The sequence below is a fragment of the Ictalurus furcatus genome, chromosome 27, assembly GCF_023375685.1.
Source record: "Ictalurus furcatus strain D&B chromosome 27, Billie_1.0, whole genome shotgun sequence".
Taxonomy (NCBI): domain Eukaryota; kingdom Metazoa; phylum Chordata; class Actinopteri; order Siluriformes; family Ictaluridae; genus Ictalurus; species Ictalurus furcatus.
In genome coordinates, this window is record NC_071281.1 from 2,501 (window position 1) to 67,413 (window position 64,913).

Here is a 64,913-nt window from a genome sequence, read left to right on the forward strand (position 1 = left end):
TTAGGGGTTAGGGTTAGGGGGTTAGAGTTATGGGGTTAGGGTTAGGGTTACGGGGTTAGTGGTTAGGGTTAGGGGTTAGGGTTAGGGGTTAGGGTCAGGGTTAGGGTCATGGGTTATGGGTTAGGGTTAGGGGTTAGGGTTATGGTCAGGGTAGGGTTAAAGGGTTGAGATGGGAAATTGGGGATAAGGGATTGAGTTGTGTGTGAAATGGTTTTCTAAGTGCTTTGTTTTTCTCTTTTCTACAGGTTCGATACTGGATGGTCGACTGGGGATCTAAGGTAAGTGCTTAAAAAAATAAGTGCCAATCCCACTCTGTGTGGTTGAGTGCAATCTGCAAGTGCTTCAATCCTTTCTGCAAAAACAAAGGTAAGTGCTTAAAACGCATTTCAGTTCATTCAATCCTCTAATACTCAGAATAAAAATCAAACCATCAAAATCAAAAGGGTTTCCCTTGATACCCTATTCCACCCTCCAATCTTCAAACCTGTATTCTTTTTATTGTTGGATAATGTTATTTTATAATTCCCTTCAGTACCTGAATTTATTATTTATACTCTTAACCCATTCCCCAGGTTTACCTATACACGGAACTTAATCTCATGTTATGGTTTAAACCGATGTCCTACCATAAATTTCTACCCCTCTCATTGAGTCCCCCGGGAGTCCATGTTTTTAATCTGTGTATCCATTTGAATTCACTTCTCTTTCTTTGTTTATCTGTCCATGCCATATTAGATTCCAACCCTGAAATTGTTAATTGATTTACACCGTGTTCTTTAAAATGATTAATAAGGTTTGTATTTTTGATGTTCTTCTTGATGTTGTGTAAGTGTTGTTTTAACCTTACTACTAGTGTGTTTTTAGTTTCCCCAATATAGCGTTTCCGGCAATATGCACATGTTATACAGTACACTATATTGTTTGTGTTCAAGTTTAGATTTTGTGTTATGGGTGTACCTGAAGCATATTTTATTTTCCTATAATACACTTGCCATGGAGACCGCTGCTGGAGAGTTTTTGAGCTAAATCTGGAGCGGACCAAGATGTCCTTAAGGTTTTTGTTCTTTCTATACGCTGAAATGACTTTGAATTTTTGTAAGACCGGTAGTTGGTGTTGAGTGCATTCAAAATTGTTTTTAATTTTTTTATTTAGGGCTAGTGTTTGTTGATTATAAGTAGTTATCAATGGGATGACCTGTTGGGGGCTCGGCAGCAGGGTGTCTGGAGGTGGAGTCTTTATTTCCCTCAGTGTTGTGGCTTTGATATGTCTTAAAAATCTGCGACTGTAGCCTCTATGTCTAAGGGCTTTGAACAGAACTCGAGTGGTGTCGTGGAAGTCGTTCTCATCCGTACAAATGCGGTAGAAATGTATCAGTTGGGACTTGACTAACCCTTTGAACGTGTGCTTCAGTTGAAAACTCGATTTGTGTAAAAGACTATGTGTATCTGTATTTTTGAAGTATACTTTGGTCTTGAGTGCCCTGGACTGGTCAACAGGTTCACCCAAGAAAACCATGGTGTCTAAAAACTGGATGGATTCTCTATTGGCGTTGTGTTTTATTGTGATGTTCGGATGATGTGTGTTTGCAAGTAGGATGAATCGATCGAATTCCTCCATTCCGTGCTGCCAAACCCCAAAGATGTCATCCAGGTAGCTGTAATAAACTAGGGGCTTAAATTTGCACCCCTCTAGAAGGGATGTTTCCCATTCCGCCATGTATATGTTTGCGTATGTAGGTGCAAATTTTTTGCCCACTGCTGTACCTTGGACCTGTAAGTAGAATTGTGAATCAAATTCAAAGTCATTCCGCGTTAGGCCTATTTCTAAGAGTTGTAAAATGTTTTTGTCTGGTCTGTGTGGATCCGGGTGATTTCTGAAAGCTTTTTGAACAGCTTTTAGTCCTAAATCTGTCGATATGTTTGTGTATAAGCTGTTTATGTCAATTGTAAAAAGAAATGAATCATTTGAGATGCTGATGTTTTGTATTTTGGCAATGAAGTCATGTGTCTTTTATGTAGTTTTGATGTGTTTGTGACAGCGGGTTTAAGAAGCTATCGATCTATTGGGCCGTGCGATAGGACTCACTTCCGCAGTCCGACACTATCGGGCGGCCCCTGGGGATCTCGCCTGGGATGGTCCATGTTTCTGATGCAGCATGTATTTTCAGTAATAGATAGAATAGTCTAGGCCTGGGAACATCTGGACCCATTAAATAGTGTTTCCGTTTCAGATTGATGTATTTTTCTTGATGCAACCCATTCAAAACGTTTTGTATCATTAATTTAGTCTCGGTTTGTAGTGAGTGTTCCAAAGGGATGTAATGGTCGGTGTTATTCAATTGTCTTTTAGCCTCGAACATGTATTGAGTTTTATCCAAAATGACAATACCCGACCCCTTATCTGCCGGTTTTAAGATGATGTCAGTGTTTGTTTTAAGTGAACGGATTGCCCTTTTCTGTGTGGGTGATAAATTGTCCGATGTTTTAAAGGATCTGTTTGAGCCTATGGCTCTGTGATTGTGTTTAATTAGTCGCTGAATATGTATGTTACATGCTGCAATTGGGGGTTCCCATTTGGATGTTTCTACAAATGGGGTGGTATTGGTTTGTGTCTGGAAGTCAAAGTAATTCAAGATTTTTAACTTTCTATTGTGCAGATGGACATCCCTCTTAAGATCCCCAAGGTCCGGCCCCCCTGGCGTCAGGATGAAGGTCAGCCCCTTCTCCAGCAGCAGCCTCTCTCCCTGTGATAAATGAAAAGTTTTTGACTTTTCAAGTATTGAAGATACTGGAGTGCGATTGGTTGTTGCACGTCTCCATCTTCAATAGTTTAACTGATCGCACCAACCATCAAACATGCGTTGTGCCGTCTCTGCGGTCCAATGGATATGATCTTTCTCGACCCTGAAAAACAATCTATTTAATTCCCACAATGGACTACCGTGTGACACAATGTATTTATTCAACACCTCCAGATTCTGCTGCTTCTGTGGAGGTAAGGATTCTGAGAATTGAATAACTGGTGTGTGAATTGTGGCATTTGGGAATATCGATTGGGCCGTTCTCCAAAGGCACTGCAGTTGTTTTATGGCCGTTTTATATGGATGTTGACCCCTGTTATTTAAACCCCCGGACAGAATTACCTTATGAACCCTTGAACCCTATGCCTGACCCCAACCCTAACCCAAAACCTAACCTTTGAATCCGATCGTTGACCCTAACCCCAAGCCTAACCATAACCCTTGAACTCTACCGCTGACCCTAACCTTAACCCTTGAACCCTATGCCTGTCCCCAACCCCAACCCTAAACCTAACCTCTGAACCGGATCGTTGGCCCCAACCCTAACCATAAGCTTGGAACCCGATCGCGGACCCTAACCCCAACCCTAACCCTTGAACCCCATGCCTGACCTAACCCTAACCCTAACCCTAGGAACCCCATCGCTGACCCTAACCCTAACCTTTGAACCCTATGCCTGACCCCAACCCAAACCCTAAACCCAACCTTTTGAACCCCATCGCTGACCCTGACCCCAACCCTAACCCTAACCTTTGAACTCCATGCCTGACCCCAACCCTGAGCCTAACCATCTGCCCATTTTTAAACTTCATTCCTTAGCCTAAGCCTCACCCTAACCCTGAATAGTCCGATTTTTTATCAGAAAAGGATAGACACATAGGCCGCTAAAAACCAAATAATCCATTTTTTGATAAATACACAGTTCATTCCTCATACACAAAGACAGAATAAAACCCTGAGAGTATTACAGACGACAAAAGAGAAGGAAGATTGAGATGCGCCAGTGCACATTTAACCTGAATCAGGGGGCTTTAATTAAGAAATAAACAATTCAAAAACCTAACACTAACCCCAACCCTAACCTTAACCGCTAACCCTAACCGCTAACCCTAACCCCCTAACCCTAACCACTAATCCTAACCCTAACCACTAACCCAAACCCCAACCCTAACCCTAACCCCACCCTAACCTAACCCCACCCTAACCCCTAACCCTAACCGCTAATCCTAACCCTAACCGCTAACCCAAACCCCAACCCTAACCCCTAACCCTAACCCTAACCCACCCTAACCCTAACTCTAACTCTAACCCCCTAACCCTAACCCCTCCTAACCCTAACCCCAACCCTAGCCCCTAACCCTAACCACCCTAACCCTAACCCTAACCACTAACCCTAACCTTTGATCCCCAAAACCTAACCCCTATCCCTAGCCCCAACCCTAACCCAAAACCTAACCCCTATCCCTAACCCTAGCCCCAACGCTAACCCTTGAACCCCTAACCCTAACCCCAACCTTTGAACCTTATGCTTGACCCCAACCCTAATCCTAACCATCACCCCATCCTTAAACTCCACTCTTGAGCCTAGGCCTTACCTTAACCATAAACAGTCCAATTTTTAATCAGAAAAGGATGTATACACAGTCCATTTAAAACCAAATAGTACATGTTTAGACCAGAAGATGTCAGATACACAATCCATTCACATATAAAGATAGAACAAAACCCTGAAAGTATGATAGATACATGGTCCACTGAAAATCAAATAGTCCATTTGGAATCAGAAAATAATAGATAGACAGTCGAATTCAAAAATTCTTAAAATGAATTCTTATAGGATAAAACCCTGAAAGTATAATAGATTATAAAAGAGAAGGAAGATTTAGAGGTGCCAGTGCATAATTAACCTGAAATTGGGATTTTATTTAAGAAACAAACATTCAAAAAACCTAACCCCCTAACCCCTAACCCCCTAACCCTAACCCCCTAACCCCCTAACCCTCCTCTGCTACCAAGACATATCAACGATAGAAAAGCAGTAGATTGGTCTATCAACATTCGCAATCTAACTCGTCTATATCTGTTTCCCCGTTAGCAAGACTTGGACACCAACACAGGCAAATCAAAGTCCAGGCCCAAGTCCATGCCCCAGAGGTGAGTCCAGACACACCGCCCAAAAGGGATAGAGTTACAGAAAAACAGACCTACCTGATCTCTCTCAGGTCTGGCCAGCAACCACGCCTGTGGGGGAGGATGATGATACAGATGGTGCCACTGTTAAAACAAAAAGGATAAGGATGACAAAGGGTGCTGAACAGAGTGAATCTCTGGCTGAAACCCGTTCTGAATCCGCCACTCCTGAACATATCACAGTGGCAAAATCTGGTAGAGTATCCTCGGACTCCACAGACGATGGGCTCGTTGATATCGTTGATCTAGACAATAAACCAAACATACATATCAATACGGATAGAAAAGCGGTAGATTGGTCTATCAACATTTGCAAACCTGTAGTTTTCATGGGGGACTCCAATGTCAGTCGGATCCCTAAAATCAAAAATCCAAACACACAAGTCGACAGCTTTCCAGGGGCCAACTTCCTACACATGGCCAAAATTCTGCAGAAACAAAAACCACGTCCCCTGTTATTTAAACCCCTGGACAGAATTACCTTATGTACAAGTGGATAACATCCGTACAAAACGGCCATACTGCAGTGCCTTTGGAGAATGGCCCAATCGATATTCCCAAATGCCACAATTCACACACCCGTTATTCAATTTTCAGAATCCCTACCTCCACAGGAGCAGCAGAATCTGGAGGTGTTGAATAAATACATTATGTCACACGGTAGTCCATTGTGGGAACTAAATAGATCGTTTTTCAGGGTCGAGAAAGATCACATCCACTGGACCGCAGAGACGGCACAACGTATGTTTGATGGTTGGTGCGATCAATTAAACTATTGAGGATGGAGACGTGCAACGACCAATCGCACTCCAGTATTTTCAATCTGTCCAAAACTTTTCATTTATCACAGGGAGAGAGGCTGCTGCTGGAGAAGGGGCTTACCTTCATCCCGACGCCAGTCTCAGTGTTTAAGTCTAGGCTTAAAACGTATTTGTTTACTCAAGCCTACCCTGACTAGACTTTGTTATGCTAAGCACAGTCCTAACAGTCTCTTCTCTCCCTCTCTCCTTCTGCCGAGCCACACACAATTTTATGGAGATACTAGGGATCCTGATCCTTTCTGCTCTCCGGACCTGCCTGATCCATTTCGGATGTCCTGCCTCTGGATGGAGCTCTCATCTACTCCAATTCAAGATTGCTGGGACTACGGCTGCTTCTAAGGCCAAACGGACTTCATATAAATCCATAATGAACTTTTTCACACTATCTGTTGTTACCCAGATGAGGATGGGTTACCTTCTGAGTCTGGTTCCTCTCAAGGTTTCTTCCTCTTAAAACATCTTAGGGAGTTTTTCCTTGCCACCATCACCATTCAGTGGCTTGCTCAGTTGGGATAAATTTGCACCTTTAATATCTGTATATCGTGTTGATATTTCTGTAAAGCTGCTTTGAGACAATGTCTATTGTAAAAAGCGCTATACAAATAAAATTGAATTGAATTGAATTTGTATTAATTTGATCTGCTCTGAAATTATGGTCTCAAAATAATAAAAAATAATTAGAGTTCATATGAAGCAGATTATTTAGATACTCTCAGGTGTGGGGCTTTAATTCTCTTCAAGCTTTCAACCCTGTTTTGAATCATAAATTGTTTTAATTTATTAGCAAAACTGCACAGTTTAGAATTAATGTTGTATTTGACAGTGCTGAAAGAGTTGCTGTGAACTTAAGTTCACAGGCATTAAGATTAAAAATGTGCACTTGTCTAAATGTCCTACATAAACATATACAGTGGGGTCGAAAAGTCTGGCCATTTTTTTCTGTACAGTATTGTCCTATTAGCTCAGGTATTCCAGGTATGTCAAGTTTGTTATACTGTTTATTATTGTAACAGGTGGGGACTTGGTTTAGCAGAAGTCTGCAGAGGGACTGTTGTGGAATGGGCAATTAACATGGCACACCTGTTGCTTTTTGTTTTCTTATATGAACAAGCTGTTCTCTCTCTCAGGGATCTGGGCTGGGTGTGTGTGTGTGTGTGTGTGTGTGTGTGTGTGTGTGTGCGCGTGCGTGTATGCGTGTAAAATGTGTTGTTTAGAGGTGAAGAGACAGGACACAATCCCATGAGATCAGCGTGTTTATCAGGGCATATACAAAAATCATAGTCACGGATCAAAGTGTAGCCAGTTAAAAAGATTCAACTACTGAACGGGAAAAGAAGAACCCAAATTTCTATAAAACACTGGTTTAACCTCCTGGGAAACCGCTCTACCCTGGAAATAATCTAAATTTAATCTGTAGCAATAAATAATTTCAGGACATGTGGTCATGATTCTTACAGTGAGAAATAGTTAATTTCTACACCTCTCTTTGGATCAAATATTTATTCATTTAACTTGTTAGAAATCTTCATCCTTAATTCTCTCTATAACAGGAAAAAAGTAGTGTAATGATATAAAATATCCTATGACACTTTTTGTAATAAAACAATATCTGTAATAAAACATACGTAGGCTACACTAATTAAAGAACATTATTAGCATTTCATTTAAAATGTCATGGCATCAAAACTTATAGCAGCAGTCATCAGTGCATAATTTATTTCTTGTGTAAAATGGCTAAATGTTTTAAAAGGTTACTTAAAGTGGACAAGTTTAATTATGTTCCTCACTAAAAAGCTGGAAAGGTAATGTTTCTGTATAAACATACATCTATCTCTCTATCTATCTGTAAAGCTATTAAACAAACAAATTAATAAATAGATATACAGCCATTATTAGCTATTTCATCATCAATATTTTATTATTTTAATGTAGAATTAATTCCATTTGGGAAATTCACCCTGGGAGGTGTGTTTTTTTTCCAGGAAAATAAATGGTTCTTTACGCCGGATGTGTGCATTTTGGACATGTGCAGGATTTAAAGCTGTTTTTAAAGCATTTCACAAAGACTGATCCTGAACTGGAGGTTTCTGTCAGGTTCACTGCATCCTGTATGTATCCGTGGTTACAGAATTAGAATTCGAACCTTTGGAATCATGAGCTGTTTTTATTCTGAAATCTGGAATCGGAACATTCCAAGCTTAAAAGCTGATCCGCATCAACACAATCCACATTCAGATGAAAGCTGTACATTCAGTAGCTCTGACCTGCACAGAAACACTGGACAGAACATGAGTAAACAGAAAGAAAAGAAGGGAATGGAGAGGAAGGTGGACGCGATGTCCTGCATCATCATCAATGAGCTGCGGTTAGATAAGCAGCTCTGTGACATAGTCATCATGGTGGACGGCGCCGAGTTCCACATGCACAAGATCATCCTGTGTGGCTGCAGCCCGTACTTCATGGCTCTCTTCACCAACAGCTGTTGCCCTCCTGATAAGCTCGGGTACAGCATCCCTAATGGTTCCGCTCAGATAATGGAGCTGATCGTGGAGTATACGTATATAAGACGTGTTAACATCACGGAGAAAAACGTGTGTAAGCTGCTGATCGCTGCTGATTATCTGTTGGTGAGCAGCCTGGTAAACGAGTGTTGTGCGTTCCTGAAGGCTCAGCTGTGTCCAGAGAACTGCGTTAACATGTGGCATTTTGCTCACTCCCACTTCTGCGAGAAGTTGAAGCAGCAGGCCTTCCTGTTTATCTTGCACAACTTTAAGTAGATGGTGCGCCTCTCTGAGGAGTTCCTGGACCTGACGGTCGAGCAGCTGAGCGAGATCATCGGGAAGGATGAACTGAACGTGAAACAGGAGAGCGTGGTGTTCGAGGCCATCTTACAGTGGATCAAACGTGCGCCATGGAAACGGAAAGCGCACATAGGGGTGTTACTGCCCAAGGTGCGTCTGGGGCTACTGACACACCTTATGAACAATGTGAGCAACAACGTTTTAGTGATGGACGACGTGACATGTAAGCCGATCATCACCAGCGTTCTGATGGGCATCGATGACCTCAACCCGAGCCTTTCTCTCAGCTCTGATCTCACAAGACTCCGCCTGCCCAGCGCCGTTCTGGTGGCCATTGGTGGCTCATTGGTGGCCAAAGGAATCAAACCATTGCCATAGAAGTGTACAATACACGAGCGGCACGCTGGGTCAACATCACGTGCAATGACGAGAGTCGATGAGCCTGTCACGAGATTGTGTATCTGAACGGCTTCATGTACTGCGTCGGAGGATTAGACAGTGTGGATTTGCTCAGCAGTGTGAGAAGGTTTGACCCCATCACCAGAACCTGGGCTCAGGTGGGCCCCATGCACTCTTGCCGGAGAAACGTGAGCGTGTGTGTGCTGGACGGTCGTATCTATGCAATGGGAGGATTTAATGGCATCGAATGTCTGAATACAGTTGAGCGATATGAACCTGAGAATGATCGGTGGAGCATGATCGGACCGATGCACAAACGAAGGAGCAAAGCAAGCGCTACAGTACTGAACAGCAAAGTGTACGTATGCGGAGGGAATAACAGGAGCGGATGTTTGTTCACGGGGGAGTATTACAGTTCTCAGACGGGAGTGTGGACCCTCATCCCCCCCATGATGAGCAGAAGGAGTGGACTGGGCGTGGTCGCGTACAGAGGACAGGTTTACGCTGTCGGGGGATTTGATGGTAATAATCGGCTAAACGATGTAGAGGTGTATAATCCTCAGACCAACGTGTGGACACGAGGTCCAGCCATGAACAACCATGCTCTGTTGTTTCAGTGTTCAGTCACTGTTTGCATTCACGCTCTGGGACGCCAGCTGACCTGGACACGCCTGCCAAAGGGCTACGTTGACCCCGTGTTTTCTCATGTGGTGAGACTCCTTGCAAGATCTCCATGATGGCGCCCGTGCACTGCAATACAGGACGATCTCCTTATCACTGCTGAGTCAGAAGCTGCTGGGCTGCAACCTTGAGACTGCTAGAACATCTGGCTCACAATGGATTCAAGGTGTCACGTACAAAATTGCACCTATATAAAACAGAAGTCAAATGTTTGGGTTTTCTCTTAACAAAAGGACAGAGAAGGCTGTCGGACGGCCGGATGTCAGTTGTGATGACTTCTCAGCTGAGTCCATTACTGTAGACAATGGATCCCTGCTCAGGGCCATCGTAGAACATTCGATCCACTTTTGACTCCTGGGACACATACACCTGAGACTGTTTATGAAAAAATGCTATATATTCCTCTCTAGAACCTTACCATCTGCACACTCATGAACATTCTGGAGTGTGGCCTCAGGTGTTCTGGCACAGGAACATGCTGGACTACCTGGCTGTCTGTGGGCAGTGGCAGATATGGTAACAGATGCAGAACGATTGGTCCTGTCACCTTTGGTGTTGCACATGGCCCTTCAGGTATTATCCAACATTGAAACACAACACATGACGGCTCAGTGCAGAGGTGGTTATGAAACTATTCTCTGTGCTACCGCAAATTTGACCATTAAATTTGTCTGCTAAATTCACAGGATGACACCATTCCTTTACCTGAAAATCATGATTGTTTAGAAGAAATTGTTTCTTCATGTAGCATTCGATCTGATATGTCTGATACTCCTTTGTTTAACGGTAGGTATGTTTTTGTAGACGGATCGTGTTTTAAATCCGAGGACAGTAAGCCAACCTCACACTCCACTCGACAATCTAATCTCTTCCTGTGCTAAACCAACAGCTTTCGCGATCGTCAAAACAAAGGCGCATCTAAATGGCAACACAGAGTGGAGATACGGGGGAACGTGCTAGCTGATAGGCACACAAAACTGAAGTCAAAACAACAGAAGTCACCCTGTCCTTTTCTAATGTCTCATTTCTTACTGAAATTCGAATGACGCCATCTAAAACCACAGGCATTTCACCCTTTGAGGTGTTATTCGGACCTTTCCCCATGGCTAGGAAAATGTCTACTAACCGTTCTCAGTCCACAGGAAGTGGTGTCAATATTCATCTAGACGACTGTGTCTAAATTTAAATTGCTTGACGTGTTGTGGACGTGCTAAATTAAAATGACCTCTACCCCTCACAGAAACCCACATTCCACCAGGAGAACAGGTGTTATGACCTCAGAAGGACCGATCCGGAGACATGCAAGTTGGTTAAAAGCTGTTAACAAATGAGCTCTGTCCATTCTATTTTTCCTCCACCTATTCTCTAGGACAGGTTGCCCATTCAGGAACGTACCTGTACCCCTGACGAGGTCTGAGCATCGGTGAACGTGTCTACAAAGGAAGGAAGTCCTGTCCTGTTGGCTGACCTGATTCACATTTTACACACATACATATAGGTTTTTTTGTATTAGCTCTCATCACAAAACCATTACCATGTTTTTCTGTGGACAGGTGATGTTAACCTATGACTTTAGAGGATTCCTTTTGATTTATTCTATGCTATGCTAGAATAAACGAGAGGATTGAAAGGAAATTCTCTTATATCATGTACTCTCATATTATGAACCGTATTAAGACACCTTGAATACGGGGTACTGGGTTATAGTTTCTGTTTGTGTGTCACTGTGCTATCAAATACCTATGATGAATGTATTCATTTAATTACCTCTTTGAATAAGCTGATCAACTGCTATCCTTGATTAGAGCTATATCCTTGAAATACACATGTATTTTCATGTCAACATGACACAAGACTTATTTTGTATTATGACTATGTGCAGTGTGTTTTGTTTAAATCTGTCTGACACCTGGACCAGTAGAAACCGTCCACGCAGTGCCGTTATCAATGTGTACAATGAATGTGTATAAATACTCCTGTTTTGAATGAATAAATCAGATGTCTCTGTGAGCATGCATGTGTGTTCACTTAGGCTCCCCAGATATCTGAAACGCTCTGAGGAAAACCATACTTTCTAGCTCATAGCAGCACAGAAACGCAGAACTAACATTTAATAATTGTAGAACAGACTGAAAGGGCTGACGGAGATCTGAAGACATAAATATGAGATTCCTGAGATAGATGGAAATCCAACATCTGTCATAAACAGTTAAATGTAAGCTCTCTGCTCATGGTCACTGTTAATTGAATTAAAATAATAGCAATGAGAAATACTGTTGGTTAATTGATAAATAAACAGCATAAAATATTTATTTTTTAAATATCTTAAACAATAAAGAGTCCTAATTAAAAGTAGACTAACACAAAAATGATCCATATTAGGAAAAAGGCTAATAGCTTTCTAAGGAAATAGCGAACTAAGATTAATGTCAAATTGATATTAAATGCAACCCATAGTAATTACACATTATTTCATTTCTCATTTTATTTACATTTTTATGAAGTTATTATAATATCTATTTTTTATATTAAATGATTTACATTTTAGTAGTTTTATTTTTGTTTATCAGTTTTAGATCGGTTTCCACAGTACAGTGTTGGGGGATTAAATCAGATTAGTATTAAATTAGAACATGGAAACTGGAGTTGACTTTTCTAGTGATATCTGGCAAGCCTGAGTTTAAATGAAGTGAAAGCGCTGTCTATTAGAGAGTGAAGGAGAGAGACAGTTTACTGTATGTTTACAGACTGAACAGTTCTACTCTTGATTATGATTGGTGATGAAGTATTTAATAAAGAAGTTTGAATTAAACCCACCTTGTAGCGTTAACATTATTATTAATTTACTCCGCGCAAAGCCGCTGTGTCTACACGAGCAGGTGCAGGTTCTGGTCATTTTGCGGGTTCAATAAAAGATGGCGGTTTGTGAGATCGGGAAGTTGAGGCAGAGTTACTCTTCATCATAATGGCTTCTCTGCAGTATTTACACACTTGTTCAGTTGACTGAGGAGATGAAAAGCACTGTTGCTCGGTGTAGATGCATTTTGGACTTCCTGTAGTTTTTATTCCGATTGTATTATATTAACTCCAAACAGGTCACTCACACCGGTGTGAATAAATATTTATTCACAGTCGCACAAAGTACTTTTCAGTCGTAAATGCGAGTGAATTTGTCGCACTGTAGAGCCCAGAGTTTATCTGCAAAGTTTTTTCCTGTTTGGCGTGATGATGTTTAATGTCCTCGACAACCTCTGTAGTGTCATTTAGCATCATGTTAATGTCATGATTTCTCCTCGCGCAATCGCTGGAGCTCGCAGCAAAGCTGGCAGATCGAGCGCTAAAATGCTAACTCGTTTCCGGGTTTTAGCATTACAAAATGACGTCATCCCTGCGCCGTTCTATGGTGACTGGCTGTAAGTTTAGGAAGCGCTTGTTTTGATATGAACCGGAGTTTTCTATGAGCGGACGACAAACTTAAAACGTCAATATCGCAGTCGATCATGTTCATTTAATCGTGGGCAGTCAAAATCAATCGAAATCGATATTCGATTAATTGTGTAGCCCTAAATACCACTTTTAAAAAGAGGAGACAACAAGACAATAACCCCAAACGCACAACCAAAATAACAAGAAGGTTTATCCAATCTACTGCCTTGAATCCCATTGAAAATGTAATGAATTGAAGACGAATTGCTGAGAGGAACTGGACAAAATTGAACCACAATCCTGCAGAAAGATGATTAGTTCTTACTGTATATGTCTCGAAATGGTAAATGCTAACGATGGCTTTGCAACAAAGTACTAATGTTGGTAATTTGTAGTGTCTGAAAAACTATATCAATTTCATTCAATCAGAGTACTCTGAAGAACGAGAACGTCTTCCTGAAATACAGGGTACAAACACTGCAAGGGTCTCTGGAGAGGTTGGAAGGACAACTCCATGAGACCCAAAGGCTTTATGAAGAGATACATAAGTGAGAAAAGAATTAATAACAATTTAGAGGTGCATAAAAAGAGATTTTTACAATCGTATGGCCAAAAGTAAAACAAAACACCTGCAAACTAAAAACAATTGTCAATGTGAACATTAAGCACTCGTTAAGTTTGAACCTCTTCTACATCATGGTTGTCTTCTAGGAGCGGGAGCAAGAGTGGAAGGATCACAGAAATCTTTTGTCCCAGTACGAACACATTAAGGTAAGCTTCTTTCTCATGAAGCCATGATTGCTGTGTGCGTGTGTGTGTAAGAAATGTTTCGTAGCCAGAGGAGTAAATGCGTAATGTTGGGAAATTTAAAATCCATTCATTGGGCAATCGCGCATTATTTATCACTCGAGCTCATAACTGATCTCAACAAGCTTTCTATCTAATATGACTGAGTAAGGTATCTAACTGTATTTCTAAACAACGTCTATTCCAAATCAGGGGACTCTTGTTTATCGTCTGGAAAAGAATGGCCACCTAATAATATTTGATCATATTTACTTTAGTGTTTGGGTTTCTTACGTTCCAGAAATATCTGAAAAGATCTCTGGACTCTCTCATAATCTACTACAGAGCTAGTATACGGTGCTGAAACACACGTTTCATTATAACACTTATATATGCTTTTCTTGTATGATTTTTGTTTAATAACGATGGAGAAAATACATTTAGGAAACGGGGAACAACATGCATAATGAAGTAATAAAATGATTCTCTTTAGAGACCCGGTTATGTGATGTTCTGCACGCAGCGTGTGGACTGCCTGGTCTGTGGAGTGGGAACGCTATAGAAAATAATTTCTTTTGGGATATTCGGGCCAGTTGTTATAGAAACACGGTAGAAATATGGCTTAATACAGCAGTATTTTGGTCCGGCTACTGGAACAATCCACTGACCAAAACAATTGTGCTCCTTACTGTACAATTCATATCTGTATTTGTATCTAACTTTGTGTCTGTTCATTCTTAATAATTAATTTATGTTCCATCTGTTGGTCGTTGAACTACAAGGGCTCTCTGGCTGAAGCTCAGAAGAATGCTCAGAATACTCAGGACTGCAGTACTCTGGAGAATGAGATGCTCTCCCTGATGAATCAACTGAAAAGTATGCAAGGCTCATTAGAGGAGTCTCTACAGAACAGTAATATCAGAAGACGTTAAGGTAACTGAGAAAAGCTTTCCATTAAGACGCACTTTTGAATAATAATAAGGCTCTGCTTTTGCTGCCTGTTGAATTACTCTAGAGGCTGAACTCCTGATCCTCAGTAAATAATGCTAACATATTTCTGTTTTTTCTCTTTTTAACATGGAATCAATGAAGTCAAAGAAGCTGAAAAAATAAGATCACCAATAAAGATGCTGCACATCATTTAACAAAGAAAATAAAAAATAATCAATGAAACAAAGAAAGAAATAAAGAATGATCTATGAAACATTTTGAAATGTTCCATTTATATTAGGGATGTCACGATACCATAAACATATCTTACATATCTATACCAGCTGAAGTATCACGATACCACACAATATTTTTTAATTCATCATTCAAATCTACAAAATGAACTAAATTTACAGAAATACATCGATATCAATGAAAAGAGACAAACTGAATTTTTCTCTGAAGACTTGGCTGTTGGAAAAGCTCAAGAACAATCATACAGTTGGCAAGTAACTAATTCAATGTGTCTCATATTTAATCTTCTGTTCCCTTGAGCAGTGAAATTATGCAAATGGAAATTGTCCTCAGAGTACGAAGAATGAACACAACATTAGGAATAAATAACTGAATATTATTTACCCATGGCAGTTAGCATAACGTTAGCTCACTTACAAACAAACAAACAAACAGGAAATGGTTAAAGATTTAGGTGAAGAATTTCGGTTAAGTGAAATGTGTCACTAACCTTTGTGTGCAAAACCTGTGTTAAAGCAGTGAGAAGTGTCATTTTACTGAAAATACTATTCACTGCTGCACACCATTACAACATTACTTACGGTACTTGACAATTGTAATTGTCAAGTATTGTATTGTAGTTGACAATACAACCATTTAAAAGTTACAGTGGCATATTTTGAAGCTTTAATATCGTGATACTACCGTAGTACCAGTACTGTTCAACCATAGCTTATATATTATTCTGTTTTTCTGTTCTGTTGTTCATCTGCTGTTCGTTCTGAGTCCCATAGCTGTGCCGCGTCTTCTACTCTGACTAAAACAGTGCGCCACTAGCGGAAAATTTAGGAATAGCATTTTATTAAAAATTTCTAGTTCGTGTCTTTTATGCATTTTTCCCTTTCAAAATTCACACTGCGGGTCAGATTGAACCCCCTAGCGGGTAACGATTTCACAGACACAAGATCTCACAGAAACTCCCGTTTTATCAAACGTGACTTCAGAAGACAATATCACTCACACTTCATTTTGTTTATTAGCCTTATATCCGCTGCCTCATTCACACAGCAGAAAGGTATTTAACTCTCTCTCGCTCTAATCAGAGAGCGCAGCGTCCTAAGCTCAACATACTATTAAAAAATTATTCGGTTTTCTCTGCTGCGGAATCATGCTCCAGTTCCGTAACATATTTGTGGCTGACATGTTTCCGCTATAAGAGCACGCAACATCCGGTTGTTGACGTTTGCTCGCTCTCATTGGCTATTGCGGGTATCCCACCTCCTGCAGTCAGATCAAGAGTCAAATGTGTTTGATATTTAGGATTTGGGCTCGGGGAGGCTCCGACTCGATCCAACGCAGTGAAATAATCGAAATGACACCACACAATTGAGGATTTTTTGGACAAAAATCGGTAGTGATAAGCCTCGAATCAGGACACGCCCCCCGATCGTCGGGGAGGGTGCAAATCGGGATTAAAATCTTCAAGTGTCTAAACAACATCATTTATCACTGGTCGTATATCTTTTTTTGTCACGTCTTCTGTAAGCTTTCAGGAAGCCGCTTATATCGCATGTAAACTGCGCCAGGGATTACAAACATGGAATCGTGTGTTTTCATCATCTTGTCGTTGTTTGTCTTTTATTCGGCTGGTGAATGGAAGCTTCGATTTGTCACAGTGGTGAGTATAATACTGCTTAATCTGTGTTACATAGCTATCTAGCTGCTTTATAATCACCCAGTGTTGTTCTATAACGCTTGACGAAATAATGCTTAACATAGTTTAACGTAGTTTAATGTAGATTAATGTAGTTTAATGTAGATTAATGTAGTTTAACATAGCTTAATGTAGATTAATGTAGTTTAACATAGTTTAATGTAGATTAATGTAGTTTAATGTAGATTAATGTAGTTTAATGTAGTTCCCAAACCAGCGATAATACAGCACCAAATCTCTCACTGTTTCATTTCTGGAAATACGAAATTTATCAAAGAACACAAAATCATACTCAAACAGATATGGTGGGTTATTTTTCGGGGTTTTTTTATTTTTATTTTTTTGGTGCGTTTTCTTAACGCAACATTTTTTGCCCTGGTTTAGTCAAAGTAAATATATTTCTATGGATAGGAAAATACAACATGTAAAACCTAGCTTTCAGTTACGTTTCCTGTCCCATGGTAAAACACAGTGTTTATGACAAAGTGAGAACACTAAAAACACTAAGGCACCACTAACTAAAAATTACGTATTTAACTGGCTAGTTTATTTACTACTTGCCATTTAATTACAATAAAAACCTACCAGTTCGTTTACTTATCTGTGGGGTGAAAAGTGCTGATTAGATTGTTTTGTGTGATCACGTGCTCAAGCTACAATATCGACCTCGAGATCGCACAAGGAGAATCTGTCAATTCCTGAAATGTACGCGAGGCAGAGCAGCGCATGTGGAAAGCTAAAAAGTTCATATCATAGATTAAAAATGCGTTTTTTTAATTAAATGAAGACACGTACTGTCTGATTAGTTTAGCATTTTAACTCTTGCATTACGTAAGGAATAATAGACGATGGACCGTTGAATTATTAGAAAATAATGCACACCCCGAGGTGGGATAATGCGTCCTGGACGCAAAGCAGAGCTATCAGTGTGGATTGTTGTAGATAACGATAGTTCCAGCAGTCGGTTTTCGGTGCTGATTAATCGGCAAAACCAATCAGTCGGACGACCTCTAGTTTAAACAATGAATAGTTCTGACTGTCTACTCTTGGTTTGAGCCCTGGGATTCACATGTGAAGGCTGTGTTTATTGTTAAAAAAGGTAAACTGTCATGAAGACCAGCAAGCTGTCTATGAGAGAAAAGCAAGCCATTTTGAAGCTGAGAAAAGAGGAAAAATATATCAGAGCCATTGCACAAGCATTGGGCATAGCCAGTATAACCATTTGGAATGTCTGGATATAGATATATTATAATGAAACCACTGGTGTAGTAACAACCAGACAACCGAAAAACAAGTCAGTGACATAACCAACAACCTCCACAGGTCAGGGGTGAAGGTTTCACAATAAGTGGAAATTTGATGTCACAACAGCCACCACAGCCCAAGAGGAACAGGAAGGACTAAGACTTAACAATTCACAAGAATTAAAAAATACACGATAAACTCACAATATACCACAAATAAGAGGCAATAAAAATATACATATAATGAATCCTTCAAATTTGTTAGACTATGATTCATGTACAGATTAACTGTATGTACAGTTTGGCAGGCTTAAAGCTGTACATTAGACATGTTAAATGAGCAGTCGTGGTAGTGTGTGTAAAACAATGTACAGTAGTCATAAGTGAAGTGGTAGTGCGTGTGTAATGTGCAGTGACCCTATGTAAAATTTGTTGTGAAATATGCAGTGTAGTAACTGGGAATGCAAAATCAGTACACATGTCCATCATTTCCATAGTCCACATAGCTCCCCAACCTCATTGGTACCTCATTGTATAGTCGGATAGCAGTGTGCAAGAATGACTTCATGTACTACTTGACTTTTCTTGATAAAGTGAAGCTGCTATAGTATACTGGAGAAGAAGCTCCGCTGTTTGGCCAGTGTGGCATGAAAGTGGTATTTGCTATTGTCCATGATCATGATCCTCTGAATTTTGTCCACCATCTGCCTTTCCACCATCACCTCCAAGGTGTCCAGTTTGCAGCTTAGGACAGAGCCAATTTTCCTGATTAGCTTATTCAGCTTCTTTGCATTACCAGCTCTGATGCTTCTCCCCTACTTGCAACTACAGACTGTTAGAAAGTCTCCAGCAATTTGGTATATACTTTGAAGGATTACAGTTTTCCACTGGAAATAGTCTGCTTATACCATTCTTGTAAACCGCCTCCGTGTTGGTCATCCAGTCCAGTCTGTTGTTGTGGTTGACACGAAGGTATTTATAATCACTGACCATCATGACTTCCTCTCCCTTGATGAAGATGGGCTGGATTACCAGGTTCTTCCTGTTTAAATTCGGTGCAATTTAAACAGTGACTCCAATAACCATGATCCAAAACATACGAGAGTGTCATGCCTAGGGTTTGCATGGCTGCTTCTGGAATGAGCTCACTAATCTTTATTGATGATGAAAGTCATGATGGTTGCAGGAGAATGAATTCAGAAACATTCTGTCTGCCAATTTACAGATAAATGTATCCAGTTTAATTGTGAAGAACTTCATGCAGTAAGACAATGACAACACACTCCGAAAACAACAAAGGACTTTTCAATTCAATTCAGTTTTATTTGTATAGCGCTTTTTACAATGGTCATTGTCTCAAAGCAGCTTTACAGAAATATATAAACACCGGATACCGACTTTATCCTTTGGGTAGTGGAAGGTTTTAGACTGGCCAAGTAAATTACCAGACCCTAACCCAATTGAACATGCATTTCACCCCCTGAAGAGGAGACTGAAAAGCTGCAGTACAAGCCTGGACAAGCATCACAAAAGAAGAATGCCACAAAGTTATTTGCTCTAAGATTATCTGTTCCAATACTTTTGCCAGAAATTGTGTGGTCTGCCACCAAAGGTGCCATGTTCTAAGTTGTTGAACACATTTAGATGTAAATATCAGGAAATGAACGCTGAAATTCTGATCTGTCATTTCATATTCAGCTTTTTTATCTCAAGCCCAAATGTCTTCACTGTATAGCAAAAATAAAAGAATAGCCTGTGCCATTCCAATTCTTTTGGAGGGCACTGTAGTAATAGATGATCATGAATCATGAAATTGTTTTCGGTGTAAATCCTATTAGGTGTTTTATCATAAATGGAAACCTTTTGTCTTTGTTCCTTTAGTTATATCGCCATGGAGACCGTTCTCCAGTCAAAGCCTATCCAACAGACCCGTACCAAGAGAGTGCATGGCCACAAGGTTTTGGACAGCTTTCTCAGGTACCTTTTACACACACACACACACACACACACACACACACACAGTACAACTCTGCATAAATACACACATACAGTGCTGTGAAAAAGCAACTGATTTATTCTGTTTTTGTGTACATCTCATACTAAATTGTTTCAGAAATGAAAACAAAATCTAAGATAAAACAAAGGCAACCTGATATTTTTTTTTGTAATGATAATGTTATTTACTTAAGCAGAAAAGTTTTCCAAATCCAGCTGCGCCTGTGTGAAAATGTATTGCCCCGTTATTGTCGCGCCGATTGACGATGATATCGGGGACCAGCGATAGTCTCCGATAGCTCATGCCTTTGATGATATTTGGCTCATTTTCCCACTGTTAATAATCCAAAGGCCTACTCGTGGACCGTCGCACTGTTAAGTACAAAGCCATTCTATGTACATGGTCTGTACTTACATTGTGCCTTTTAACCGTATTTATTCAAATTGCAGACAGATGTGCCAAATCTTTAACATATTCTCCATTCTAACTTTACTTCACATGTAAACATTACTGATTTTTCGATTGACACCTTATTTGAAGCAATAGGAGCTTCCATGTCCTGTCCATATCCTTCAATATCCAATGAGAATCTGTGTTGAAATGTAGTGCCTTCCTCTTTTCCTTCGTGAAAAGCTTGAGCCTATTGCAACCAATTGTGTGGATTACTGGCACATCGTATAGCCAATGAAATTCTGAAAAAAGATATGCTGCTTTAGTGGGAGGTTTCAACATTTGCGTAAAGCTGGCTAACCCATGCCAAGTGTTTTGTGCGTCCAACATAAAAGGTGAAGTGTACTTAAGTGTGACTAACTTTTTGAAGGTGAATTATGACAAAACGGCTGAGGAATACAAAAATACTTGCTCCAGTATGTGCTGGATGAATGTACTCTGCATGAACGCGACGAGTCAGGGGATTACGTTTCAGAAGTAAATAGTGATGAAAAATATATATCGATTCCGAGGCAGAGGTAATGTTTCTGGAGGGAGGAGACATTACTCTTTGACAACTTAGTATTTTATTATAGTAATGTAATAAAATATATTATAAAAACTGTGTGTGTGTGTGTGTGTGTGTGTGTGTGTATGTGTGTGTGTATATATATATATATATATATATATATATATATATATATATATATATATATATATATATATATATATATATATATGAATGGCGAGATGAAAACCACTGCTAACTAAGAACAACATTAAAGCTCATCTGAATTTTGCCAAAACACACCCTGATATCCACAAACCTTTTGGGTGTATATCGGCTAAGTGATATCGGCCGATACTGATTACCGATAGTTCTGCCTTTTATACCTTCTTATAAATTAATAATAAGTAATTCCACAATTCTGAAAGAAATGTAAATAAAAAGTTTATTCTCTCCATTTCAACATGTCACAGTAACTGGTCTCATAAACAGAAAACACACTGCTCTAACATTTGAATAACCCTAACCTTAAATTCTGAAGATTAAAGTAAGATTATTAACTTATTGAAGGTTCTTAATTCGTATTAACATTGACTGAATTCTAAATATAAATCCTCCTGTTAGTCTCACATTCACTCTTCACAAACACAAGCATTTCTACTTCATCACTGACATCAAACTGGTCATATATAATATCAACTTTTTATATAGTAACATTAACTGGATATGAAATATACTACTCTACAAATATATTTTTCTGTGCAATATATATACTTTTTTGTTACTCATTTTCATTTAAATCTTTCAACGGTGTACTGGCGCTTTAATTTAGCGTGAGCAGCTCGAGTAGTGTGGCAAAAAAAATAAAAATTGACTCGACACAGAAACTCCCATTTCACTGCTGCTAACTTCCGGTATAAAATTTTAGCAGTACAGAGATTACAGACTGCAGTTTTGTTGTCATTCCACACATGACACATGTTTATACACAGCATGAATTCAATGTGTTTTCCCACCCTCTTTTGATTGACAGGATATAATCACCCCTGAACATCGGATGTTTTTAAACTATAGGCCAGTGGCAGTTAGCGTAAAAAATTGCCTTTAACGGCCGATACATTGGTGCATCTCTAATTTTAACAGTCAAAAACAAAACTTAATTTAAACAAATATCTTCTTTCAGCTTATATGAAGATTAAATAAACAAGTGTTAAAGAAACTTGAGCTCTTAAACTTAATAAATAAAATGTTACAAAATGTGTGCAATGTAAAAGTATAAACGTAGAACAATCAAGGCAAACTTTAAGGGAGATCAACATCGCATTGTAGCGCAGAATGTGACTCCTGGTGCTCTGGTTTGTGCTCAGCCTGTTAGCAAAGTTAGCCTAGCCTCATATAAAACTTCCATTTTAACACTTACTTCTGGAGAACACTGTGCCGAGGTCCACGTCTGACGAGTCCAGCTCTTGCTCTGATGACACTCACTGTCCTCCCCAGGGCCGATATTTTAACAGAAAGCACAAAAAGCGGAAAAATATCACCTTTCTTCCTCGCTCACTGTTCAGAGAGACGCACACTGTACATGTGCGGAGCACTGCACATGTGTACTACAAGTCTCTCGCAGCTTGTTTCTCTGTACTTGGCCAGGTACAGGTTTTTTTTTTTTTTTGCAAAGCTTACACACAATGGTGTTCTGATGTTGGTTAGATGAAAAGAAACCAAAAAAACTGCCACACTGGTGAACTGACCTCCTTTTTTTTATTCACAATCTCCTCAGCATTTTCGCATGTGCTTGTGTGTTCTGATGTCACATGGCAATGGTGCAACCGAACCCCACAGATGCACAACTTGTTATCGGCTGTTTGCTTGTCACTCATAGCACGCTCCTTTATTAAGGCATATGATAGGCTGTTTATGATCCAGGATTGGCACACGCTTGAAAGGAGACTGTCTGGTCTTCAGTCTGTAAGTTGAAACTCAAGTGGAGCTGGATTGTGCAGCAAGACAATGATCCATAGCATAGGAGTAAAGTCTGGTTCACACAAACTCCATTTGCAGTGCATATGCGGTGCTTATTGCAATACGTATACGGTACAGAAGCAGCACGCACCATTGTGCTCTCACATAAGACACATTTGCAGTGCACAGCTGATCCGCGGCGGAAGACATTCAGAACAGGACATGAAGGTGGTGGGTGAGGACTTTGAATGAAGTTCAGAGCAACACAGTACAGCCTAATATAATCTTTCACAGACGTATTCATGTTTATACACGATAAATATAAACAACGTAATAGTCCATTCATTACTTCCATATAGATTACATTGCTCAAGCAAGTGGCACAACATTTAACCATGGTACTTCTCTTACGTGAAAAAGTAGCATCACAAACATTTTAAATGAAAACTTACCATCCACACAAACAGCCGAGAAAACTGCCTCCCATGTCTTTTTTGCATTTAAATCTTTATACATGACATCCTGTGGGTCATACGCATCTTTCTCCGACAACCAGCATGTCACCTGATTGCCGCTTTCTGCTAACCCCCTCACCCTCACACAATATAACAAGCTGTGTAGTGTATTTTCCATTAAAAAATATACTTTAGATATAATTTTGACCACATTAGTTATTTTTGCAACTCCTGTTAAGTGTTTTGGTTTCCTTTGCTTTACCCTGGGCTTAAAGTAATAAAAAAAATGAAGAAATTAGGGTGGGGCAAATACTTTTTCACAGCACTGTACCCAATCTTTTGAGAGCAGAGACCATTGAACAGACCCCAGTATTCTGCATATTGTTTAGAATTACTGCAAAACCGTTACTAATAAAGTAATGATACTGCATGTGCTTGGAAACCTGTTTGTCTTGTGTGAATGTACAGGAAGGTATGCGGCAGCACTTGGAGCTGGGCCAGTTTCTGAGAAAACGCTATACTGGTTTCCTGGGTGAAGACTATAATCGCTTTGAGGTCTGTGGTAATTAATATAATGAACTCAAAGTGGGCTTTTTTTTTTCAAAAACTGTTTGCCTTTAAGGTTCAAGACGATCAAGACTTGTAAATCAATGCAGTTTTAGCTGTCAAGACTGTTTTGATTGATTTTCAGATTTTCTATAATTTTTTGAGTAGTTTTTTCTTTTCACAACTAATAAGTACGCATGCAGTCTCTTTTCCTTTCAAGTGATTGGCTTGTTTCACCAGGCAGACTTTATTCATGAAATCGACCCCCAATATAATTTGCTGTCATACAGCACCCTCCACTAATATTGGCACCCTTGTTAAATATGAGCAAAGAAGGCTGTGAAAATGGTCTTTATTGATTAACCTTTTGATCCTTTGTTAAAAAATTCACAAAAATATTCTGCTCTCATGGATATCACAGATTTTTTTTCCCCTTTAGTGTCCATTTAATAAAAAGCAATAAGTGGTCACTAGGTCTAGATTAGTTTTATTAACTGTGTGCTTTTGCCGCTGCAGGCACATAGAAAGCCTTAGCAACCACACAGCAATTGTTTGAGAGACCTAAAACCTTCAAAGTTTGAGCTTTTAAAACTATTTCAAACTTAAAACTGCTTCTCTATCTATCTATCCATCTATCCATCCATCCCTCCCTAAAACTATTGGAACGATATCTGTCACAGAGTCAAAGTGAACCCTGAACAATATCAGCACAGACATTTTATACTGTGTTTCAAACCAGGTTTTCTGTATGTAATATAAATGAATTTTCATTCTAAATGTAAATTAAGGATCGCATTTGATGTGATCCCTTTCCTTTTTCACACTACAGGTGTGACCCCAAATGGTGAGGTGATGGGATTATTGAAACAGATGTCTTTCTGAATGCTAATTACGTAGCCCTTTGTTCAGGGATGGTTCTTGATGTCGCACTGCTGCTCCCATATTATAACTGTGTGAATGTCACTTTAGGTGGTATTATAAGACTGGGATAAATTGTCCATTTGATAATTCTGCCAATTTAAGGAACACAGTTTGGGGTGGAATCTGCTGAGAGGCACTATTCCTTGACACTGTTCTGTACCTGTGTGACCTTCATTTAAATTCGGTATTTAAGTGCTGATTGCCATTCTCAATCTGTTTCCTGTGGCACAGATTGCTGTACGAAGCACAGATTATGATCGCACTCTGATGAGTGCTGCCTCAAATCTTGCTGGTCTTTACCCACCCAAAGGCTCACAGGTTTTTCATCCTGGTTTGGACTGGCAGCCTATACCAATACACACAGTCTCCCAGGACGAGGAGAAGGTAGGAATATGCACCTCACCCAATGTATCTACACTGCATATAGTTCACCAGTCCCTAAATATTGAGATTTAAAAAATGTAAGAAGTTAGATCAAGTACCCATTTGAAATTTTTACAAAGTTTCCCTAACTTATTAATGCAATAATGCAATTAATAATGCTCAGGTTATTTGGAATGGAAACTAATAATTAAAACTAATGACTGTGTGACATGTTTTTCCCCACAGCTGCTGTCATTTCCTATAGAAAACTGCCCACGCTACCAATTGCTCATGAAGGAGACAGAAAGAACAGAGATCGTCCTCAATATCACCAAGACTTACAAAGTGAGTCTGACTCTCTCCACTTTACCTACTCAAAACAATATTCCCTTTAACACCTGCATTCTGTCAAAATGAGCTATTTTACATTTACAAAATGGAACAATTCTGAAACTGAACTCTCTAATTTTGTGCCTGCAAATTTAATTTACAGAGATTAGATCATTAGTACGGAAGCCATGCATTATTATTTTTCTTTCTTGTTTTCTCATGATCACAACTTAATTTTCTTGTGATCTCGACATAATAATCGGTTTGAACTTTGGCTTCAACTCTGGGATGTTGGTGGGTTTCCTCACATGAACTGCTTGCTTCAGATTCTTACACAACATTGGATTAAGGTCAGGACTTTGACTTGGCCATTCCAAAACATTAACTTTACTCTTTTTTAACCGTTCTTTGGTAGAACGACTTGTGTGCTCAGGCCCATTGTTTTGCTGCATGACCCACTTTCTCTTTAGATTCAGTTCACAGATAGATGTCCTGACATTTTCCTTTAGAAAACAAATTTCTTTAAAAGTGCTCTTGAATTTCCTCAATTTGTACACAAACTGTCTGACTGTGGATTGGTGGAGTCTCTTCCAACTCTTTTTCTGTTGTCCTCAGAAATCTCCTTTGTTTGTGCCATGATACACTTCCACAAACATATGTTGTGAAGATTTGACTTTAATAGATCCCTGTTCTTTAAATAAAGCAAGGTGTTCACCCACACCTGTTTGCATTCCCATTGATTGTAAACACCTGACTCTAATTTCACCTTCAATTTAACTGCTGATCCTAGCAGTTAATTGTTTAATTGGGATCTCTGTCTACTTTTAGGACTTAGACTTAGGACTTAGGACATCAGAAAATCTGATGATGTTTTAGGACATTTATGCATATATAGAAAATTCTAGAGGGTCCCCAAACTTTCAAGCACCACAGTATATAAAAGAAAATATTTATTTTATTCTTCCACACTGACCTTATTTATACACATGTGAATAGGGGTTTTATTTGTCTACTTCTGTTAATATTGCTTGACAGTCCTTTCTCACTGATCACGATAAAGCAATGCAAATGTTTGAGGTGATGACGCTCTTGAATTGAAACCATAGATCAATAGATATGGAGCTATTCACACCGGGAGCAATTGTTTGCGGCGCAGCAAAGTGACACTTCTTTTTCGACGAGTGTGTCGATTTATTTATCCCCCCCCCCCCGGCGCTCCGCAAAGAAACAGGCCGTCCAGTTAGCCTTGAGCTTTAGGTTATGTGCCCAGGGATGCTGCTGTTGCACAAAAGGGTGAGTTTGGTGGCGCTATAGCACAGAAAGCTGTTTTGAAAACCAGTGTAAACATTGAAGAGTATTCCAGAAGAGAGAAGAGAACGGATGTTGAGATCTTGTTATTATTTGCCAAGTTTCCATCCACTTTTTGCACATTTCTGTTATCGACAAAGTGAAAGTATGTAAAAAAATTGCGATATTTGCTGTCTCCCGCCTGTTTCCACCCAATTGGCCTTTTTTTTTTTTTCCAATTTTACCAATTTCACTTGGCTCAGTCTGCATGCTGTCTCTCTCACTCCCTCTCTCTCACTCACACACACAAATGCGTGTACCATGGAGATGTAAACAAACCGTCGCCACATGCCGTGGCATGAGGTAGCTGCCAAAAGAGTATATTTCTTACTGAAATACTTCATATTTGTTTGAATGCAAACATTTTTTTCCATGATGTTCCAATTGGACTTTTTGTAGCATACAACAATACGCAGTGTGTCGTTTATTTATCTTTATATTCTTGTTGAAACATGTCAGTAATAAATATAACGGGATAGGAAGACTGAACTGTCATTTCATTTATCAAAAGTTCTTCCACCACGAAAAAAAGTGGGCTGGCTATGGGCATTAAACTCGGGTTTTGTCCCATTACTGTGTTATTGCATTATATTTCACGTTATTTCATTCATACTAAAACAGCTTGATGGCGCTGTTCAAAAAACACAAAAACTTTCTGCCTCCCTTTCTGGGTAGAATACACATAAAATAAGAAAAGTTAGTTTCTGTGCTTCTTAACAGTTTGTGTTGTGGTGCTATGCGCCAACATTTGTGATTCTTCTTCTCAGTGGTCATAGATGATAGGCAGATCAGCTGAATAGTGGGTTGCGCCACCTAGTGTGCAGGCGTAAAATGCATTCTCAGTCAGTGCCATCTATCGTGCAGGTGTGAATTAGCTGAAGGTGATCAATCGTTTCACGTTCGGTGTGAAAGCACAGCTCTGCTACGTTCACACATACAGCGATTTTTATCGCTGCAAGTCGCCAGTCGCTGTACTATAAAGTTGCCAATAGGTGTTCCTACTACTGGTTGCCATAGTAACATAGGTGGCGCAACTAACTTTCCACTTTTGACAACAAACCAATTTTCTTGCTGCTAAACTTAAATATTCTGGATGGAGAGGACATTATAACTTCACCAGTGTATATATACACATCATATCCTACGAGAGGAAGGAGAAGCAGTGTGTGCTCGGCCATCCACAAAATCACAAGCGCCAATTAGCTTAGCTTAGCTTATGGCCTTGGTGCTTTTAAAGCAAAATAATAATAATGAAACACACTCATTGTTTGTTACAATTGAGCAAAATCCCAGTGTAGCTCCTATCTCCGTGAGTGTCACCATCATGATGTCATTTAATGTCTGTTTGATGGTGACTGGGAGCCAGACCTATTCGGCCTTGGCCTCTGTGTTTCCTGGGTGAAGTGCTCGGCTTTGTGCTGCTCATTCCCAGGCCCTGAAGCAACGACAAGCCGGACACTTTACCCAAGATCAGAGCTACACTGGTATTTTGCTCGATTGCAACAAAAAGTGAGTGTTTCATTATCATTTATTTATTTGCTTTAAACCTGCTAAAATCTTAAGGTAAGCTATGCTAAGATAAGCCAATTGGCCACTGCCACATTGGTGCTGCTTCTGCTTGTGAGCAGGGGTGGCCAGGGATGAAGTGCGCTCTACTGTCTTCACTCCCATTGGTAGTCGCTGCACCAAGTCGCTCCAGATTTGCATGAAGTTTAACTTTTCACAACTTTCTAAGTCGCTGGACCCGCCCACATCCAGTCGCCAACGGTTGCTGTCGCTCATGTCGCCAGAAGTCGCCAGCCATCATTGAAAATTAATGGTCTCCGGTTGCATTGTCGCTGTGAGTTGCTCTGTGTGAACATACCTTTTTAGTCTGCAATTTCATTTGCTTTATCGTTTCGTGCTCAATGTGAAAGCACCTTAAGTCCTGCTGAAAAATATGCCCCTGTGACATGGTGAACTGAATATGTCAATTAAGCAGCTTTCTTTCTTAAATATATGTTGAGAGTGTGGAAGAGATGGTGGTATTGAATTGGAGTATTGTAGTTTGGCAATATAGTGAATGTTGTGCTTTTTAATGAGCAGGATTTCCTGGAGATGGTGCGGAATAAAGCTGGGCTGAAGTCAACTTCCATTGAGACGATTTGGAGTGTCTACGACACACTTTTCTGTGAGGTGAGGTTCTGTGAGAGCATTAGGCATCATCACTAAAGATAATTCTACAAAAGCTGCTAAATTTGTAAAAATTCCGCCAATAACTGTGTCAGTAATGTGAGTAAATGTAGTTAGCCTAGAGTTGATGCCAAATCCCATGCTAGTTTGGTTTTGTTTTGTTCTGCATGTTGTCATACCTTTTGGTTTTTTGGTTCATTGTTTAATGTTAGCATGTAATGTTTGTAAAAAATTACAAAGGCTCTCTCTTTAAACTGTTCCACAAGCTTAAATAGCTGAAAACATTGTACCAACTGAACAGAGTATGCATTATTTTAAATTTACATGTAACAGTGTCACACTTCTAAAAACGAGTAGTTAATTTGTCCTTACAGTCCTCTGATTTCTTCTGTGTTTGTGTATATCTCATACTAAAATGTTTCAGAAATTAAAACAAAATCTAAGATAAAACAAAGGCAACCTGAGTAAACACAAAATAGAGTTTTTAAATGATCAGGTTATTTATTGAAGCAAAAAATTATCTAATACCAACGGGGCCTGTGTGAAAATGTATTTGCCCCCGTAGTTACTAATTCCCCAAATCTATGAAAGTGCATTGTTAATGGGGTTCAGCTGGACTAGACACAACCAGACCTGATTACTGCAAACCCTGTACAATCACTTAAATAGAACTTTTTCAACAGCATGTAGTTGGTTAAAAGGTCTTACCCCAGTAACAGACTACGCCAAAGAAATGATGAGGAAGAAGGTGATTGAAATACATCAGTCTGGGAAGGTTACAAAGCTATTTCAAAGGCTCTGGGACTCCAAAGAACCACAGTGAGAGCCGTTATCTCCAAATGGAAAAACTCGGCACAGTAGTGAACCTTCTGAGTAGTGCCGTGTCCGACCTTCCAAAATTCCTCCAAGAGCACAGCATCTACTCATCCAGGAAGTCACAAAAGAGCCAAGGACAACACCACAGGAACTACATACCTCTCTAGCATCAATTTACGTCACTGTTTATGACTCCACTATCAGAGAGACACTGGGCAAAAACGGCTGAGTTCAGTCGTTTCTGGCTTATGAGAGTATTGGTGTCGTCCACTGCCATGTCATAATCTGCCTGATAGTATGGATCAGTGAAGGTTGAAAGCCACATCGTTTATTGAGTTTTGTCACTCCTGTACATAAGATCCAATTTTGCCACCATCTTCTCTTTCATGGATGGTGTTAGATTGGTGTCATTTTCTGATGCAGCCAATTGTCTCTCTTTAGCATCTGTAGCAGTGGAAGAAGTGACAAGACCTTGACATATTCCTCTATTGACATAATGTCAGTGAATTCACTGACCGGCTTTAATGCTGCGCTAATTGACTGGAGTACATCTGTGACCTGCAAGTTAGAGCAACATTCGCTTTTCGGTCATCAGCAAGGACACTGCTTATTGCTCTTCTCTGCTCCCGAATCCTCTCCTCCATCATTTACTTCGAACCCCAGTGAATTGCATAGTCTTGTTAATATTAATAAATTAAATTAGGCTACTAAATATTTTTCCAAGCAAATCTGTTCTTGCTATAACTGCATATTGTCTAGCTGTTGTGTGCCTTGCATTGCTTTAGACTATCCCCTATGAAACTGACAAGCCTTGTAGCCCACTGTTATGTTAATACAAACATTTTATGCATATTTATTTTATATTTATATATTATTTATTATGTATATATTTATTTATTCATTTCTAAATACAACGTAAGCATTCTATAATGTATAGAATGGCCTTATGACCGCATAAACACACAATAAAATTTTACTACACAAGTCTGTATAAATACCCCAAATAATAGCCTAAATATTTTGCCATCATACCGTTATTAGGGTCTGTTCAGGTAGACCTAGCTCCCTCTGAGATTTGGTAAGCTCCCATTTTCTGTGCCAGCTGTGTGAGAAAAGGCTTACAATGGAGCAGAAAATGTTTAGTGCCTGTTCTGTTCTCTCATCACTGAGTGCGTTGTGACCAAAGCATTTCAGCCATGTCCAGTCCAGTTTCTGTATGGTAGCTTGGAAGTGCTGGGGTTTGAACTCATGACCTTCTGAGCAGTAGACCAACACCTTAACCACTGAGCTACCACTGCCCTCCCTCAAATCCAGTATAACTATCACACTGCTTCTGCCCGCTTGCCTTCTTCCCATCTTGATCTCTTCCCCAGGTAAGCGACAGACACTCACCCTGTCATTCAATAAAACGTGATTCATCAGCCCAGACCACCTTCCTCAATTGGTCCAGTTCTGATGCTCACATGCCTATTTTAGGCACTTTTGGTGGCGGACAGGGCTCAGCATGTGCACTCTGATCAGTCTGCGGCTAAGTAGCCCTATATGTAGCAAGCTGCGATGCACTGTGCGCTCTCACACCTTTCTGTCATTGTCCGGATTAATTATTTCTGCAATTTGTGCTATAGTAGTGCTTCTGTGTGATCGAACCAGATTGGCTAGCCTTTGCTTCCCATGTGCATCAGTGAGCCTTGGGCGCTCATGACCCTGTGGCCAGTTCACCAGTTGTCCTTCCGTGGAACACTTTTGGTAAGTACTAACCACTGCATACCGGGAACACCCCAGAAGACCTGCAGTTTTGGAGATGCTCGTCACGGTCATCTAGCCACCACAGTTTGGCCCTTGTCAAAGTCGCTCAGATCCTTATGCTTGCTCATTTGTCCTGATTCCAACACGTCGACTTTGAGAATTGACTGTTCAATTTCTGCCTAATATATCCCACCTCTTGACAGGTGCCATTGTAACAAGATAATCAATGTTATTCACGTCACTGGTCAATGGTTTTAATGTTATGGCTGATTGTGTAGAAATTTGGCCATATAGTTATAAAGAGAACTTACACCAGAGTGCTGTAATTCCTTCACTATTTATCCATATTCATTATTTAATTTAATTTCTGATATACTGCAGTAAACAGCCAAAATAACAATACTTCTGTCAGTGTCCAAATATTTATGGACCTGATTGTAAATGAGGTGGCTGTTAGGGTTAGCTTTCTCTCTCTTCTCACACTCTCTCACTTTTCCACACGCAGCAGAAGCATGGCCTGCCCCCTCCAGCCTGGGTGACTCCAGATGTGATGGATACACTGAAGCTGCTGAAGAACTTTGGCTTCCAGCTCTTGTTTGGCATCTATAAAAGAGAGGAGAAGTGTCGGCTACAGGGAGGTCAGACGTTGACATTTTCATTATTCAAAAAATATTAGAGCTTCATATAAATATTTACTAATGAGACTATTCCATAAGTTCTGTTCATAAACAGAAAGGCAAATACACATGCATTGGAGGAAATTAAAGTTGAGATACCAGTGTTTGGTATGTATGGCATAGATCACGGGTGTCCAATTTTATCCGGTGTGAGTGCAGGTTTTCATTCCAACCAATCAGGATCCACACCTGATTCCACCTGTTTAATCAGTTGATCTTGGCTTTAAGTAGACTCGTGTGTGGCTTCTGCTTGGTCGGAATGAAAACCTGCACCGCACCGGCCCTTTCCAGATAAGATTGGACACCCCTGGCATAGATGTAATTTAATCTTGGCCGCCCCACTTTTTAATATGCGCAGTTTTGTCTCCACCACATTTGAAATTGTAATGTTTGAATTACATTGAATTTTTTAATTTAATATTATTATGTAATTTACTTTATTTTATCCTATTTTACTTGTTTTTATTATGTGAGTATGTGAACTTCGGCCCAGAAATCTAAAGTAGTGTGGACATTGTGGTGACATGGATTTCCAAAGATGTGTGAGATGATTGATCTCTGAGGAAGCCTACATACAGGCCCTTCCAAAAGTATTGGAACAGCAAGCCAGTTTTATTGTTTTCATATACATTGAAGTCATTTGGGTTTGAGATCAAAAGATGAATATGAGACGACAGATCAGAATTTCAGCTTTCATCTCCTCATATTTACATCTAGATGTGTTAAACAACTAACATCTTTTGTTTGAACCGACCCATTTTTTTTTCTTCAAGTGCTCAAAAATATTGGCACATGTGACTGATTGGTGTTTCTTGCTGTCCAGGTGTGCCCTGTTAAATCTGTTGTTCAAAGAATTAATGGCTCTGAATGTCTACTCTTGGTTTGAGCCCTGGGTTTTGCCTGTGGAGACTTCATTTGTTAAAAAGGATAAACCAACATGAAGACCCTCTGGTCATATTTATGCACAAACTTTCAAGCACCACTGTATTCACAAATTATAGTACAACTTATTTTACAAAAATTATTTTATATATATATATATATATATATGTATGTATGTAAAATGGTTGGTGATTCATGTTAAATCTCAAACATACTTGAAATAAATAGACTTTTGGCATGTTGCCAGCTTTCCTTCACAAATATGGTAAGGATAATGGTCAAAAACAACATGCAAAAAATCTTAAAATTACTTAACATATCCTTTGAATCGTTTCAAACCCCCCAACCACCATGCCCCTGGAACCCAGGCAGCACCTAAGCCCTCTGAAAAGCTTGGGAAAACCTTAAATCTCTTCAATGTATAGAGGGTATGCACGTGATGTCACAGTAGGCAGAAGTCACTGCGGTTACACCCACTGAGTGGCAGAAAGACTGAGTGGCAGCATTAGTGTTCAGCTTGAATGCCACAAAAAACACATCTAAAATGGGAAAGAGCTGTTGTACATATTCATTCAACAAGAAATCAGATATCTTTTTACAGACTGCTGAAAGCAACAGAAAAGAGAAGCAAATGGATCGCTGCAATTCGCAGAAACAACTGGCATCCAGGCAGTGAAATGTTTTCCTTACAAGTGGGTACTCCACAAAGCAAGTTTAGATAGATAGGCTACTGTTTAAAATTCTGACTGATACAGACACAAAAGAGTTCTTAAACATATTCAGTTTACACCGCTGTACTCTGTATAATCTTCTTGTCTGTAACAGCTAACAGTTATCCAGATAACTTTAAAGGTTTCTACAAAAAATATGTCGAATATTGTCGGTGTCCATGGACCACCGGTTCTTTGTTGTTCTTAAGTTGTAAGGATCACTGTCAAGTCCAATTAACTTTCATTAAGCAGATAATCAAAGGATTATCAAAGGCAGAGGATGTTTTGCCACTCAGTCCAAATGAGGAGGCATGTTGCAGTGAGTTAGTGACGTCAGTGCATTCCCTCTAAAGCAAAAACAGTAGAATTGGCCTTGCTGTTTCAATACTTTTGGAGGGGATTGTGCAGCAAAGTTGTGAAGATGAAGATGAGCAATGAATCAAGCATGCTATGTAAGAATGGTACTTTGCATCAGTGACACTGTGGTTCCTAGTTTGTAGGAACTGTACATCTGTACAATATAATGTAAAATTAAATATTAAAATAAATTTTTCTAGTCCTTTTACAAGTTACATCTCAGTCAAGATTTTGGACAGTTGCTGTTCATCTAGTACTCTTTCTCTTAGGTCTCTTGCTGGATCAGATTATTAAGAACCTGTCGGATGCTGCCACTTTAAACTCAAATCAGCAGCTGAAGATGATCATGTATTCTGCAGTGAGTCTGTGACTTTTTTTCTGTTTCCCTTTATTTCCATTTATTCACACAGTTTGTAATACAAGACTTGTCAATTCAGTCGTCAGTGTCAAGCCAAGAAAGCAACTTGTCAGTACCAACACTGTACATAGCTAAATTATTCAATGGGGTTCTGATCAGTATGAATCATACTGCTCAATAACCAAATTGCATTTGGTTATTGGGCATGTAATAAAATTATGTAGAACATTTTACCTACCTGGTGAAAAGATTAAATATAGTACAGTTTGTAACCATTGCAAACAATTTGCAAAACAACCACATGCTTGCTGAGAACATTTTAAAATTGCTAACAAGTTCACAATCCTGCATCATTTATGATTAACATGTGACATACACTATGACAGTATTTATTGTTGTGTGTTTATTTCTTTCTTCAGCATGACACGACCATTGTAGCTCTTCAGGAGGCGCTTAATGTGTATAATGGATTACAGCCACCATATGCTTCCTGCCAAATATTTGAACTGCATCAGAATCAAAATGGGTGATGCAAACTTTCACCAAACACACACACTTACACTCATTAAACACATTAATGGAAACATCTGTACCCCTTGTCATTCATGCAGTTATCCAGTCAGCCATCATGTGGCAGCAGTGCAATGCATAAAATCATGAATATACAGGTTAAGATCTTCAAGACTTTGACCATGGCTTTGGGTGTTTCCGCCCACAGAACTGCTTATCACTGGATCCATCCATACATCTTCTATAGTGCTTATTCTTTAGGTTTGCGGGGAACCTGGAGCGTATCCCAGGGTGCATCGGGCACAAGGTGAAAATCCCAACAACGATGTCACAGTCAAAGTCCCTGAGATCACATTTTTCTGCATTCTGAAGTTTGATGTGAACATTAGCTCAATCTTTTGGCCTGTAAATGCAAGGTTGTATGCATTGCACTGATGCCATATAATTAACCGATATGATGATTGCATGAATGCGTAGGTGTACAGGTGTACTATTAAAGTAGCCAGTGAGTGTTTCAGCTACAAATGCACATTTTCTGTATACAAGTGCACACATTTTTATTTGTTTTCTACACTTGCTAAACTCACTGAAACTGAAGCACTACTTATTAACCTAGTAAGGGTTACTATACATTTATACTCTCTGGCTTTCTCCCTCAGATCATTCTCTGTGGCAATGTTTTACCGCAATGACAGCTCTGTGGCTGAGCCGTACTCTTTAACTTTACCTGGCTGTGCCCAGCCCTGCCCCCTGCAGGACTTCATTGGACTCACACAGTCAGTCATTCCGACAGATTGGCAAAAGGATTGCCAGATCAGCTCATCTGCAAATGACAAAGGTATAAACAAAGACAAATTTCTCACACACACACGCACACTCTTTAGTATTCAGCTGGTCACTACCATACTATGACTAGCATTCACTGTCATATGAGATCAGTAATTGTTCTTGATTTTCTCTTCTGTATGTTGATGTAGATGTGATTGTTGGGCTGGTTGTCTGTGGCTTCGTTCTTCTGGTCCTCGTTGTAGTGTTGTTTGTTGTGTTGTGCCGTCAAAGCGAGCCGGTCTTTGGTTACAGCCACATTATCAATCAGAGGGATGATCACTCCTGACATTCATACCAGCTCCTCTGCAATGCAGAGTCATCGGATAATGAGAGCCTATAAAAGACCAGTCACACACACAACAGCAGGTACTATCAACTATACACCCAACTGGGCTGTTAGGGATCCTGTTTAGTCCTGACATTTTATTTTGATATGAAAAGTGTGATCTTTCTTTTATATTGCTTTTTTTTTTTTTTTTGAAGAAAGGACACTCTTCCACCCCAATTTTCTCCCTAATTTAATCTTGGCCAGTTCCCACCCTCTAGCCAGCTCTCCCCTATCACACAACAGCTACCAACCAGGGAGGGTGAAGGCTATCACATGCTTCCTCCAAGGCTTGTGAAGCCAACTGACTATGTATTTTCAAACTGATGCTCCTGCAATGTCAGAGGTGGCGTGACACACTCGGAGGAAAATGCGGTCCTCCCACTTCTGCACACATGAGCTCATAGATGCCCACGATTGGGTAGTGTCACTGTGATTCATGTCAGAGAGAGATTATGCCACCCCTCCCTTCCTGAGAGCACAGCCAATTCCCAGCTCCCGGGCAATAGAGAGCATTACTTGAGTCTATCGTTTGTTTCCATGTCTCAAAAGAAGAACTGAAATGTGTGACTTTATTTTTCTCAATTGTTTAATTTTTATATTGGAATGATTGTGTGATCTAAAATAATTACCAAATGTATGCCATTTTGTGTCTGTTGTATAGATTTTCTATTCCTGCCTCAGCATATGCTTATGTTGGGTGAAAACACTTTTATGGTTTATATACCATAAAGTGGCTGGACACTTTATTAGGAACACCTGTACACCAGCCTTTCATGCAATTATCCAATCAGACAATCATGTGGTAACAGCACAATGTATAAAATCATGCAGATATGACAAGAGTTTGGGTTAATGATCATTAGAATGTGGAAAAATATGATGTCTGTGAGTGTGGCATGGTTGTTGGTGCTAGTTTTGTTTGAGTATTTTAGAAACTGTTGATTTCTTGGGATTTTCACACACAGCAGTCTCTCTAGCGTACACAGAATGGTGCAGAAAACAAAAAACGTCCAGTAAGCAGCAGTTCTGCTGGTGGAAACACCTTGTTGAGGAGAGAGGTTAGAGGAGAATGACCAGACTGGTTTGAGCTGACCCAATGGTACCCACTCTTTACAAGTGTGGTGAGCAGAAAGCCACAATGGGTTGTACCCCTATCGGCCATGAACATGAGTCCGAGACTACAATGGGCACAAAAGCACCAGAGCAGGATCATCGTTGCTTGAATGTCCAATGAAACATTTTGCTCTTGGGTTTAAACCCTCAACTTTTCTTGCTGTATTGCAGTAAAGTGGCTGCAAGAAAACTTTTTATGTTTTTAAAGAGTACTTCAAGACTGGCCAGATTAAACTACTATATGACTGTTATCCATCCTCTCTAGTCATAAATGTTGTATAGTGATGGCAGCTATGCAAGTCAGATGTTCTACTCTTTAACCAAATTTAATCAGGAAAAGCCAAAAAGTCTGACAGTGTACCAGCATGTGAGTTTACTAACAGAAGGTTGTTAGAGGTAAATTTGTTTCTAGATTAATTAACATACTTGTTCAGAACTTGAACCCCTTTGATTTTCATGGCCTTGTTTTAAATGTTTTAAATGCCACTTTGTCATTGCAAATTAATCCAGGTATATAAAAAGTTGAAATCAAAGACTTGAGCCTTTAATTAATTCCTACTGCTTTTTATGGTCAAATTTAATCTGGTACGAACATCTGGTTTTGTTAAGGTACACCAATCATACACCACCAATCCTTCTTAAACACTGAGCTACCACTGCCCATTTATTCAAACATACATACATGCATACACACATAAAACATGTTTATATAATTTGTATATGTATATGGTCTCGTGATGGTATCATGATACTGCATCAGCTATTACATTTTGGGCACCCTTATGGGCAATCAATAAATTAAACCCCTGCACAATAAGATTCTGTCACGTCGCGAGACGTAAGGGAGTAGAGTACGGAAGCAGGTAAAGACATATTTATTTAAGGGCAGGCAGACAAATCCAAATCGTAATCCAAAAAACTTAGTCAAGACAGGCAAAGGTTTATTGGGCGATCGGCAAACAGGCATAAACGGGGCAAAGCAGAAATGAAAGTCACGGTCACAGAAAACAGGGTCACAACACAAAACAAGAAACATGAACTAGTACTATGGACTGGGAGCGGAAAAACAGCGGGGACTAAATGAACTAATCTATAGTTTAAACTAACTAAATCTATGAAAGAACATAACATTAACAACGTATCTAACTATACTATATCTACTATAACACTCCGCGAGGTGTACAGGGACGCGAGCGGTATATATCCCCAATATAATCAGCCATATAGAACCGAATAGAACCATTTTTTGCACTCTTGTCAATGCACTTTTTAATGCACTTTTTTGTTGTAGGCTACAGAGTGTTACATTCTTTCAGCAGTCAGTTATAGGCCCAACATAGGCTATTCAAGGGGGGCTCAAAGATGACCACATAAAAATATTTTTATTTTACTCATTTATTTAAAGTTATATTGCGCCTTGTTGGTAGCCTATGCCTGCTGGAATGAAAAAAAAATGTTCAGTGTTAAATAAATATTTTGAAATTGTAGTTTTTGCAATTGATTTTTTTCTTTGAAAAGCAAGACAAAATAGTAGAAAGCACATTTTGACTATTTAATTTATGCACTGGGGAAAAAATGGCAAAATAAATGGGAAAAACGCAAAAAAAAAAAAAAAACGTGCTCGGTTTCGGCCTTCGGCTTTCGGCCAAGTTTTTCATTATTTTCGGCTTCGGCCAAGAATTTTCATTTCGGTGCATCCCTATCAAAATTTTTTTTTTTAAATTTTCAATAGTTTGATGTGACACATGCAGGTTTTATGTCTACGACCAGGCGTACTGGAAACGTAGTTAGTAGTACTCAATTTTGTTTAACTTCACACGGTCTGGAGAGAAGATCCTGGCACAGGCAATAACGCTAACACTAGGGCTCCAACACAAAAGGAACGATAGACTGCCTTACGGTCATACCTCTCCTTCATAGTCTCCTGGGCGGAGCGCAATGCGAGACCTGCCGCTAACCCCAATCGTTCACGAAGGGAGAGAAGATTTAGCCAACCACTGTTCTTGTAGGGCCTTTAGGGGGCCTTTCACAGTATGACCAAACACCAGATCTGATGGGCTAAAGCCACGAGATTCTGCCATGAGATCAGTATTAACTCAAGAAATCCGGAAATATAAAGAATTCACAACATTAAAGTCCATAAATAAAGTTATGTGTAATAAAGTGAAATGACACAGGAAAAAAGTATTGAACACGCTAAGAAAAAGCAGTTCTCCAAGGCAAGGTAAGGCAATTAACCAGCTGAAATTCATAAGTAGTTATAGCTCCTATCTGTGCAAATTAATATCAGCTGGGTTGGTAAATTGATGGTCTATAAAATGGCTTTTCGTTACCAAGGTGTCACACAAGAAACATCTCATGATGGGTAAAAGCAAAGAGCTCTCCCAAGAACTTCACACCCTTATTGTTGCAAAACATATTGATGGAATCGGATACAGGCGTATTTCAAAATTCTGAATCCTCCAGTAAGCACCATCGGGGCCATTATCCACAAGTGGAAGCAATATCACTCAGTCATCAACCGGCCACGCAGAGGAGCTCCTCACAACATTTCTGACCAGGGAGTCAGAAGAATAGTCAGAAGCGTAGCCCAAGAGCCAAGGACCACTCGGAAAGAGTTCCAGAAACACTTGGAGGCAGCAGGTGCTATCGTCACAGAGAAAACAATAGGCAATGCACTCCACTGCTCACGCTCACCCCGCAAGACTCCTTTACTAAAGAAAGGCATGTCAAAGCTTGTTTAAAGTTTACTACAACTCATTTGGACAAGCCTATGAAATACTGGGAGACTGTAACCTGTCAGATGAGAGCAAAATTTAACTTTTTGGCTGTCATACTACACACCATGTTTGGAGAAGAAATGTCACTGCACATCACCCTAAAAACACTACACCAACAGTGAAGTTTGGAGGTGGAAGCATCATGGTGTGGGGCTGTTTTTCAATCGCATGGTACTGGCAGACTTCATATAATTGAAGGAACGATGAATGGAGCCCTTTACTGGGAGATTCTTGAGAAGAAACTGTTACTATCCACCAGGATGATGAAGATGAGACGTGGGTGAACCTTCCAGCAGGACAACGATCCAAAGCATACAGCAAAGGAAACTCTCAATTGGTTTCAGAGAAAAAAATCAAGGTGTTAGAATAGCCCGGTCAATCACCTGACTCAAATCCAACTGAACAAGATTTAAAGACAATATGTTTAGAAGAACGGACCAAAATCACACCGGGATACTGCGAAGATGAATTTCTTCATACAGGAAGCGTCTTGAAGCTGTCATTACAAACAAAGGCTTCTCCATTAAGTATTAGATAAATTTCAGTCGGCGTGTTCAATACTTTTTTCCCATGTCATTCCATTTTATTATACACAACTTCATTTATGAATTTTAATGAATGGATTTCTTTATATTTGTGCATTTCTTGAGTTAATACTGATGTCTGGTGCAAATTTCATGTGAATAACCTCATAGGAAATATAGTTACTGAAAAAAATGTTGACATGTTCAATACTTATTTCCCCCACTGTAGGAGGAGACCATTTCCTCATTAACACCCCATCTATAATAAAATATAATTACTGACGAGGTTCAGATTGACCATTTACAGATTCAAAACACTGCTAACGTAGCGTCTAATTGCTGAGCAGCCCCTAACTGGTCACGAGACACAGGTAGATTCATCTCAGGAACAAGATGGCCCTCTACCTCATGTGGTACTTCACAGGTACTTTCAGGTTCCTTAAAGGGCTTCTCTCGAAATAGAAAGGACGTACGATAAATCAACTACATAACCCAACTCCTTTTGTTGGTCCCGTGTTAACACACAAACAGGGAACACGGAGGAGTGCTGGTCACCAGGCTGAGAATTAGCACTCCCAGGTTCTGACACTACTTCAGGTAAGGAAAATACTTTATTTCCAGCTATATCATTCCCTAGAATGACGGAAACCCCACTGACTGGCAAAACTGGATGAACAGCCACCTTCACCAGACCTGAGAAACCCTCGGTTTCCAAATATACCGTGTGGAGAGGCACACGAATTAAATCCAGTTCAATGCCTTGGATTAAAATGTCACTGCCTGCATAAGAAGCTTCAGAGAAGATTAACACCTTTTCCAGCACAAAAGACTGAGCAGCCCCAGTGTCTCTCAGCAAGCGTACAGGCTTCTTCACATCGTCAGGACCCAAGGACACAGATCCTGAATATACAAATGTTCAAATTCTGGCTCAATTGGACAAAGTCTTTTAGAAACGTTCAGTGAAGCCACGGCTGCATTAAACTTTTTACCCTTGGTTTGGTAGGGGTCCACTCACTGGTCCAACGACGATATCCAATGACGTGGAAGAAGGATTCATGCTTGTTCCTGTCTTTTAGAAGCGATGTGAATACATTTAGATTATTAAATTTGTTATTCCAATTATGTTTGACTCTCTCTTAAATTAAATCTGACTCCAATTGTAAAATCCCTCAATGTTGTATTTATTTCCTAGTTATTTGTATTTTAGTACTTTTGATCTTTTACATTTGATTAATTCTAGTTTATTCTATACTTTAAATTGTGCTCGTTCATTCGGATTCCATATCGCAGAGTCTCGCGCCGGCCATGTACGCGGGTCTCATGGTCACAAACTCGCCAGTCTCTGTCATTAGCCAGAGGTAATGGACTAATACTATTTAGACAACCGCCCCATGCTTACCCTTTCCTAAATAGTACTTTATTTAGTCCCCTTAGATAGTAACACTTATAGTAATGTTAATTCTAGTCAGAGGTCATGACCACTGAAATCTAAAGAGATAGATCAATAATATCTGAGTAAAATTAGCTTTATATAAATCATGCCATAGTTTCCTATGTACACATTAACTGGAAGAATATTACAATAACCAGAGGTTTAGACTTCATCCTATTTAGACTTGGTCCATCAACATTACATTGTCCTAAACTGAAATTTCTTAATTTGCCTGTACACTCTAAGTACACTTAACTAACGCCAAGTTGTTAGCCTGGACTCTAAAATCTCAGTTGGCGTGCCCCAATGCTCCACCTAAACTTGGATTTTAGCCTGCACTAACCTGGTCACAGATTTGTGGTAAAAAGGACTTAACATAATCTACTAGAAACAATCTAATAATTTATTTAACCAGGTATAAACACATCCAAATCCAACACTACTATTAATAATAAGAAGAAAGATTTACATTCAACATTACATTACAATCAAATTTAATTTTTTTTCATTTTTCACTTTCGCCTCTGAACAACCAGGCATTCCTGCTATGGCAAGAAAAAGTGAAAAAATCTTAACATTTAAAGATCTTTTTGCTGTTGGTTGCGTCTTATCTTTTGCGCAATTAGAATCTCAATTTAACTTCTATCTGTGCAAGAATTCAAAGTGATACAGAGATTTTATCTATCCAAGGCCAAGCTGGCAAAGATATATTCTTCTGTTGACTCCACCTGTACAAGATGTAAGCAATCCCCTGCTACATTAGCCCATATGTTTTGGTTATATCCCAGTATGTCTGTTTACATTTTACATTTATTCATTTAGCAGACACTTTTATCCAAAATGACTTACAAATGAGGAAATACGAGCAAAGCGATATATCAAGCAGAGAACAATACAAGTAGTGCTACCATACAAGATCCATTAACTGAGTTCTAGAAGAAGCAAAGTGTGCAGAGTAAGGGTTTTTTTTAAAATTTATTTTTATTTATATGAGTTGGTTAGGTGTTCATGGAAGAGGTGGGCCTTTAGCTGTTTTTTTTTTTTAAAGATGGTGAGAGATTCTGCGGTCCAGATTGAGGTTGGAAGTTCATTCCACCACTGAGGGACAGATAGTGTGACGGTTCTTGAGAGGGACCTTAAGCCACGCTGAGTAGGTACTACTAAGCGTTGGTCGTTGATTGATCGCAGATTGCGTGAGTGAACGTAAGCCTTTGAGTTGAGGTAGGAGGGTACTGTTCCAGACAAGGTCTTGTACGTGATCATAAAGGCCTTGAATTTGATGCGGGTGTCTACAGGAAGCCAGTGGAGGGAGATGAAGAGGGGTGTGACATGGGTTCTCTTGGGCTGGTTGAAGACGAGGCATGCTGCTGCATTCTGAATCATTTGAAGGGTTTTTTGGTCATAGATTTTTGTGTCTTATTCTAGAATATTTAGTAAAGATGTTTGTGCAAATCCTTTAACTGCCATCTTTGGTATTGTGTATGAAAAAAACACTTTGTCAAAAAAGTGAACTGGACTGTATAGCCTTTACTTCTCTGTTGGCAAGGCAGCTAATTTTGATTAATTGTAAACCATCCTTCCCCCCTTTCTTTTAAACAGTGGGCCTGAGATGTATTACAATTCCTCAGTTTGGAAAAAATAAGACTTAATTCAAGGGGCTCCGGGTCTAAGTTCACTGTCATGTGGTGTCCTTTCATAAATTATCTTCAAAACCAATTATAACTGTAAGTGGATGAACTGATGCCGATGTCAGGTTTTGCTTGTGATTTACTGATATTATTCTTTCTCTTTTTTTCTGTCTTTATATGCACATGATGTAAAAGCACAATGTCTGTATGTGTGTTGTTTGTCGTGTTGATATGTGAATATGTATGTTGCCGCTTGGTGTTTCAATAAATAAAAAATAGACAATCAACTTGTACAAAAGTAAACTTTTGATTGATGAATGAATTATGAATCAGTTGTTTTTAAATTACCTCTGAGTAGAACAAAGTAGATACCTTAATTGACTTGCCAAAATAAATGTATGAAAGCATTTACATTTATGGCATTTGGCAGACCATAATGTAGTCTGATTTCATGAGCACATATTTAAAGCTAGCTATGTGAAAACCACTAGAAAAGTGAAATCTGCCCTCCAAAAATGATTTTGCCTTCCATGTTACGATCTTATTGATGTGTCCCAAATGATTTGCAGCAGTGGCCCTCAACCCTGAGATGCAGACAATGGGCTGGTTAGTAGGCATGAAATTTTTAATAACAATTCTGTAATATTTTTTTCTGTGTGGTGCAATAACTAATTGAAACATTAACCTCCTCTCCCAGTCACTGTCAGAATTCCACCACCTGCACAACTCTGTTTTAACCCCTCGTTACCACCATGACAAGCATCAAGCCTTCTAGCCACAACTGAAAATGGTCTATTCAGAATAAATAGGCCTCATTTAATCTGGATAAAAATGTATTAATTAATTGATTAAATAATTAAATTCAATTTGACCATATCAATTTATAAAATTAATTTATTGGTAAATGAGTATTCAGTTTTCCCAACTACATAAAACTGTCAAAAACTATTGTCAGTAGTAATACAGTTGCAGTAAGAGATTAAAAATAAATGAATGCAAGCAAAAAAAAAAACTAAAAAAAAACAAGAAGTAACTATGGTCATCTAACTAATAATGATAAAACACCATGTCCACCCCCCCCCCCCCCCCCCCGGCATATTTATTACAATAAAATTAAATCATCCAGATTCAACAGTCACACTGTTTAAAAAGACCATGCGATTTTGACATTTTGTACTGCTTTAACACTGTTGGAAAAGTCCACAGTAACCTTCCTGCATACACACAATCATCGTATGTGCTAGGTTTACAAGTGGATCTTTCCAAACTCTGTGAGGAGTGCGATAATGAGAAAGGCGGCATAGAAGAGCAGGAGGAAAATACCATAGGCTCGACTCAGGTGAAAGCACTGCAGAGGAACCAGCACAAATGAGAAGACCAGAGAGAGACCCAACGCTGCTGCCAGCACCCAACACAGCAAACCCTCTGATTCCAGCTGTGCACAGACAAGAGACATGTGAGCCATACCTGCAGTCATTTAAGTTTTCTATTTTAATTAGGTTGCTATTTTTCATATTTAATTTCATGCATGATTACATACAAGGAAATACTATACTACATATTTTTTCAAGACATTATGCACCCTGTCAACATTTAAAGGTGAAGAAAATCAGCCACAAAATCTAATAACTAGTATTTCAGTTTTTCTGAACCTGTGCCAAGAGGCCATCAGTGTGCAAATGGGACAAGCTGGATATTTCCAAAATGTTCATTTAATGTGTACAGTTAAATATTTTATGAGAGTTTTGGTAGCGTTAGTGTACTCTTAACAGATTAAATTCCAAATAAGCAAGATAACTGTCCATATGAAATTAATTTTACTATTAATATAACTATATACTATAATTGAAAGAAAAACGGATGGGTAAGTAAAAAAATTTAAGACACAATCACATGAAAACGTTTGTCTGTAGACATGGTGGATCAGACGTACCATTACGAAATCATGAACTTTGAACATCTGCAGCAGGCAGCCGAGACCAACTCCAAACAGCATGTCTGAGGTAGACAGATGCTAAGGTCTGCTTAAAAAAATGAATGGACATTTGCAAGTCGCTAATGAAAAAATACTAGTGACAGCTGAAAGTTTTCTTTATTAAAAGGATACTGAAAATGATGCCTCCGAAGCAGGCGGAAATGGCCATGCGGGGGTAGCCCTGCCGTGCGATAGTGATGTCAGCAAAGCAATCTGTGGAAAGTAAACCAACACCCAAGACAAGGGATTTTAATGTCTCATCATTTAGTATCTACACCTGGATTTCTGCTAATTTGTTATTAAAGTGAATTTGTGATATGTATTTTAAAAATAAAATAAAATTGAACTCTGCTGAATTGAAGGGGAAAAATAGCAGCACATTTAAAAACTTAAGTCTGTATGGTTGAGTGAGTCTTACAGGTGTGAGGTACCAGTGTTTGTGTACCTCCGATGCTGTTTCCCCATGCAAGAAGTGTGAGTCCCAGTACAGTATTACTCAAACGAAGGACGATGCCCAGCAGGTGCAACACACTCACAACCTCAGAGGCCACTGTGTTGATCCACAAAGCACTTACTATGAATCCCAGTAAAGCGAAGAGCTGCACATATACACCATGACATACTAATGAGCCATACTAAACAAACACAAGTCCATACAATGCATACTTCAATAAAAAACAGTGTACTTTTTAAACTTGGAGGATAAACAATTTCAGAATTTCCCCCACAATGGTAGAAAAATTTTATAGCAACCAACTTGCAATAACCACCACCTAGCCAGTGTAGCTAGAATAAAATACAGTTTAGAGTATCAGTAACATCAGGGATATGCAAAATCGTGTTAGCATTCTAGCCAAAACAGCTAATGATACAAATCCCAAAATAAGGATAAACCAGTTAACTACCATCTCTCATTCATCTGCTTTCCATCAAATTACAGAATACAAACTACAAATAAATAAATTTCACATATTCAGCAATAAAAAAGCTAAATCTATCAGTCATGAATCATTTTTCCTCTTACAGTATTCTGTCAGGACTCTTTCACTCCGATTTATTTACACTCATGCTCTCTATCGCTCCCCTGCTTGACAATTTATAATTCTTTTGTGCCTCAAGTTCAGGAGTGATGTTTGATGAAGGTAGCATATGCATAAAAATTTCCCACTAATCCCAAATAAGACTCCTGACACAGTGCCAACTGTGAATCACTATTACAGGATTGTCACAGATGCTTATGAAGAACACAAAGTGTTTTTGTCACCTTCAATAAATATGTTTCAATAAATGTTTCATTACATAATAAAAATTCTGTTGGACTGTATATTTAAGATTTGTACGTTTGGGAATTACATAAAATTACTTTTCTTAGACCCACTGAATTGATTAAAAGTATTAATCAATACTTGTATTAATCAATGCTGCAGCGCGCCTCGTCTTCAACCAGTCCAAGAGAACCCATGTCACACCCCTCTTCATCTCCCTCCACTGGCTTCCTGTAGCTGCCCGCATCAAGTTCAAGGCCTTTATGCTCACCTACAAGACCTTGTCAGGAACAGCACCCTCCTACCTCAACTCTCTCCTGAAGGCCTACGTTCCCTCTCGCACTCTGCGATCGATTAGCGACCGACGTTTAGCAGTTCCAACTCAGCGTGGCGCAAGGTCCCTTTCCAAAACCTTCACACTAACTGTTCCTCAGTGGTGGAATGCACTTCCAATCTCAATCCGGACCGCAGAATCTCTCACCATCTTCAAAAAACAACTAAAGACCCACCTCTTCTATGAACACCTAACAAACTCATAATTAAAAAAAAAAAAAAAAAATTGCACTTACACCTCTACTCTGCACTTTGCTTCTTCTGGAATTCAATTAATAAATCTTGTATGGTAGCACTTCTTGTATTGTTCTCTGCTTGATATCGCTTTGCTTGTATCTTTCTCATTTGTAAGTCGCTTTGGATAAAAGCGTCTGCTAAGTGAATAAATGTAAATGTAATGTAAATGTATTAATCAATACTTTTAATCAATTCAGTTGAAAGTTCAACTGTATTTTCTCTGTATATGTTGGACTGAAGAAGACAATTTTGGAATTAATTCTCACAAAGTGGTAAAGAGGACGATGCTCATTAGTAGTAGAATAGTAGACTATGCCTGACAGGAAAGCTCCGACTAAGGCTGTGAGCAGCCACACAGGAAATTCTCCCTCAATGAGGTACAGACCATCTGCAACATACACAGAGAGAAGTCAGTATTTATTGATATTCAGAGAACACTTACAATTTACATTCATTTACGTATAGTAACTGTCTCTAAAAGAGCAGAGTTAAGCTTTAACTGGTTAATCTCTCACTGGATGGCTGAGTGTTATAGTTCTATACAATCAATATTGCATGACCAAAAATGAAACACAGTGATAGGCTTCACAATTAAGAAAAATGTTAGCTGTATTTGGTCCCATGTTGACACACTTACATGTTCCTGAGTTGAAGGTAAGCACATATACCAATGGCCCAGTGATAAGGTGCACACAGTTAAGAGGGCGTTTCCAATTATGTTCCTTCTTATCAGTATCCACAACTGGAACTGTCAGCAGTAACACCACCTCAAATGGCAGCTAGAGTGATGTAGACAGCTTTTATTAACAATCTTGGGCTGTTATACTACTACCTGACAAAAATAAAACATAGATAACTGTCCCCTAAGACAGCTAACAGCCACCTCAACAAGACATCGCAATAATTCAATCAACAAATAAACAACTAAAGTCAAGTGAATGCATTTAACCTGAAAGATCTTGAGCACTTTCCAGCCCCAGTGTATCCTCCTCCAGCTCCTTGAATCTATGGGGTTAATAGCTCTCAGGAAAATGCTACTGGTTGACTCAGTGAAGGAGATCAAAGGCTCATACTCCTCCTCTGAAACAAATACACACGCATGCACACATTATCCACAGTTTCCCTTGCACACAAAATTGTGATAACATTCAGTACAGTGTAAGTGAATATTACTGGCAGAGGAAGCAAACCACAGACATGTCTTCTCATAGTTTAAAATTTATAATGATCAGATGCATAAAGCATGGCAATTTGCAGGTTTCACAACACCTGGACAAACCTGGCCAAAAGTTGGCAAGATGTAGGCCTATGTTTGCATTAAGAGTGTCAATAAGTGATTTATGCCAGGCTCATCCTGTGTACAGCTGAGTGTACAGCTGGTATAACAGTGTAAATTAATGTCTAAACCGCTGGCAAAAAAAGTGAGTACACCCCTAAGTGAAAATGTCCAAATTGTGCCCAAGTGTCAATATTTTGTGTGGCCACCATTATTTTCCAGCACTGCCTTAACCCTCTTGGGCATGGAAGTCACCAGAGCTTTACAGGTTGCCACTGGAGTCCTGTTCCACTCCTCCATGATGACATCACGGAGCTGGTGGATGTTAGAGACCTTGTGCTCTTCCACCTTCCATTTGAGGATGCCCCACAGATGCTCAATAGAGTTTAGGTCTGGAGACATGCTTGGCCAGTCCTTCACCTTCACCCTCAGCTTCTTTAGCAAGGCAGTGGTCATCTTGGAGGTGTGTTTGGGGTCGTTATCATGGTAGTATACTGCATACTGATCATGCTCGGCTTCAGTATGTCACAGTACATGTTGGCATTCATGGTATGAGTGCTGCCAGCATTGCTGCAGAGGTTGAAGGGGTGGGGGGTCAGCCTGTCAGTGCTCAGACCATATGCCGCACACTGCATCAAATTGGTCTGCATGGCTGTCGTCCCAGAAGGAAGCCTCTTCTAAAGATGATGCACAAGAAAGCCCGCAAACAGTTTGCTGAAGACAAGCAGACTAAGGACATGGATTACTGGAACCATGTCCTGTGGTCTGATGAGACCAAGATAAACTTATTTGGTTTAGATGGTGTCAAGCGTGTGTGGTGGCAACCAGGTGAGGAGTACAAAGACAAGTGTGTCTTGCCTACAGTCAAGCATGGTGGTGGGAGTGTCATGGTCTGGGGCTGCAGGAGTGCTGCTGGCACTGGGGAGCTACAGTTCATTGAGGGAACCATGAATGGCAACATGTACTGTGACATACTGAAGCAGAGCATGATCCCCTCCCTTCGGCGACTGGGCCGCAGGGCAGTATTCCAGCATGATAACGACCCCAAACACACCTCCAAGACGACCACTGCCTTGCTAAAGAAGCTGAGGGTGAAGGTGATGGACTAAACCCTATTGAGCATCTTTGGGGCATCCTCAAATGGAGGGTGGAGGAGCACAAGGTCTCTAACACCCACCAGCTCTGGATGTCATCATGGAGGAGTGGAACAGGACTCCAGTGGCAACCTGTGAAGCTCTTGTGAACTCTATGCCCAAGAGGGGTAAGGCAGTGCTGGAAAATAATTGTGGCCACACAAAATATTGACACTTTGGCCCAATTTTCACTTAGGGGTGTACTCACGTTTGTTGCCAGCGGTTTAGACATTAATGGCTGTGTGTTGAGTTATTTTGAGGGGACAGCAAATTTACACTGTTATACAAGCTGTACACTCACTATTTTACATTGTAGCAAAGTGTCATTTCTTCAGTGTTGTCACATGAAAAGATATAATCAAATATTTACAAAAATGTGAGGGGTGTACTCACTTTTGTGAGATACTGTAACTGTTCAGATTAACATCAAGACAAAGACAAGCTGAGTAAACACAAAATAAAATTTTTAAATGATCATTTCATTTATTGAAAGAAAAATGTTATCCAACACCAACTGGCCCTGCGTGAAAAAGTAACTGCCGCCTTAGTCAAGTCAAGCGGGTTTTTATTGTCATTCCTTTATATAGCTTGTATACATTGGAACGAAATGAGGTTTCTTCAGGACCATGGCGCAACACACAACAGTACGCAAGACTACATAAAGTGCAAATACACAACAATCTGAGATGAGTGCAAAACAATAAATACACAGAACAAAACAATAAATACACAGGAGCGTAAATACATGGACTGTAACTGTAAGCTATTGTGTAATGTAGCAGCACAAGTATACTAGCAAAAACAAGTTCCATAGTATAAAGTGACAGATGCTATGTAAAGTACAGTGTGCAGTAGTACTGAGTTTTACTGGGTTAGGTATTCGGCTAGCCCAGGTGAGCGTTGGGAGACAGCAGGGTGTTGTGTAATTGGACTGTCTCCGGGAAGAAAGTGTTGCAGAGTCTACTGATGGTGCCACAGATGCTCCTGTACCAGACAGCAGGGGGGTGAAAAGTCCATGAAAGGGGTGAGAGGGGTTGTCCGTAATACTGGTGGCTTTGCAGATGCAGCAGTTGTTGAAGGAGGTGTCAATGGTGGGTAGAGAGACAAAGATGATCTTTTCAGCTGTCCTCACAATTTGCTGTAGGGTCTTGTAACTGCTGGAGGCTGTGCAGATACCGTACCACACAGTGAGACAGCTGGTAAGGACACTCTCTATCATCCCTCTGTAGAAGGAGATGAGGATAGGAGGGGGAGTTTGGCTCTCTTCAGGCTCTGCAGGTAGTGGACATGCTGCTGGGCCTTCTTGACTGGGTAGGTGGTGGTGAGGGTCCAGGAGAGGTCCTCAGTCATGTGCACACCAAGAAACTTGGAGCTGTGAGTCTCTCCAAAGATGTCCCATTGATGTGCAGAGGTGAGTGGTCCAGTTGGGTTCTCCTGTTTACAGTCCATGTTTACAGTTTACACTCCACGATCTGTGTATCTATTTTCCTGTGTATTTATTGTTCTGCACTCATCTCACACTGTTGTGTGTTTGCACGTTATGTAGTCTTGCGTACTGTTCTGTGTTGCACCATGGTCCTGAAGAAACGTTATTTCGTTCCAATGTATACAAGCTATATAGAGGAATGACAAAAACCCACTCAACTTGACGCAATTCTGCAAACAAGAGTTGACCAAAATTCCCCTATGTGAAAGACTAAGCTCCCGTAACCGGAAGCCATTTATTAAGCTATTTGGTTGTCATTGTGGCTAAAAATGGCATAAATGGTTAAGTTTAGGGGCAATTATTTTTTCACATCAGCGATACCAGTTTTGCATAACCTTTAAATGAAATGATCATTAAGAAATGGTGTTTTGTGTTTCATATTCTCCTTGTCGTATATTAAATTTTTTATGAGAATCGGAAACCAATTAGTGTAAGAAATGTGCAGAAATAGAGGAAATCAGCAGGAGCCAAATACTGTTTCACAGCACTGTATAAATCCACGGTCTATTAATAAGTCTTTTTTTATGAATGCTAAGAAGAGTTTAAGAACCCCACAGATATCTTATCTTATTTGTTATATACAGTATGTTGTTATATATATATAGATACTGTATAAGTGATAATTGTACATGGACAACTCAAGAAAGCTTTGCTTCACTTTTTGAAACCAGCATGAGATTTCTCTGCTAACATTAACCCAAGGTTTAAATATCAATCAGACATTGCAATAAAACAACGATTAAATACGGGTCGATGATTAAATAAGCAACGTTTAAATAAAGGTTACTGGTCACTTGCCAATACAGCTTGCTGTTATAATAACCTCCACTCTTTTGGTAAGACTTTCTCCTAAATTATGGAACATGGTTGTGGGGATTTATGCTTATACAGCCACAAGAGCATTAGTGAGGTTTGGCACTGATGTCAAGTGGTCAATGTCAAGATGTCAAGGTGTGGTGCATGGTCCATGTTCCAATTCATCCCAGAGGTGGTCAGTGGGGTTGATGTCAGGGCTTGGGTCACTCGAGTGTCATGCTGGAACATGTTTACGACCCTTTAGTTCTAGTGAAGGGAAATCTTAATGCTGCAGTATACAAAGACATTCTAGACAATTGGGTGCTTCCAACTTCGTGGCAATGGTTTGGGGAAGACCCGCATAGGAGTGTGATGGTCAGGCGTCCACATACTTTTGGTCATATAGTGTATACTATTCAGCAGTTAGAAAATATTAATTTATGAAGCAGGCTTTCCTCACCTTGGCTAAACTCTGTAGAGTTCAGTAGTGGTTCACTGAGGGAGCGTGACTGGCGGTTATAAATATATGCACTCACCACCACAGTTATAACATACAGCAAGTACAGTCCCAGATATCCTGCAGGATGGGACAGAGGGATCCACATCATACCACAAGTCCATGCAGTAATTAAACATAACCATTAGAAACTACTTTGAGGAAATGTGGAAACAAAAACAATCAGAGAAGCAGACCTAGGGCTTCTTGCAGTAAAATCTCTCTCTTATAGAGAATGTTGAAAGTCCAGAAGACAGCTGCCATGTAGAAGATGACATCACGCAGGAAGGGGCGAGACGCCACAGTGAAAGGCTTCACCAGGGCAACACTCCCAGCCACCACTGTGGTCACAAAGATGCCTGCCCCTTAGAGACAGAAATATACAGTAAGCTAAATATGACCATTACTTACAGCCTAGAATTGTCCTTTTTAATACATCTGTACGTTTTAAAGTAGAATGCTGAGATCATAACAATACAATGCATTCTGAAGTCTTACCAAACAAAGCTCCAATGGCCAGACCAGCTGTCTGTGGACGCGAGAAAGCAGCCATGGCACTGAACACATCCGGAGCCCCATTACCAAGGGCTAAAAATGTCACACCCTGCACACCAGTGCCGTTATGGAAAAGCACACAATATGTTCTCAGCATAAAAGTAGTGTCACAACCAAAGCATTGGATCGGTTTTGACAGAATTCAGCCCAATAATTATTAATACAACTACTAATACAAATGAGATCTATAAATGCATTTATGCTTTGAGTTTAAGTTCAAGAACAATATAGACTCGAGAGCTTAAAAGACCTTTTTAAAAAGTGATGAAGCTTTTCACATTCCAGAAATGTAATTTTCAGTTTTCCCCCTACAAAGTTTTCTGTAAGAGCAGGAATGTGCAAAACTACTGTGGCTACTTATACTCCTCAAGATAATAATCAAATTAAGTTTTACTCTCCAAACATGATCTAGATTATTTTCTTATCTGACTGTTGCACTAAGCTCTATGTAAAACCAGAGAGAACTGAATAACTCATCTCAAGGATATGGTTGAGTACCAACACGGTCAAGGATACAGCCACATTATGTGTCAGCCTCAAAGTGGAGGAGATTGCAGAGAGGTTGGGACAAAAACTACAAAATAAAACAATGAAACAATTCATATTTTTATAATGCATACTCAAACAGCCTTTAAAAATAACCAATAGTACTATTCAATAAAAATCATTCCTTTTCATTATATTTCACACACCCATGCAACATTTATGCACATGCAGTTAATCAGAATGAGCCTTTTCTTTTTCTAACTCTTACAGCAGTGTAATTTAATACAAAAAGGAAATATCTTAATGTGGTCAAGTGTAAGGGTACAGTATCCTAACCCTGGTCCTGGAGGACTCCATGTCCAAAAAACATGGAATGATGTAATTTCCACTTCAACATTTTCAACTTGCGAAGTGTTCATTTTTTGATAGCTACAAACTAGCCAACTAACTTTGATAAGTGATGTATATTTACCTCCTCAAAACAGGGAGTTGTATAGTTAGTGTTTTAGATTTAACAAGCAAATATGTCTATTTGTCGATTGATTTAAAGCAAATACTTGTTTAAACAGTATATAGTAGAACTCATTAAAGTGCTACTTAATTTGACGTCACTCTGTAAACTGGGAAGGAACTCATACTTGAGAATCCTACCTCAAGTTGACAAGTTGGAACTTGGAGTTAAGGGGATGTTTTCTTTGGCTTTTACTGGTTGGAAGTGTAGAATTACGAGTTGCAACCTTAAGTCGAACGCAGAATGTATCCTTTACAGACTTTTTTTTTATTCTGTCAAGTTAAGGGTCAAGTTTCATTTTCACCATTGAAATAGTACTATTCAGTTAAAAATGCATTCCTTTTCATTACACATCACACACCCATACCCCCCAAGAATAAAAAAACACAACTTTTTGCCTTTAAATGCAACTTTGCTAAGCGAAAGTGTACATGCAGTTCATCAGAATGCATCAACCACAACTTCCCCTTCCTACTGGGACACAAGACAGGGTTCTGATAGATGGACTGTCTGCAGGTGATAAAAAGCCATGACTGAACATGAGGCAGATCAGTGACTACTGTACAAAAAACACCACCTCAGCTCATTTTAAGTTTAGAGCAGTTGAGGAAATACATGATTATTTGCTTTGTTAACAGGTCAGAAGTGATCAAGCAGCTGCTGCAGAGCAAAGTACTGTAGATGCTCTTTTCTCAGACCCGAGAACGTGTGAATACCATCTGGGGTCATAGTTCAGCAGATAATGACTGGTCATGGGTTTAATCTCGGCTGGAAGACTATGATGACAGCAACAGTTTTTTTTTTTTATGTAACGAGGACATCAGGGTGAAGGATAAATGGAAATGTCCATCATCCTTATGCTACACATGTTAACACACCTTGTTCAACAACACTCTTTAAAGCAGTGATTACCCTTCTATGCACATAATAACCTTGCTTAAAAGTTGAGAACAAAACTAACAACTCTGATGCAATCAGTCCAAGAATCAGGAACAAAATCAACAACCACAGAACCTGGAAGGGGAAGCAAACAGAAGGGGAAAACAATTAGTGCTTAGTTATTATTTAATTAGCTCATTATTATAACCATTTCAGGACTATACAGAATACAGGACTTTCTGGTTTGTGTTTATTTGACTCTGTCCCTCCCACATACTCAACTTAGACTTCTTCTCAACAGTCGTGTGTGTGATGCTTGTTAGCAAACTTTGGGCATACTTACATATAAAAAAATAGCAAGAGGCAAGAGTTTAGCAGGAAACAAGCAAAAAGTGATCCAGGGGTAATTAATAAAGCCACCCTCCACATGGCAGTCTGTGGTGTTCAGAACAAACTCGCAGCGCTGGCTGGCAGGCAGTGTCATCACCTTGTCACACTGGTAACACAGGTACAGACACAGTCAAGGCTTGACAACGCATTAATAAACAAACTCATGGTCATAAACTTTAGTCTCAAAAATACCTAATCCGCGAGTTTATATAACACCGTTAATCGCGTCACGCTGTGCAGATTTTTTAAGCACATAAAATCTTAATTTCGTCCATCTAATCAGGCGACAGCACACCATACAGTCGAGAAAATACGTTTTATTTATAAAATTTTACAATACTTTTATCATGACGTATTTTTTTACCGTAGTTCAGTCACGTGCCTAGCATACCTCGTCCTCATTGCTGTTCAGTACAGACGAAGTCTCTGTAACTGCACTGAGATTCCGGTCGGGTTCCAGTGAAGTGCTGTTTACTGACACAGAAGTCCATTTCTCACAGATAACATGTTCTGGTTTCAGAGCAAGAGTCAGCGCCGCGATCAAACACACAGCTGTCATTCCTAAACGCGGTCTCCTCGAACCACTACAGCGGGACCAGCATTGCTTATGATTCACTTCCTCTACCGGACTCGGATATATCGCAATGACTATTGACTACATCCGTTTTCCAATCTGAATATGTTAATAATCTGTGAAAGACGTTTCGTTAAGGTAACAGGGGCTTTATGTCGAGCTATAATTTAGGGTGGCATGCAGTTTTGGGCATAGATCACAAAAAATGCGTCTTTTCGCCTGGGAATGAGTGATGTGTCGTTTGCGAACGAACCGACTCCCATGTATTAATCTTTATAAAACTCTTGCAGCAGTGTCATTTGATATAAAAAATTAAACATCGTTTCAGTGTAGGAATCCTGCAGGAATGATGAAATCCTACAGGACACGTTGACAAACTGTACAGAATATTCCTGTAAGGTGTAGAATGGAGCCTTCTGCACAATATAATCATGCAGGAATGTCCGGCACACTTGCTGCACAAGGGAAAATCCTGCAGGATTTTATCATTCCTGAAGGACTGCTGCACACCTGCAGAAATTAAATAATAATAATAAAAAAATGTAGATCTGCTTTCAGTGGGGAAAACATAGTAAATTATTCAATGGGTCAATTTACATAGAGGGCTAGTAAATTAATCTCTTTCGAAAAAAAAGATTCGATTCACCGAGATGACGTCACTTTTTGGCTTACACTTTTTTTTTTTACACAGGGGCTGCGTCCGAAATCGCATACTATCCTACTACACAGTAGGCGAAAAGCAGTACGCCAGAGGGGTAGTATGTCAGAATTCTCATTAGGCGAGATATACCCAGATGGCGTACTGCTTCCGGCAAGATTTTGCCGTGTACGCGAGTCAATTAAAAAAAAAAATCGCGGAAGACAGCGAGTCGCTTTTTAAGTATTAAACCTTCGATAAACAGGATCTGCTTTGCAAGTTTGTGCTTCCCGCAGGAGAATAGTGTATATTGGCCGATAGTGCCATCTGTTGGTTTGGAAGAGGAAGTTGCTCACAGGTTTAGTATAAAGTGCTTGATGTTTGGGGTTAGATCACAGGGGTTTCGTGTCAAATACCATTTTACATTAATTCTGCTATAACTACAGATACCTGTCCATGATCACAGGGGTTTCATGTTTGAAAAATGCTATTGTTATGAGCTGCTTGTTCCACTTAAATAAGCTCAAAGCCTTACTGACTTTACATCAATTTTATCATGTGTCCTAACATGCAAGACTAAAAATCTGAAGTGAAAGCTTAATCATTTTAACCTCAGTATCGTTTCCACTGTCCCATTATAAAAAACAAACAAACTTGCAATTATCCACATTTTCATACTCAACTTTATTTACACAGAAAGAGAAAAGTGGACAGTTTAAAGAACCAGTTAAGTCAAGCTTACGTATTTCTGGTGAAATCTGTGGGCACAAAAAAATCTTCTGGTCTGTATTCAGTATTCAGTACTTCAAAAGTGATTATGTGGTCGAGCCACTAACTCCCCCAGGACGCCAGCTACTCAAGAAAGGTGCTGTGCCCACCTTGATCCAGTGGAACAAGTACTCTGTTTCAGCACCAAGACGCAGTGGGTTATGGCAGATGAGAGAGGTCTCCGCTCCAGTGGATGAAGATCCTGTTCCCGTGGAGTCCCATCATCTGGAGCATGATTAATGTTCCGTTTACAAACCTGCAGCAGTAGACCTTGCACTAGATCAAACTGAAGATGTCTGTAAAGAGATGGAGCAAATATGACACCAGTTACTGTGAAACAACTCGTTGAAATGGAGAGAATAAAGTTTTTATTTGCATTTCTTTCAGAATTCTTTTAAATTAATTATTATTCATTTATAAGAATGCATAAAAGGCAGAACTATCGGTATCGTATTAGCCGATATCACTCTGAATAAACGGTTATCGGTATTGGCTAAGAAATTTAGTATTGGTGCATCTCTAACGCATATATATTATATTATTTTTGGACGTGTCAAATCCTCACTTCCCCAAGAATAGCGGCTTTGAATTCTAGAGTTAATGATATTCACTCAGGTAGCAGAATATGGTCCGCTGGGGCGCAGGGTGACCTGACATCTATCCGTGCCGTAGTTTTCTCCTTCTTTTCTTACGTCTAAAGTAACTGTTCTCCACAAAAGTTTCTAAGGTTTATGAATCCCCCATCTTTGGGTTTGGTTTATTAACCTTTTAACAATAGTACAATAAACTTCAAATATTACAGAGTAAATCAATATCAAATTTACAGTATATGATCTAACACGAAAGTCTCCACCACGAATGATCTTGGCAAAACTCTAACAGTCATACACCTCATATTTATACTAAAACAGAGGCACTTTGTGTATCTCAGCTCAGGTACATTTTATACCTTTTCACGCTTGGTTTTCATTGTAAGAATAACAAGCAAATGTCTAACCATCTCCGTTAGGTATTGAAAGTGCCTAACCTTTTGTGAGTACACACACATTGCTGTGGCTTCTCAAATGTCAGGCTGACACACACACTCACACACAGACACACTGGCGCGCACACAGACACTTCCTGTCTATTTCTCTGCAAAGCTGTCAAGCTCATCTAGTTTGCATTATCCTACACAGAATTGTGTACAATACTTTTTTCCTGTCATTCCTCTTTATTACACATAACTTCATTTATGGACTTTAATGTGTGGATTTCTTGAGTTAATACCAAAAAAAAATTCATGTGAATAGCCTCAGAGGAAATATCCATCCATCCATCTTCAACCGCTTACTCATTTTAGGGTCACGGGGAACCTGGAGCCTATCCCAGGGAGCATCGGGCACAAGGCAGGGTACACCCTGGACAGGGTGCCAGTCCATTGCAGGGCACACAATCACACACACATTCACACACTACGGACACTTTAGACACGCCCAATCAGCCTATCATGCATGTCTTTGGACTGGGGGAGGAAAACCGGAGTACCCGGAGGAAACCCCCGCAGCACGGGGAGAACATGCAAACTCCGCACACACAGAGCCACGGGAATCGAACCCCGACCCACTGTGTGTGTGTGTATGATTTTGCTGTGTGCAAACGATGGACTCTACGCGAGTCAAAACGGGACCGGTGCGGACGAGCTAAAAATAATAATAAATAATAATAATAATAATAATCGCGGAAGAAAGCGAGTCGACTCTTTTTTAGTATTAAACCATGGATAAACAGGACTTGTTTAACAATACCCGAATAAAGTGTTAACTTGTTGAAAGTTTAAACAAGAAAACAGTTGTCACAGCGTTTGAAACCTTTTTTGTGATCTCAATCACGCTTTAGCCGGCCAAGATAACGCAATGAATTGACCTCACCCTGTTAACACTGCTCACATTAAATTGCTAATTCAGTTAACTTTCCAGATGGGCATTTTGCCGTTAGTGTGGTTGCTTTAATCTGGTGGTTTATGACGATGTCGAAGGTCACATGACAGTGTCAACATGGCGGATGTAGTATGTCCGGGATTGTCATAATACACATACATGCTGATTGCTACGTATTGTTTCAACGGCCGTACAGTAGGTACTGTCACAGTAAGCAATTTCGGACGTAGAAAGGTATTTCAGAACATCATGACAAATATTGCATCATCATGTAGGCGTGGCCTATTTTGAGAATCTGCATAGGTCAAGGATCATGAGCAGAAGAAAAGCCATTTGCTGCAGACGCTTGTCTGTCCGTGATCACAGCGGTTTTACATTCATTCTGCTAGGCCTATATCTTCAAATATTTCTTTGAATAAATAATGTTACATTTGTGAGTTTTCATTTTGAATATTATAGACTTTTGGAAGAAATGTGTGCTCACACTCACATAGCCTAACTGATTTTCTAGGCTAAATGTGCAACCGTTATCAAAAGTCATAATACCTGGACATATTTAATCATATTAGAAGGAAAACTATCCCGGTAGGTAGAATTTGTGCCAAAACTAAACAAATAAATCTACCATTTCGCAAACACAATCTGCTTTGTGCTTTCAGACTAGTGTAAATTGACCGATAGCGCCATCTGTTGGTTTGGAAGAGCTCACAGGGTTCGTACAAGGTGATTGAAGTCCATCCATCCATCCATCCATCCATCTATCCATCTTCAGGGTCACGGGGGAACCTGGAGCCTATCCCAGGGATCATCGGGCACAAGGCGGGGTACACCCTGGACAGGGTGCCAATCCATCACAGGGCACAATCACATACACATTCACACACCCATTCATACGGACACTTTGGACATGCCAATCAGCCTACCTTTGGATTGGGGGAGGAAAGCCCCGCAGCATGGAGAGAACATGCAAACGCCGCACACACAGGGCCACAGTGGGAATCGAACCCCCTGGAGTTGTGAGGCGAACGTGCTAACCACTAATCCACCGTGTGCATAATAAATGAGTGAATGAAAGTAGGGAATGAAGTTGTTCACTCAGAATTCGGACACCACTACAAAATGGCCGACACCCTATATAGTGCACTATATAGGAGATAGGGAGCGGTTTCAGACACAGCATCTGTTCCCGCACTGATTGTAAAATAAAACGTGATCAGTGCAATGTGGCCATTATCCGATTGGCTTGAGTACTATTTACATTTATTCATTTAGCAGATGCTTTTTTCTAAAGCAACTTACAGATGAGAATACAAGCAAAGTGATCTATCAAACAGAGAACAATACAAGCAGTACTACCATACAAGATCCATTAATTGAGTTTCAGAAGAAGCAAAGTGCGCAGAGTAAAGGTGTAAGTGCAATTATGTTTTTTTTTTTTATTATAATATTTTTTTTTTTTTTTTTTTTAATGAGTTGGTTAGGTGTTCACAGAAGAGGTGGGTCTTTAGCTGTTTTTTGAAGATGGTGAAAGATTCTGTGGTCCGGATTGAGGTCGGAAGTTCATCCCACCACTGAGGTCGGAAGTTCATCCCACAACTGAAGGTTCTGAAAGGGACCTGGAGCTACGCTGAGTAGGTACTACTAAGCGTCGGTCGCTAATTGATCGCAAATTGCGTTAGGGCACATAAGCCTTCAGGAGAGAGTTGAGGTAGGAAGATGCTGTTCCAGACAAGGTCTTGTAGGTGAGCATCAAGGCCTTGAATTTGATGCAGGTGGCTACAGGAAGCCAGTGGAGGGAGATGAAGAGGGGTGGGACATGGGTTCTCTTGGGCTGGTTGAAGACAAGGCATGCTGCTGCATTCTGAATCATCTGATGGGGTTTGAATGAGCTGCTGGGAGGCCCGAGAGTTGCAGTAGTCCAGTTTTGATATAACAAGAGCCTGGGCTAGTAGCTGTGTAGCCTGTTCGGTGAGTTACTGATCAATCGTAGCACGGTCTCGGTCCAACCAATCACGTTTTATTTTACAATCATGGCGGGAACAGATGCTATGTCTGAAACCGCTCCCTATCTCCTATATAGTGCACTATATAGGGTGTCGGCCATTTTGTAGTGGTGTCCAAATTCTGAGTGAACAACTTCATTCCCTACTTTCATTCACTCATTTATTATGCGCACGGTGGACAAATCTGAGTGAACAAATCCACTATTTGTGGATTTGTGTGCACTCTTGACGCTAGAAATGTTTCAAAACCCACAAATGCGTGCAGCAATCCACTAATTCACAGGATCCATTCTCAAATGAATGCCAGGCAGAGTTGTGTTTGTGACATAAAAACATATTTGTAAAAATTGTTTGGTTTTTTTTTGCATATCTCATTTTATTTATTTGTGAATTTTATTTTTTTGTGAAACTTCTAACATATATTTGTGAATCTCATTATATTTATTTGTGAAGTTGTTTAATTTTTGTGAATCTCGCTACATTTATTTGTGGATCATAATCTATTTATTTAGAAATATGAAACAATCCTTACCCCATATTGAAGTGCTTGAATTTGGCTTTTTGAAATTTAAGTACTGGAAAACCTTGAAAATAGCCATTTTTTATCTAGTGGTTTTTTAAAAAGTGCTTGAATTATAACAAGTTAAAAAAATACGAAATCGCTGAAAACTTTAAAGTGTTTATTTTTGATAGAATGCAAATACAACGTATACATCCTTTCACTCAAAATACACCCCACTGCAGCCCCTCCTCCTCCCACTGTGTAATAAAATTGACAAGTCAAGGCACACCTTTCTACCAAGTTGGTAGAATATTACGCACAAAGACCGAACGCTGTATTACAAGCAAAAGGTGCTTTAACAAAGTGTTAGTTTAGCTGTATCACATTAAAGGTGAAAATATTACATGATTTATTGTGGTTTCTATTTTTTTACATCACAGAAATCTTAAATTTTATAATGGGTATGTAGACGTTTTTAAATATCCACTGTAAATACAGTTAAATATAGCAAGAATAATTTCACACAAATGCAGACTGCCTATGTATGTATTGAGTAATCAATTTCTCATGTGTTACAAGGATTTGACTATAAAATAACTTAAAATGTCCATCCTCAATCCCTGGAATTGCAGTAGATTTCCTTTTGAGTACAAATTTAATTCTAGGTTTTTGTAGAACCACCAGTCACTCATGATATTTTAAAGCAGCTGTAGCTAAGATACATCCTTGGCCCTCTTTCTATGGTCATGCCTCCTTTTCTTGCTCTTGTCCTTCACTGTGACATTCTTAAATTACCTCAAGAAGATCTAGGCTGAGGCAACAACACATACATGTGCTAAATTTGACTGGTGTTGACAGCGCTACAAATTCTGACACGCTAATTTTAGAGTGTCTGTTCACTCATTTGTTTATATGCAAGGCAATTTCTATTTTAAAGTTTCTCAGTAACAAGTATCATCATGACTGGAAGTAAATGTTTATTTTTACTGTTATGAAGTTTGCATAAATGTCATTCTCAACAGGTCTCTATACATAGGGGTAATTAATACTTTTAGCAAAATGTCTTACAAAATTTTCACACTTATATTATGGTGATTGGGAAAGATGACTCCATGTATGTTTACAAAGACATGGCAATCATGTAGAGGATGCTTTGTAAATAATGCTACATTTTGATAAAAAGTGTTAATTTCCACTATGTATGGAGACTTTTGGGTGACCCTGTAAAACTGTTATGCTATTACTGTTATGTTTTTCAGTTAACAGCAAACAAAAATGTAGAATTAAAATTTCATTTATTCCATGTCTATTTTCTATGTCATGAGAAAATGCTCTGATCTTTAATAATATATATATATATATATATTTTTTTTTTTTCAGGAAAAGAATATTTTTCATGCATTTTTCTTTGTCACTGGGACACTTGGCTTGCTAACTGGTGGTTACTGCATTGATTCAGTTTGCTAAACTGATTTGAGACCATCTGTATTATGAAAAATGCCATGATATAAAATTATTACTACAAATAATGTGACATTCCCACTTGATTGGAAGAGAGCACTGCCAAAAAAGAAAAGCATATGGAAGGCAAGAAAGTGAATGAGTATAAAAATCTGTAAATAGAGAAATTTGCACACACCTAGGTCAAAATATTCGTAAACATGGTATTAGCTTCCACTGTTATGCTGATGATACACAGCTGTATGTTTCAGCGAAGCCAGAGGACAGACAGCAACTTAATAAAGTTGGATGCTTATTAACTTCCTTTTACTTAATTCTGATAAGACAGAAGAACTTCTACTAGGACCACGTGTAGCTATAAGTAATCTTTCTGCTCTCATAGTAACTCTGGATGGACTTTCTGTTTCATCATGTACAACAGATAAGAACTATATGTGGGGCAGTGGTGGCTTAGCGGTTAAGGCTCTGGGTTACTGATTGGCAGGTTGGGGGTTCAAGCCCCAGTACTACCAAGCTGCCACTGTTGGGCCCTTGAGCAAGGCCCTTAACCCTCTCTGCTCCAGGGGCACTGTATCATGGCTGACCCTGCGCTCTGACCCCAGCTTCCTGACAGGCTGGGGTATGCGAAGAAAACAATTTCACTGTGCTCTAATGTATATGTGACCAATAGAGACTCATTATTATATTGTCACTACATGATGCAGAAATATTAGTTCATGCTTTCGTCACCTCTAGACTAGATTACTGTAATGCCTTACTGTCTGGATGTTCCAGTAGGAGCATAAACAAACTCCAGTTAGTCCAGAATGCAGCTGCTAGAGTCCTTACTAGAACCAGAAGATACGACCACATCACCCCGATCTTATCCACACTGCACTGGCTCACAGTGAAATTTTACATCGACCTATAAAGCACTAAATGGTCTCACGCCACAGTACCGGAGTAAACATTTGGTCTTTTATGATCTGCCACGCCTACTTTAATCAAAAAATGCAGGCTATTTCTTGGTGCCTGGAATAGCGAAGGCTACAGCAGGGGGAAGAACTTTCTTTTACAAAGCCCCACAGTTATGGAACAGCCTTCCAATTAGGTTTCAGGACTCAGACACAGTCTCAGTCTTTAAATCCAGGCTGAAAACATATTTGTTTAATCAAGCCTTTTGGGAATAGTCTTTTTTCTTGGGTAAAGGCGCAGATCTAGAGGGCTCACAGGCATGGAGTGTTGTAGTGAACTGGGAGGTTTGGATGCTGTCGCTCCCCTAACCATGGATGTCTGGTCCATCCTGATGCCCTACTGGCTGGAGTCCTCATCAGCTGGAAGTCACATGCTGCTGCTGAGGATGTCCCCACATGGTGTAGCCTAAAGATCACTGAGATTACTGAGGACGGTACCACTTAAAAACCATAAAGATGGGTATGGGTTATGGGTTAGTTATGCTATGATAGCTTTAGAACTGCAATTACCACAAACAGTTTTGCGCTCAAGTCTCC

The 64,913-nt window shown here is 39.6% G+C and overlaps 2 protein-coding genes and 1 pseudogene across 6 annotated transcripts; 2 read left to right on the forward strand and 1 right to left on the reverse strand.

Annotated features, from left to right (window-relative positions):
* Positions 1 to 7,974: 7,974 nt before the first annotated feature.
* Positions 7,975 to 12,224, forward strand: LOC128602672 (kelch-like protein 10; annotated as a pseudogene).
* Positions 12,225 to 16,348: 4,124 nt separating this feature from the next.
* acp2 (acid phosphatase 2, lysosomal) lies at positions 16,349 to 37,973 on the forward strand. 2 transcript variants are annotated; one of them, XR_008384871.1, is made up of 12 exons: positions 16,349 to 16,747; positions 19,909 to 20,004; positions 23,843 to 23,929; positions 25,073 to 25,225; positions 25,451 to 25,549; positions 28,967 to 29,056; positions 32,121 to 32,253; positions 34,511 to 34,599; positions 35,019 to 35,125; positions 35,769 to 35,947; positions 36,087 to 36,303; positions 36,421 to 37,973. XR_008384871.1 is itself a non-coding variant. In XM_053616605.1 (11 exons), the coding sequence occupies exons 1-11, from the start codon at positions 16,667 to 16,669 to the stop codon at positions 36,221 to 36,223; spliced, it is 1,251 nt and encodes a 416-aa protein (XP_053472580.1). In that variant the 5' UTR covers positions 16,349 to 16,666; the 3' UTR covers positions 36,224 to 37,973. The 2 variants fall into 2 exon arrangements, 1 of the variants encoding a protein (XP_053472580.1); XM_053616605.1 differs by having other exon boundaries at positions 36,087 to 37,973.
* A 6,845-nt stretch (positions 37,974 to 44,818) lies between these two features.
* On the reverse strand, positions 44,819 to 56,640 carry slc8b1 (solute carrier family 8 member B1). 4 transcript variants are annotated; one of them, XM_053616600.1, is made up of 14 exons: positions 55,951 to 56,640; positions 55,513 to 55,665; positions 55,252 to 55,304; positions 53,810 to 53,867; positions 53,237 to 53,342; positions 52,936 to 53,103; positions 52,703 to 52,819; positions 48,502 to 48,632; positions 48,190 to 48,331; positions 47,819 to 47,940; positions 46,163 to 46,316; positions 45,850 to 45,930; positions 45,676 to 45,740; positions 44,819 to 45,177 (listed from the first exon to the last, which is right to left on the reverse strand). In XM_053616600.1, the coding sequence occupies exons 1-14, from the start codon at positions 56,116 to 56,118 to the stop codon at positions 44,989 to 44,991; spliced, it is 1,707 nt and encodes a 568-aa protein (XP_053472575.1). In that variant the 5' UTR covers positions 56,119 to 56,640; the 3' UTR covers positions 44,819 to 44,988. The 4 variants fall into 4 exon arrangements, with proteins under 4 accessions (XP_053472575.1, XP_053472577.1, XP_053472578.1 ...); XM_053616602.1 differs by having other exon boundaries at positions 55,924 to 56,013; XM_053616603.1 differs by lacking the exon at positions 55,252 to 55,304 and having other exon boundaries at positions 55,951 to 56,041.
* Between the last annotated feature and the right edge of the window lie 8,273 nt (positions 56,641 to 64,913).

Bases quoted from the DNA above. Each gene is read 5' to 3' on its own strand.
- acp2 (XM_053616605.1), top strand. From the start codon at position 16,667: ATGGAATCGTGTGTTTTCATCATCTTGTCGTTGTTTGTCTTTTATTCG. The intron at 16,748-19,908 runs GTGAGTATAATA...TTGTTCCTTTAG, and splicing joins AGCTTCGATTTGTCACAGTG to TTATATCGCCATGGAGACCG. The intron at 25,550-28,966 runs GTGAGTCTGACT...TTTAATGAGCAG, and splicing joins ATATCACCAAGACTTACAAA to GATTTCCTGGAGATGGTGCG.
- slc8b1 (XM_053616600.1), bottom strand. From the start codon at position 56,118: ATGACAGCTGTGTGTTTGATCGCGGCGCTGACTCTTGCTCTGAAACCA. The intron at 53,343-53,809 runs GTATCCTTGACC...ACTGGTGTGCAG, and splicing joins GGCTGACACATAATGTGGCT to GGTGTGACATTTTTAGCCCT. The intron at 45,931-46,162 runs GTACACAAACAC...TACTTTCCACAG, and splicing joins ATGGGGAAACAGCATCGGAG to ATTGCTTTGCTGACATCACT.